We start from the raw sequence: 72089 nt of genomic DNA, 5'->3' as shown, positions 1-72089 counted from the left end.
ATGTACAAAAAGGGGAAATGCGGTCCCAAAAAAGGAGATTCCAAATAGGGATTTCCTATTTGCGATTTCCTAAGCACACATTCCAAGCATTTTCTAAATATGAATTGGGCATTTAGGAAATACTACTACCTTTGGATCCTATCAGATGGTAAACGTGCAATTTTTAGGTCGAGCCTGGAAATAAGCATCTGAAGGATGCATCCAGGTGGAGAACTATAGCTAGCTGACTCGGGGGAATGAAGGACAAGAAACTGCCACGCGCTTCTCTCCGGCTGGATTTCACTGCGTGCACGCGCACCCACATTCACGCATGCGCACAGCCACACGCATACACAGCCACACGCATACACAGGCACACGCATACACACACACCCCCTCCCCCCCCACAGTCACACACACACGCATACACACAGACTCCAAGACACATACACACACGCACGCTCACACACATACACAGCCCGCCGCCGCGCGCGCGCACACACATGCCCCCCGCCCTCGCAGGCCAGCAACAAAGCGAAGCCCCACTCACCGGCTTCCTTGGTGCAGCGGCTCTCACCGGCAGCAGGACTCTTCCTCCCTTCTTCGGCACCGGGGCGCAGGGTAGGCTACTGCCTGCTCCGGTGCTCCAAACAATCGCGGCTCTTCCGTGGGAGGCGGGGTAGGCTCCCGCCCTCCTACTTCCTGTTTCCGGTTGTCCCGCCCGGCCTGCCTGACTTCCTGGTCGCTGGCCGGCGGCGCGAGCTCTGGACGGACTGCAGCACGCGCTTGCAGATTTTTGGGTGCATAGCTAGCTATACAAAGTTACTGCTCAGTGTTAGTACTTCCTAACAAGTGTGTGAGTCCATTTTTTTAATGTTGTTAATACATGTTTCGTGTTACTAGCCTGTGTAGCTGATACACGTCTATAGATGAACGCTTGTATGCACTGCTGGGTGGCAGGGTTTGTAGTTGAGTGTGTGAGCGGTGTTGAAGTGTGAGTATTTTCGAAGTAAACGTGATATTTCCACCTACAGTTGGTGTTTCTTAGCTGTGTGCGAGGTTGCAACCCAGTTTTGGTGTTTAAAGGAGGGTATAAGGTTATTTCACATTTCTGTAGCTTATCCTCCAGAGCGCGGGTTGCCATTTATGCGAGGGCATTGCTGTTACTGCCCAGCAGGGGGTTTATAGCTTTGTGGGTGAGTTTATTGCTGAGCCCGGGAGTATTCCACCGCAGTGCTAGACACATTATGTGTGAGGTGCTTAGCTGGCCCTGAGGCGGCTGAGCCAGAGCGCTGACAACCATGGCCTTTCCGACCTGCGCCATCGCTCGTCAGCTGTGCACTCGAGGGAAGGGCCGGGCTGATTAATGAGGAAACGAGTATTGATGATTTGCGCGCGCAGGGGCCGGGATCCGGGAGCACATCCACCCCGGCACCTCATAAATCGTAATAATAGCAACCCGAACCAAGGAGCAGAAGAATTTAACAAGGAGCTATCTGGGTCGCCGGTGGAGGGGGGATAATAAGCAGTGGAAATTTGGGGGCGAGGGAGGTTTAATATGGAATGCCGTAAGCCGGGCGCAGTTCCTCCAGGCCCTTATTATAATATATGTATATATGTATATATGGAAGTATCGCATGTGGTAGTCAGGCGAGGAGGCTCTTGCTTGCGAAGTATGGGCAGGCCGTAGGCCATGACTGAGGCGGACTAGCCGCATAAATGAGTGTAGCTGGTAAGGCCCATCAGATATATCCAGCCTCGATTCTTACTGTAGCCTCACCGACTCTACTCGGCCACAGCTATGCCTTGGCCCTCACACTGAGGTTACCATATACCTCCAACGGATAAGGGCCACTATATTGTTTCCCCAGCTCTTAATGTTTTAAAACATAGTGCATTATGGGAGTTTGAGTCATTGTCCTCATCAATTGAACCACTTGAGATTCTACGCTGCAATAGTGATATATGGAAAGCTGAACTGGGCTGAAAATGCGTGTCTCCAGGTACATAATGTTAGCTGGTTGCCTTATTTCCCATGGGTTGTCCCTGGCCACTTATCCATTACATGTTTTGATATAGTGCTTTTTAGGTCGAGCTGGTAAACTGCATCCGAAGGATGCAGGTGTCCAGCTGGAGACCTAATGTTGCCTATCTCGGAGGAAGGAGGACAAGAGTGTGTTACGAGCTTTTTTCCTGGATTTGTGTGCGCGAACGTGCACGTTCCGTCCTGCGCCGTGCCGTGCACTTCCCTCCCATACTCCCAGCAAGTCAGCCTAACGCGCATGCATGCACACAGACACACACACGCGTGCACACGCACTTACACTTACACAGACACGCAGGCACCCAGACAGGCAACCCCCTCCCCCCCCACAGTCACACACACACACGCATACACACAGACTCCAAGACACATACACACACACGCACGCACGCTCACACACATACATAGCCCGCCGCCGCACGCGCGCGCACACACACATGCCCCCCTCCCTCGCAGCCCAGCAACAAGGCGAAGCCCCACTCACCGGCTTCCTTGGTGCAGCGGCTCTCACCGGCAGCAGGACTCTTCCTCCCTTCTTCGGCACCGGGGCGCAGGGTAGGCTCCTGCCTGCTCCGGTGCTCCAAACAATCGCGGCTCTTCCGTGGGAGGCGGGGTAGGCTCCCGCCCTCCTACTTCCTGTTTCCGGTTGTCCCGCCCGGCCTGCCTGACTTCCTGGTCGCTGGCCGGCGGCGCGAGCTCTGGACGGACTGCAGCACGCGCTTGCAGATTTTTGGGTGCATAGCTAGCTATACAAAGTTACTGCTCAGTGTTAGTACTTCCTAACAAGTGTGTGAGTCCATTTTTTTAATGTTGTTAATACATGTTTCGTGTTACTAGCCTGTGTAGCTGATACACGTCTATAGATGAACGCTTGTATGCACTGCTGGGTGGCAGGGTTTGTAGTTGAGTGTGTGAGCGGTGTTGAAGTGTGAGTATTTTCGAAGTAAACGTGATATTTCCACCTACAGTTGGTGTTTCTTAGCTGTGTGCGAGGTTGCAACCCAGTTTTGGTGTTTAAAGGAGGGTATAAGGTTATTTCACATTTCTGTAGCTTATCCTCCAGAGCGCGGGTTGCCATTTATGCGAGGGCATTGCTGTTACTGCCCAGCAGGGGGTTTATAGCTTTGTGGGTGAGTTTATTGCTGAGCCCGGGAGTATTCCACCGCAGTGCTAGACACATTATGTGTGAGGTGCTTAGCTGGCCCTGAGGCGGCTGAGCCAGAGCGCTGACAACCATGGCCTTTCCGACCTGCGCCATCGCTCGTCAGCTGTGCACTCGAGGGAAGGGCCGGGCTGATTAATGAGGAAACGAGTATTGATGATTTGCGCGCGCAGGGGCCGGGATCCGGGAGCACATCCGCCCCGGCACCTCATAAATCGTAATAATAGCAACCCGAACCAAGGAGCAGAAGAATTTAACAAGGAGCTATCTGGGTCGCCGGTGGAGGGGGGATAATAAGCAGTGGAAATTTGGGGGCGAGGGAGGTTTAATATGGAATGCCGTAAGCCGGGCGCAGTTCCTCCAGGCCCTTATTATAATATATGTATATATGTATATATGGAAGTATCGCATGTGGTAGTCAGGCGAGGAGGCTCTTGCTTGCGAAGTATGGGCAGGCCGTAGGCCATGACTGAGGCGGACTAGCCGCATAAATGAGTGTAGCTGGTAAGGCCCATCAGATATATCCAGCCTCGATTCTTACTGTAGCCTCACCGACTCTACTCGGCCACAGCTATGCCTTGGCCCTCACACTGAGGTTACCATATACCTCCAACGGATAAGGGCCACTATATTGTTTCCCCAGCTCTTAATGTTTTAAAACATAGTGCATTATGGGAGTTTGAGTCATTGTCCTCATCAATTGAACCACTTGAGATTCTACGCTGCAATAGTGATATATGGAAAGCTGAACTGGGCTGAAAATGCGTGTCTCCAGGTACATAATGTTAGCTGGTTGCCTTATTTCCCATGGGTTGTCCCTGGCCACTTATCCATTACATGTTTTGATATAGTGCTTTTTAGGTCGAGCTGGTAAACTGCATCCGAAGGATGCAGGTGTCCAGCTGGAGACCTAATGTTGCCTATCTCGGAGGAAGGAGGACAAGAGTGTGTTACGAGCTTTTTTCCTGGATTTGTGTGCGCGAACGTGCACGTTCCGTCCTGCGCCGTGCCGTGCACTTCCCTCCCATACTCCCAGCAAGTCAGCCTAACGCGCATGCATGCACACAGACACACACACGCGTGCACACGCACTTACACTTACACAGACACGCAGGCACCCAGACAGGCAACCCCCCCCCCCCACAGTCACACACACACACGCATACACACAGACTCCAAGACACATACACACACACGCACGCACGCTCACACACATACATAGCCCGCCGCCGCACGCGCGCGCACACACACATGCCCCCCTCCCTCGCAGCCCAGCAACAAGGCGAAGCCCCACTCACCGGCTTCCTTGGTGCAGCGGCTCTCACCGGCAGCAGGACTCTTCCTCCCTTCTTCGGCACCGGGGCGCAGGGTAGGCTCCTGCCTGCTCCGGTGCTCCAAACAATCGCGGCTCTTCCGTGGGAGGCGGGGTAGGCTCCCTCCCTCCTACTTCCTGTTTCCGGTTGTCCCGCCCGGCCTGCCTGACTTCCTGGTCGCAGGCCGGCGGCGCGAGCTCTGGACGGACTGCAGCACTCGCTCTCGCGAAGATTTCCCTGCCCTCGCAGTTGTTGTAAGGTAATAGAAAACTGCAACAAATGCTTCACTTGGCTCCCTAATGCTTCTAAGCACTGTTCTGTTTTTGTGAAATACATTGTCTGGAAGGACGTTGTCTTTCCTCACAGAATCAATCTGTGCAACCATTCAACAACAACTGGTTCAAATATACGCTATCAATGTTTCAAGCTGTATTGCAAATGTCACAAAAAGATGTTAATATTTCACTTCTGTTCTTGGATTTTCGTCACAATAAAATACACTGAACATAATTTCACAAAAGTTCTTTAGAAAAGTTTAAGCTATTGCCATTATAAATTACAATACCTTTTATTTAAGTATTAGTTATTTAAAAAAATTAAACGCCATTGTTATTTGTAATATCAATACATCTAAGTCATGTAAATACAAAACATATTGCATTACAAATGCTATAGGTATCACATTTGCGAAAGTTATAACTATTGGCATTGTAAATGACAAAGCTATTAATTTAGCTATTTAAAAAAAAAAAAAAAAAAAAAAACTTTGCCATTTACAATACCAATAGCTCAAACTTTCCTAATGCGAGACCTATTGCATTGCAAATGCTTGTTAAAAATGCACCCAAAATGCCCCGGGGCTATTGGAGTTCTTTACACTAGTATCACTTTTTAATGTCATTTAAGATGGGGCTAAGGGCCATAGGTTCCACTGGTTTTGCATTTCCTAGTTTGTGATTTCCTAATAGCGATTGTGACTCTGAGGGAATCGCTATTAGGAAATCACCATTTTATTACATTCAATTTTGCATTTCCTAAATAATAATTTCTTAGGATTTGCTATTTAAGAAATGCATAATGGAAGTTTCATACATATGTCCTATTTTGAGAGTCTGTTCCAGTGGGCTCGATTTCATCAGATATTCACTGTGTCTTCTGTGGTGCAAATGTGTTTGCTAGCCACACAGAAGCAAAATTATAAAAAAATATGGAATCCTAAACTGTATAAAAAGTTGCAGTTCTACATTGCATAGATCGCCACGCAGTTGCACAGCATGTTATTTACAGTGCTAAGTGTGATGTCAGCAACTGCTCAGTCACTTATATTTCTGTGTTTGCCTGATGCTAAACCTGATTTAACAATGCAAACCAACCCTCAAAAAGACAACAGAGCTGTGTCTTGAATAAGATTTGTACACAAGGGGAAACATCCCAAACCACGCAGTCTGAATAACGTGTGGCTTAACAACGCAGTCGGAACCAGGGATGTCTAAACCACGCATATGCCTTTATCACACATATGCGTGGTTTAGACCTCCGTGGTAGTTAGCGCTCTAGACTCGGGCGGAGGAGGACTGGGCAGAGAGTCCTATGTGACTTCCTGCCCGGACGGGGAACTTCGTGAGGGCTTGATGGGTACATTTTTTAAATTACTTTTTTTGGGTGAGGAGGCCTGTTTTAGGACTCACGGTGGGGTCTGGGTAGTTGGGGCAGGGGATAGGGTACTTTTTACGGCTGGGGCGGTTTTAGGGCTCATGGTGGGGGGCTGGGTAGTCAAGACAGGGGATACTGTACTTTTTACGGCTTGGTCAGTTTCAGGGCTTAGGGGGCTCGGATGTTTTTTAGTTATGGGGTGAAGGTTTTAGGGCTGAGGGCAGAGGGCAGAGAGGGGGTCAGGGTTGAGTGCTGGGGTGAAGGATTTAGGGCTTAGGGGCGGGGGGTCAGAGAGATTTCAAATATGGGGTAAGGTCTTAGGGCTCAGGGCGCAGAGGGACTGGGATGATCTTCGAATTTAGGGGTGGGGTCTGATTTTAGGATTCAGGGCAGAGGGGCTGGGGTGTTTTCAAGGCTGGGGTCGGATGACCAGACAGGTGGTTGGTTTTTAGGACATAGGGTGGGGATATGGAAGAGCCTGAACCACACGTAGGCCTTTAACAAATATGCCATTCAACTAAATTAACTGTAAAGGCATGCATGGTAAAGGCATGTGTGGTTAAAACGTGGTCATTGTTAAGACTGTGTTGTTCAGCAATATGTGGTTCTGGATTGCGTGGTTAGAACATTCAACTGTACAAATGCACACGATACAGTCTGTTTCTTGGCATAGATGACTTCAAAAGTGGCATTCCATAGGGCCAGAATTAAAAAGCATTAAATGATTTGCCATAAATGGTTTGCGTCCATAAAAATATTTTTTTAAATATACAAAATGCAAAATTAAATACAGTAACTTGTTACGAATCACATTTTGCAATTGCAATTTGATATTTAGAGGAGACATGTTTAGGGCTTCCCTTCCAAATACCAAATTAGTATGGTATGTATTACTGTTTTGGGACCAAATTTCAGAGGAAAAACAGTAATACTTTACTATTAGTTTGGTACTGGTGGTAGCCCATTTGCAAACTAGAAGGGGTCCCAAAGAAACTCATCACCTTTGAGAATGTAAATAAAAATATTTTTAAGCGAAGACGGTGGTGTCATGGACTAATGCCTACTTTTAAAAAATGAAACTTCAAAGTTTATTTTTACTTTTTAAATGCATCCCGTTTTCCTTTCAAAAACAAGATTGCTTTATTGACTTTATTTTGGTTTCCTTTCCTTTCCTTATTACTCTTTTTTGTGCTTAATTTAATATTTCTTTTGTATATCTTTAAGATGGTAGGAGTTACCTCATACAAACAGTTGTTACTGACTCAACAGATTCCGCGATCTCGATATTGCCTGAGCTAACTCTCTATTTGATACAACTTTCCTACAAGCAAGCAAGGATCTTGAGAAAACCTAATGTAAGATAAATCACAGATGTTTTATCAGTATACATCACTTGTATTACATGACTACCATATATCATACTCCTGACTGTAATAATGAACTGTGTAAACAACAGGGGGGGACGGGAATGGACGATATTTAGAGGGGTCCAGTGTACTTGTCCAGTGAGCAAGCAAGCAAGGTTGTACACAGTTCCCCTGGGGTAAAACAAGTAATCAGGTCTCTCTCCTAGTGAGCTGACAGTCAGCTAGAGGATGTGGAATGCCAGATACTCAACAAGTTCCTTAGCGGAACTAAGGAAGCCTCACACAACTGATGAGCTGGATGACATGTCTCATTCAGCCTACTTGAGATGTTGTTTATATCATCGGCTTCCTGCTCCTGCGTCGGGCCGGCGCTGCAATGCCCGACGGGTAACAACGAGTGTCACTCTTTTGCGGAGGTCTTTTGTTCCTTGCCGTGATAAGTAGAAACTTGTGAGGCTTAAAAAAGTGGGGCAGTGAGCAAGAAGTGGAAAACATGAAACATGTTGACCAAGTGGAGGGTCGTTACGAGGCCACACCAATAGTTACGTTGGTCCTCAGTACCCCTCCTTTCACTTTTTAATAAAGTGGCTAGCCACCTGAATAAAGTCTTCCCTGTGGACTATCCAACTTTTTTTAAATTTTCCACTTCTTGCTCACTACCCCACTTTTTTAAGCCTCACAAGTTTCTACTTATCACGGCAAGGAACAAAAGACCTCCGCAAAAGAGTGACACTCGTTGTTACCCGTCGGGCATTGCAGCGCCGGCCCGACGCAGGAGCAGGAAGCCGATGATATAAACAACATCTCAAGTAGGCTGAATGAGACATGTCATCCAGCTCATCAGTTGTGTGAGGCTTCCTTAGTTCCGCTAAGGAACTTGTTGAGTATCTGGCATTCCACATCCTCTAGCTGACTGTCAGCTCACTAGGAGAGAGACCTGATTACTTGTTTTACCCCAGGGGAACTGTGTACAACCTTGCTTGCTTGTAATAATGAACTTGCATCCTCATTGTAATTTTCCTTTCTTCTGTACTTTCTTGCTAAAACCCAATAAAAATTATTTGAAATAAAAAAGAAATAAGGTTGCTTCAACAAAAAGCAATCACCGACATGGTGGTCTGCTGACCTCAGCAGGCCACCATCCCTTTGATTGCGGTGATTTCTAATGGGTCGCAAATTGTGACCTACCTCATTTATATGCATGTCTATTTGTGACCTACTAGGAATCACTAAAGAGATTGATACAGTAGGAATACCGATTTCCTCATTGCAATTTGGAGAGAATCGCAATTAGGAAATCGGTATTCCTAATGTTGGTACATCTATCCCCAGGTGGGCATTTTTTGTGAAAATTGGACATATGCACAAAATGTCATGCAAATTCCTTGTGCTCAGTGCTTTCACTTGCTTTTATTTGGCACTAGTAACCCATGCAAAGCCAGGTAGAGCAGTGTTGCTTGACATTAATTAATGTGGTGCTCTTGAGAACTTGTGGTCCATGGAACTGCGGTAGGATTTGGAAAAGTTAATTATCTTGACTTCAGAACAATTTTTGCTGACATATTTGAAAAAATGTGCAGAAAAATGCATCTTTCGGTCTCAATGTTTTCAACATTTTTCAGGAGAACACATCCACCTGGAGAGGGTTGTGCTTCCTTGCTTGCTACAACTCGGGACTGGTATTAACATTTCTGTAAGGACTGTGCTTGGTTCTCTCCCCTGTTTTGTATACATAAATAACTCAAAACAAGGAAAACTCAGAGACAAATTAATACCTTTCGAACTCTCTTTCAGATAGGACAAAAGTGATAGTTAGCAAACTGCATTTTTTTATTAATGTGTTTACTATTTCAGTGGCTTCTGCATTAAAAATAGCACTACATGAACAAAAAGGCTCGCGAAGGGCAGTCATTGTGTTTGTTGGTGGAAAACATTTATTATGGGTGCCAAGGATGGGGGTGAGACATTTACCATTCCTGAGAAATACCAAAACCAGGGGGTGAAGAGTTTTCTGGGAGCTGTAAATACCTCCTCTTCCGAGTATCCTCTAAAAAAATGGTACATATTGGTCTCCTTGTAAAAGGGGCCTAAGTTGTGAATGAATCCAAAGAAGAAGCGCAAAAAATACGACTGCATGCTAAAGCCATTCCAATAAATGCAGTTTCTCAGGCTGTGCATAGAGACCGCACAGTCTCGGTGATTGCTGTTTCCTCATATTTGTTTCAGAGCCAATCTTTTTAAGGAGTCACAAAGAGGACTATACAAAAGTTCTCAAGTACCCCGTGATTAGTCTGTGTTTTGGAGGTCATGGCGGAAGCTTGGTAATTGGTGTGCCCAGATGCCTCCATTGCAAACAAGTGCTCCTCCAATCAGAGGCGTAGCTCTTGTTCTGCCAACGTCAAGCATTCAGCTGATGCACAGTAAGGCCTCTTGACATTTCAAGATGAGCCACGTGTTTTTGCAAGAGAAAAAGAGAGAATGTGGAGGAGGCTTACAGATCCATATGCTGTGATATAGCATGCACAAAGAAATCTGGCTGCCACATGAAATGTGATATTTATGACGAGATTATTTGGAAGAATATGGAGCTTACTGAAATATTAATGCATGTGTTAGTAGGAATCACAATGTGCCGTTAGCTATTAAGTGATTGCCATATATCCTAACAACAGGCATCATAATTCAAGTTCTCTAAAGTAATTCGTCTAAAAGGTACCGTTTAGTCCTTCGAACACCCTCCTCCAGATGGACAGATGGTGAACAATAATGTTTCAAAGGTAATGACAGTATTTCTTTTATTATAATTGTAGGTAGTATGTTGTATAACACAGATTCTCTATTTCAACACAATGAGAAGAGTCACACAAGCTGTAAAGAACATCATTGTAATGTTGTACCCTGCTTAAGGCCTCACATATTTCATCATTCATGACATGGTCAGTGACATCACTGATGACATCTCAAATGCGTGTTAAATATTTATAACAAGGCGAATTGATTAATTGGTGGCTTTGTGGATGATTGCGTGGGTGTATGACTGACTGTAAGTGAGTGATTAGGTGTCTCAGTGAATGTATGGGAGAGTGACTAGGTTTTGAAAATGTATGTATCAGTCTGTCATATGGTGTCTAATTGGCTGTATGGGTTGCTGAGTGGGTACGTGATTGGGTGTCAGAGTACCTGTATTGGCGCATGAGCATCTGTGTGGTTGGGTGAGAGGCTGTTCTGACTGCCTGCATGGATGAGTGAATGGGTGAGTCAGTAGCTGTATGGGTTAGTGAGTGTGTAAGTGATGGGCTGTATAAGTGACTGTGTGTACTGGTGTGTCGGTGAGTGAATCAATGTGTCAGTGGTATATGGGTGAGTAACTGAATGTGTGGAAGGCAGTATAGGTTGGAGTAAATGAGCGTATGAGTGAGTGAGGGATTGTGATAGTGGCTGTATGGGTGATTGTGTGCTTGAGTCAGTGACTGTATTGGTGAGCGAGTATGTGTTAATATTGGTATGAATAAGTGACGGTGTGTATAATAGTAAATGTGAGTTGATGGGTGTGTGAGTGACTCTCTAGGTGAATGGGTAGGTGTGTGAGTAGCTCTATGAGTGACTGACAGTGTACGAGTGGCTGGATGGGTGTATGAGTGGATATATCAGTGGCTGCATTAGCAAGCAACTTGGTGTATGAAAGGCTGTATGGATGACTGAGTGGATGTGTGAAGACTTATGAATCACTGAGTGGGTGTGTGAGAACTGGTATGGGTGTATACATGGTTTCGAAATTGGTGGTGTGGAAGTTGGAGTGGGTGTGTGAATGGTTACATTGGGGTGTAAGTGGGTGAGTCAGAGATTCTGTGGATGAAGTCATCAGTGATGTCATATATGTATGTATAAAATATATATAGAGCCCAACTATCACTCCAAGAAGCATCATGGCGCTGAGAGGGATTATGCATAAGGCTCATAGTATAACTGTAGAGATCAGATAAGTGAGAGACATAAGGAGTCTGAGGCTCCAAAAATCCAGGTTTTCAAGTATTTCCTGAAATGTAACTCTGATTGAATGAAGGGGAGATGGCTGGGAAGAAGGTTCCAGGCTTTAGTCCCTAGAACTGCCACTGATTTGCCCCCCTTTAAAATACATCTAAAGGAAGGATGGTTGAGGAAATTCACTGTATAGTAATGATTTTAGGGCTGCTGAGGCTGAGGAGCCTCGTGGCAATTTCAGTACTAGCCATGCTGTTCCTTTTTGGACTACCTGAAGTTCAGACATGGTCATTGGTCTCTGCATATAAGCTGTTACAATTATCCAATCTGGACATGATTAGGGCTATTGCCACTGCCTTTCTAGCCAAGCCAGGAAGTAGGTCAAAGAATTTTCTGAAGGACTTTATGAAGTGATAGCAAATCCCGGCCACAGCCAGAGCTTGTAGACGGGAGGATAGTGAGGTGTCAAATTTTACTCCTGAAATCTTTACTTCATCTACTGTGTTGGGAGATGGAGAGGTATCTGTAGGACACCATAGGCTTGTCGAGAAAGTGTTGGATTTTCCTAGTAGCATGATCTCAGTTTATTAGTGTTACATCTCAGGTGATTACTTTGCATCCAGCGAAATACAGCTGTGAGGCAGAGTTGGAGATTCTCTTAAGCCTTAGTGGAGTGTTTGTCTAACACTAGAATTAACTGGGTATCATTGGCATAGGAGTTGGTTTCAATGTTGAACAATGATATCAGGTTTATAAGGGGAGCCATGTAGACATTAAGCAACACCGGGCTTAAGGCGGAGCCCTGCAAGACCCCAGAATACAAAGGTATTTGTGCTGACTGATAGTGGCCAAGGGTGATTTCTTGTCTTTAGTTGGACAGGAAGGATTTCAGCCAGGCCAGGCCCAAATGGGAGATGCCACAGGTTTTAAGGAGGTCCACTAAAATGTCATGGGAGAACGTATCAAATGCAGCTGATAGATCTAACAGAATCAGCACATCATCTAAGGCAGATTTGAGAGTTTCTGTGGTGTGTAATAATGCTGATTCTGTAGAGAGTCCTAAAACCGGATTGGCTTGGATGCAGAATATTAGCTTCTTCTAAGAAGGAAATCAGTTGATAGCTAATTACTCAGTGATTTTGCTGAGGCAGGGTAGTAGGGAGATGAGTTGGATATTAGAAAGAATCGTAGGTTCGGAAAGTCATTTTTTGTGAAGGGGTTTGACTGCCACAATTTTCCAGTCCATAGGTACTTCTGCTAGTGGAAGTGAGGAAATTATTATCTTATTAATGACAGAATTGATTATATCAATAATAGCATCCAATACCTCTGGGGGCAAGGGTCAAAGGGGAACCTGACTTACAGGAAAGAATGGCTTGTTGTGACTGTTCCATACTAAGGGTATGGAATGATTGGAAAGTCAATCTGTTGGCCAGGTACTTAGAGAGTGCCTCTGCGAGGAGCATCTAAAAATCCTTTTAATAAATTGGTATTTTCTGTTTAAAAAAAGTTAACAATTTGGTCTCAAAGGGTCTGTGATGCAGTAATATCTAGTTCCAGTATTTTAGGGTGAGGGAAAGATTTTACAATTTAAAAAATAGTTTTTGTGTCTGAGTCTGCTAGGCTGAGTAGATTAGTAAAGTAGGATGTCTTTTCTACTTTAATTTGTTGATGGTATGTTTTGAGAACCATTTTGAATGGAGTTAGTTCTTCTTGTTTATAACTTATTCGCCATTTACGTTCGCACTGTCTGCCTGTACCAGGGGACGGAGGCTTTGTTGGTGGAGTTCTTTTTCAAAGGGTCAAGCGGGGCGAAGGTGTTACTAAGTGTAGACATCCAGGAGTTAAAGTACTGTGAATCTAGTGTTAGATCTCATGTCAGAAAGGGCCTACAAGCTGACTCTTTGGTGCAAAGATCTGGCCTAGTTTCTTCCATTTGCATGCAGTTTTATAGGTATTTAAGGTGGGACCCAAGGGAGTATTTGTGCATTGACGTCCAATTGCAAACTGAATGTATTTATGGTTGGACCATGTTAAGGTAATCGGAAAGTTAATTTTTATAGTAATAATATTTGAACAGATCCCATCAATAAGGGTATGTCCACTACAATGCGTAGGTGTGGATATCCGCTGACCAAGGCCTAGGATTTCTAAGATTTCTAAGATGTTTTTAACTCCAGGGTCATTTAGGGAGCCTAAATGGAGATTGAAATTCCCAAGTAGGGTGAAATTATAATATCTCTGGATATGTACATATTTATAAATGTATTTATATGTATACATATATATATATATATATATATATATATATATATATATATATATATATATATATATATATATATATATATATATATATATATATATATATATATATATATATATATATATATATACATAATTATATTATAAAGAGAGAGCCCAAACCTTTGAGTCGGGTAATCTCAGTAACCACAGCACCAATCACAACACCCAATACAGCATTGGAAAGGGCAGTTGCAGCAGAAGGACATAGGCTATGCAGACGGATAAAAAAATGTATAAAAGAAATTGCAAAAAACGACATCATCCAGAAGGCCGAGGGCCAAAATAACATCAAACAGGAAATGATGTAATAATGTGACTCACTATATTGAGACTGAGAGCCTGGAGCCAAATTGATTGTGGTATATGCTATCCCGAAACGCGTAGATTTGTGCCTGCCTTCTTGAGAAACTCCATGCTGTGAGGATTAAATAATAAAGCACATAAGTGAAGACAAACGCGAGTTCGTCCCGTTTTTATCACAGCTGGGGGAATTGGTTGTGGATTTAAATGTGGCGTGGTTCTGCCGCGGGGATTTACGAACCGGTAAGAGAGCGCTGCAAATTCTGGCAAAAAGGAACCGAGGGGTATCAATATATATATATATATATATATATATATATATATATATATATATATATATATATATATATTCACTGAAAAAACATAGGTTTCACAACAGTTATAGTTAGGAATTAGCATTTAAAAAACCTATTAAATTCACTGAAAAAAACATAAGTTTCACACCAGTTATAATTAGCTGGAAGTTTTACTCGCATAAAACTATTGAAATTCCCACCTTATAGTTAGTTGGACTCACTATAACTTGCGCGTGCAATGCACTGCTGATTACGTCACATATTACATCACTCATGACATGGTCAGTGACATCACTCATGACATCACTGATAACACCATCCAGTGAATGTGTGTCTTTCTGAAAAATAAATATTAGTGAGTAATGTTTAAATATTTAAATATATGTATTAATGTTTCACTTTGTGTATAAGTGGCTGCATGGGTTGGTGAGTAGCTACATGTGACTGTATATGGGTTATTAGATGTTTGTTTTAATATCAGTATGAGTGTCTATATGGTTTGGTGGGGGTATTACTTAGCACATAGATGCATGAATGACTGACTCTCTCTTTGTATGTGTTTTGAAGACAGCATATGTGCAGGACTGTATGGGTGGATGTGTGTGTATATGTGTGTGTTAGTGAGTGAATGACTGTCTCACTAGTGTCTTTATCAGTAACTACATATGTTTTAATCTAGTATATGTGAATATTGATGTATATAAGTGAGTATATATGAGAGTTAGGGATTGTAAGAGTTCCTGTTTAAATAATTATGTGTTTCTATAAGTGATTGTTTAAGAGAGTAAGTATGTATAAGTTTCCTTAGAAGTAAGGTGGTAGTGTGTGTATAGTTGTATATGCAAATAAATGGATGTTTAATAGTTTATTTGCATGTGTGAGTATGTGTGAGAGTATCTTTTGGATGACTATCGGTGTGTAACAGGATGTATAGGTGTATCACTACATATGATGAGTAAGTATATGTATGAGTGACTATATAGAACTGTTTGTGAATGAGTGGATGTGTATATAGATGGTGGAAATACTGAATTGGTTGTGTAACTGGTATGGGTATCTGCATTTTTTTGAAAATTGTATTTCTTATTTTTGAATATGTGTTTCAAGGGTTACATTACAGTGAAAGGAGGTCTGTCACTCTGTCACAAGGATGGTGTCATTAGTGATGTCATGAGTGATGCCACTGACCATGTCATGAGTGATGTAATATGTGACGTCATCAGCAGTGCATTGCACGCGCAAGTTATAGTGAGTCCAACTAACTATAACGTGGGAATTTCAATGGTTTTATGCGAGTAAAACTTGCAGCTAATTATAACTGGTGTGAAACCTATAGTTTTTTCAGTGAATTTAATAGGTTTTTTAAATGCTAATTCCTAACTATAACTGTTGTGAAACCTATGGTTTTTTCAGTGAATTTCAATGGTTTTTTAATAGAAAATCTCTATAGGTATGAAAAGTAATATTTTTTTTATAACGAATTTTATATTGTATAATTATGTAAAAAAAAATTGTAATATTTTTTGCCCGGAGCGCTCCCGGGGTGCGTACCGGTGAACGCACGGGTAAGCGCAATGTTACGGCGCGCCCCGGGGCGCGTACCGGTGAGCGTCCCGCTAGCGCTATTGCCGCGAACGAAAACAACATCGTGACGTATCGCGCTGCCGCGTGATGCATCATATGACGTACTGCGTAAGCGCACCCGGAAGCACGCGATCGCATACGATCGCACAACGTCTTGACTCGCTTACGCCACACGCCCTGGGGCGCGCCCCGGGGCGCGTAGCGTAAGCGCGTCGGGTCATGTGATCTGAAAATAACACTTTTCATTGGTGCAGATCAGTTTTGGTTTCCAAATGATGAAAGCCTGGATCATGTGACTTGAAAATAACACTTTTCATTGGTGCAGATCAGTTTTGGTTTCCAAATGATGAAAGACCCCACCTTTTTTCCTTATTCTGACTTTGTCCTTTGACTGAGGAAGACCTGTTTTGAGTTCTATCTCTACTCTTTACTAGTATAAAATGGCTACAGTAGCAGCAACAGCTGGAGCATCTGCCTCACCACCACCACCACCATCTAAAAGACCACGAGAAGATTACATTGGTGGTCAAGAGGAAGAGGAGGAGGATGATGAAGAGGAGGCACAGACAAGGCAGTTCTTGCCTGAAGATAAACAGCCCTACAAACCTAAAGAGCACTTTGTATGGGAGTTCTACAAAATCCCAAGGGGTTTTAAAAAAGTCAACGCGGCAAAGGTAAATTGCTTGATTTGTGGTACTGAGCTGTCCAGGGGGACCCCTAACAAAAAATATTCCTTCGGGAATTATACAATGATTCGCCACATGATGCGTTGGCATCCAAACAGTTACTCTAATGCAGAGTTAAGGGACCTCTGCAGTAAGCTACCCCCATCAACGTCTAGACCCTCAACATCAAAGCAACCCACTCCATCGGGTCCGGGGGCAAGAGACACATTGGCTACTATTCAACCTAAGTTTGCCGATTACAAAATCGTGTGCAAATATTGTAACAAGACACTTTGCTATGGTGAGCAAAGTATTGAACTTATCATGGTTGCTGGTGATAACCATAAGTGTCCAAGAAAACCATAATTTTTCCTGATCTTTTTTTTGCTCCAGTTGAGCCATTTACAATTCCCTGTTTTTTGTTTCTCCCCATAAAAAATACAAAAAAAATATAAAAGTGTTCAGAAAAGCCAAAAAAGTACAAAATGTTCCAAAAATCATTAAAAAAAATATAAAACAACAAAAAGAAGAAAAAAACCAGTTCTTTTTAGAACTACCTTTACTTTATAAAAATAAACCTATATTTTTAAAGAATCTCTGTCAATCTTTTTTCTGCAGGGTACGCGTACCGGTACGTGCACCGGGGCGCGCAACCAAAAAAAAATGTAAAAAAATTAATGAAGGAGTTAGCATGAGGGAAGAACACAAAGAGAGTAATGTTAAGAGAAAGAGAGCTAGAGGGAAACACACAGAGGGATTGTTTATTACATAATAAAAAACAGAGAAGGTGTAATAGGGTGAAGGTGAGAAAAGTAAAATGACTAAAGGAGCGAAAGAAAGGTAGAGAGTGGAAGAAGACTAAAGTAGAGATAGTGGGAGAATGTGAATGGGTGTTGAAAGAAAAAGTACGGACAGTAAAAAATGGAGAATGAACGGTAGTGGCGGAACCGGGATAAATGAAGAACGGTAAAGGAGGGGGAGAAAAGACCAGTTAGTGTAAGTAAAGAGCGGTGAAAGAGGGTGAAAAATTGAATTAGGATAAGACATGGGGAGTGACAAAGAGAAAGGACAAAGAGAGTAAAGGAAACAGTGCCTGAATGGGTTTGAGTGATACAGCAAAGAAAGGTAAGTAATGCAGTGTGTTTGACTTATAGGGATTCAGTGGGTGTAGGTCGGGATATGGGTGTCTAAGGTGTGTCTGTGGGTGTGGGTGTGTGGGGTGTTTCGGGGTGGGTGGAGGTGAGGGTGTGTGAGATATCTGTGAGGGGTGTATGGGTGTGGGGGGTATGTGTGTGGGATGTATGTGTGTGTATGGAATGTGTGTGTGTGTGTGAAGAGTGTGTGTGGGGGTGTGTGTGTGTGTATGAGGTGTGTGTGTGGTGTGTGTGTGGGGTGTATGTCACAGGTGTGTGTATGTGTTGGGAGGAGGATGAGGTGTGTGTGTAGGAGTGAAGTAAATAATTAAGAAAAAGAGAATGAGTGAATAAGTAAAGGAAGGGAACAGAGGGTAAGTGAAGTAAAGAATGGGAACAGAAAGAAGTTGAATATGAGAGGGGAAATAGAGAAAGGGGAGTAAATATGGAGAATAAGCGAGGGAAGCAGAGTAAAGAAACAGGAGTGAGGTTCGTTGAGAAAATATTAGTGAGGTTAAAGCAAAGGGTGATGACAAACTACATTTCTTTAGTCACACTTACCATATAATTAATGTAAACTTAATTACATGTTTTTACTACACTTTGTATCTATGAAAGAGAGAAGAAAAAATAAGTTATATATAGTAAAATATGTATTTTAAATTAAAAGATACAAATGAAGAGGTTAAAAATCATAACAGTGTATTTAGAAATAAAGTAAGAGTGAAGGACACAGAAAGGGAAATAAATTAAGGTAGAAGGACAAAAAGAGAGAAAACAGAAATAAAAAGGAGAGCAAATTACTAAGAGTAAGGAATATAGATTCACTGACAGAGAGGAAGAGAAGAACAGAGAAATGAACTGAAGGTAAGAAAGATACTAAAACAATGTGAGTTAGCAAAACTAAATCAGGAAACAGTAGTAAGTATAAAGATAATGACTGAGACAGAAAAGAGTCTAATTAAGGATGCATTTAGAAGAATGAGGAATAGAAGATAACTGAGAGTAAGTGAAGAACAGTCATAGAGTGAAGGGATGAAGGGAGAGAGGATAATATACAACGATTGAGGGAAATAGAGTGAGGAAGTTAGTAGACAGACACACTAAGAGAAAAACTGAGTGAGGTGGAGTACAATGACTGAGAAAAGGAAATGAGTAAGGGAGCAAAAAAAGGAAAGAGAGGAGAAGATGAGTAAAACAGTGGTACTGAGACAAAATAATTTGGTGATGAAAGTAAAGAGAAGGACATTGAAAGAAAGCAAATGAGGGATAGTAATGGAACCAGAGTAAAAGGAATGGGATGAAGAACGATGAGAGAGGAGCAGTGAAGTTGTTGTAAAAGAAATGATAGAAGGTAGATAAACACAAGTGAACATAACACAAGGAGAGTGAGGCACTGAGGACATAGAGGTAGTGATTGAAAAATAGAGAGAAGAGGTCAAAAGAAAGGAGCAAAAAAAGATGAGCGAAGGAGAGTGGGTGAGTTATAGTGATAGAGTGCGATAATACTGCTGAGTGAGTAAACAGGAATTACTAAAAGAGCAAAGGAGGAAAATACGGAAAAGGAAAGTAAAGCAGAGAGACTGAAAGCTGAAAAGTTATGCAAGGGAGAGAGGCGATCCAGACAGTTGAAATGAGAATGAGGGGTTGTCAAAGAAGTGGAGTAAAGGAACGGGGGTTACAGAGAGTGAGAGAAAGACATTATAAGTGAGTAAAAAGGGCTGAAAGAGGATGGAAAAAGGAAAGTGAGTGCCAGAGAATGGGAATACAATTTAATTAACACAATCCAAAGTATAGAATAACGTGTACAACATGTTACATAGTTTATTTTTGCTGTTCTCAGAATATATTGAATTTCACTTAAAACAGTGAGTTCAAATTACTCATTATATGACAGCGGGAAAAAAACCACAATCTAAAAGATTGTGTTTTAAAAAAAAACTTAGATACTGACAAATGACAAATGTACACTAATCTTTGATTGACTTACTTTTCCTTGAGGCCAAATAGTATATCATGGAGGTCCTTTTTTCGTTGCAAAGTACTCTACTGTTCACTAAAAAATCCATTTCATCGACTTTCTAGAAGAAAAGCTCCAAGAACATCTGAAATATTTTCATTATTTTCATATACTCCTTTTTTGCAGTCATGACTCTTTACTCATTCCTGTACCTTTCCTTTGGCCAAATAGTGTCATATGTATGAGTATATTTTCAAATTAATTGTAAGAAACTCTGAAATTACCTTTTTTCCTACGTTCTGAAAGAAAGGCTCATACAACATTTTCACAATATTTAAGTATTTGTAAAACCATCTCTGACTCACTCATGTTCATCATTTTGTGTAATACTAATATCACTTACTATGAGATCCACTTACAGTACCTATATGACAAGTCAATTTTTTATATTACCTGGATCACTTTTACTCAGAATATATTTTTAAACAGCAAAATAACCTTTATTAACTGCTCCCGTCTTCATAGGCCAATTACCTTTACTTAAATTTTGGTTGTAAAAACACTAGGTATGAATTTTTTAAGCCAAAAGGCAAATGTTTGAAAGTCAAATGAGTGTCGTTACAGTGGGTCCAACCTTTACAACTTTTTAAATAGCATGTGTAATGCCCTGATGTTGTAGAAGGACCGTCATGAAAAATAATAGCTACAGTTGCAAAGGTTCTTCCTGACATTGATAACTGAGAAGCCACAAAATTTTTGATAGAAGTTGTCAATTTAGTTCCATCAGGTCTACATCGTTGGAACATTAAAATGACATACTGACCATAATTTTGTAGAAATAATGTGGACAGCATTGCAGACTTACATTGGGTACACACCATATTGTGATCCGCTGCTTTAACTAGATTATTAAAAGGCACTGATTTGCAGTCTGGTAAAGTCAAATATATAAATCTTTCAGTGTCTATTCTAGTAGTACTTGATGAAGTACAGTTGTCGCAGTCATGCTGCCATTGATAAGAAAGGCTAAAAAGATTTTTTATATCTACACCTTCATCTTCCAAAACATCAAACATATACATTAAAAATTCCTGACAATCCTGCTGAATATTCTGTGAAAATTGATTTTGACCAGAACATATGTCTAGAGATTTCGAATTTCTGAAACACTTTCTATTTTTGCTCTATCACTGCTACATTTCTCAAACACGGAATTCAATAAACAGCAGAATGTTTGATCCCGATTTTCAACAATCTGTTCTTGTAAATTTTGAAGAAAAAAAACAACATTAAGCACTACATTAGCATAGCAGTTGACACCAGAACTGTTTTCAAACTGAAATCCAACAACATCTTCAACAGAATCCTTTTTCTTTCTGCTTACAATTACAGTTTCATCTACTTTTTGTCTTTTTGCTACTACCTCACTGCAATTATTCTCATTTCTTCTTTTTCGGCCTACCACACGTTTTTCAAACAGAGGATATTGAGGCAAATGTGGAGCATACTCTCTTCTCGACCTATTGTATTCTTTAACACAATCTAGATCAGCACAAATCTTTGTTTCATCACACTCAATCAAGTACAATCCTGATAAAGTTCTGACTCGTGATAATGCCACCTATGCCATACCCTCTTTAAACACAGAACTTCCAATGTTCACCAAAGCACTATCTACACTTAAACCTTGAGATTTATGAATTGTCACCGCATATGCCAAACAAACAGGAAACTGTTTTCGGCGAACATATAAGTCTTTCACTGGCAAAAACCTAGCTGAACAACGACAAATTTGTTCTATTTCGTCAATGCCATCAAATTTAATTTTTCAAATTTCAATTCCATCTCTATTTTTGTATTTCACAAAACCAACAACATGACCCATTGCTCCATTTACCAGACCTCTTTCAACATTTAAATTCCTTCTCAAAATGATACGACAATTTAAACACACATTCAGAGTCTTTTCAAAACCAGCAGTTTTAGATATAGTCTTCTCTAATGAATCCAATTTTGATTTCAAATTTTCAGACAAAATAATTGTTGCTCCCATATGTTCAATTTTATCTTTAGCTTCCAGTTTCACTATCTCTTCATTTTCTAACTTTAACATTTTGTTGTTGAACATGGAACATTCTTTCAGAGTTGGCATCAAACACATGCCAGATATCTTCTCGTTAATTTTCTTAAAAATATTCTCTGGAAGAATGTTTTCATTTGGGTACAAATTTGAAATTAATCGTCCATGTAAAGCTTCTTTCCCTTGCTGACTTACTTTTCCGATTCTTACATCTTGTAGAATATTTTTATAATCTTCATCCTTTGCCTACCGCATATTTTGAAGCAGTTCTGCATATTTGAAGTTTAACCATATATTAACATTTCCAACGCTTCCTAGGCACTTCCTGGTATCTTCATGCATGAGCATTTTGAACACAGGTTGTCCTTTCACTGGAGTCAACTGCAGTAGATCTCCAAAAACAATAATATATTTTCCTCCAAATAAGACATCATAGTCTGTTCTAAGAATTTCTTGCATTCTCAAATGCACAAAAGCAAGCATTATATTTGACACCATGCTTACTTCATCAATGATAAGAAGTTTCATTTTCTTCAGGACTCTGGAAACTTCGGAACACGCATCTCCAGATAGCTTGTGATATTGCAATTTGTTATCATGCTCCACTGGCAGCATCAGTAAACGATGTAAAGTAATCCCTTTAATAATATGTGCTGCCAGCCCAGTTGGAGCGGTAACAACACAAGATAGCGGTGATTCAGTCCTTTTCTGCAGATAAGTTGCACTTGCTTTAATCAGAAAACTTTTTCCAGTTCCCGCTTCTCCACTTACGTACAGTTGGACTGGTTTAAATGATGTACATGAGAACTCTTTTTTCTCATGAGTGAATCCATGTTCAATCTGTTCTGTGACTTCGTCATATATCTGTTTCTGCTCAAGGTTTAGTTGTTTCACCAAATCTTCTAAGTTAACTACATCATCTTGAGCTTGTTCCATAGCTCTTTCCACCTCATCCATGGCAGTGGCAGCTTCATTTTGAATAATTGGTCCTCCAAGTGGATCCTGACTCAATGAAGCAGAACTCTGACTGTCTTGAGAACTGTCTCTAGCAATCTCTGCAGCAATTGTGGCTTCTTGCTCTATTTCTTCGTTCAACATTTGCAGATAATTTGGAAAAACAGGACATTCTATGGTATCCTTGGTTGCAGTAAAAGAATCTTCGTAACAGAGAAAATCACCAAGTAGTTCCTCTTCTGTACGCCATGGCTTAAAGAGTTGCAAAAGAGCTAAATAGTAAAATTCCCTTTTCTCTGGATTTTTGCAACTCAATTTTCGATGATTAATCAAATGGCCTTTTTTCTGTCTCACTAGACATCCTTCACACCCAATGATAGCATATATTCCATTGTTGATATCTTCTCTGATGGTTCTCTTATAAATATAGTTTTGCAGAACTTCATACAAACAACTGTTCTCAAGATGACTACTTCTATTTGGATAGTATGTATCCAACATGTTTGTCTTCAAAATATCTGTACTTTCTGGTTCTTTTTCCGCCAAATACTCTATTTCTTGTACAGATTTCAAAACTCGATTTCGTGTTGCAGCAAGACCTAGACTCACCCAAATGATGGTTCTAGATTTGGCATAGAGACTTGCTGATGACAATCGATCAGAACATTCATATGCTCCAATTTCTCGATGCGACAACATCTTCAGACTGTAACTGTATAATTTCTTGCTTAGACTCTTTTCATGTGAAATGTCCTCCCACATTTCCTTCAGTTCCGTCTTTTCTTTTTTTGTGATATAAGACGTCACATATCGAGCCACAGCAATAGAGTTGTCAGCAACGAATTGAATATCCATGTTAGCATTCCACATGGACAAAATCACTGGGTTGTAGTCGTTGATGTACTTGGACCCTTCGTTTCTTTTTAAATTGTATGTATTTCTTGGTGATTTCCTCGTCACAGTATGTCGCAGAGAAGACATCAAATTATTTACTCTTCCTTTAGAAATCACTGGTCGTGGAAAGCTGAAACGACATTTTGTGTAGAACTTGTCCTTGTTTCTAAATTTTCGACAACAGTACTTTCCACAACGATGAGATTGAAAGCGTAAAACTTGTTGCCTTAAACTGTTTTCTTCTGTAGTTTTCGGAACTGCACATGTTGAATACTCTTCAATGAAGCTCATCACTGTCTCATCCGAATCTGTTCCAAATTTGGGTGCATCTTTAATCCACAACAACATATGTATATGAGGAGCACCTCTCGCTTGATACTCCTTTCTCCAAAAGAAATCCAAAACCTCTCCAAGGGGAGGATTTTCTTTGTTGGTAATAAAAGACATCATAGCTTCAAATCTATGATTGAAATATCTGCACACATTCACTGGATCCAAAGAACACAGTTCTCCAGCAGTTTTGAATTCTATATTTTGAATATTTGCATTTGCCTCTCGTAGAAATTGAAGTAAGTCGTCCCATGCATACTCAGCACAGCTAAGAGTGAGGAACCATGTAGGAGTTCCTAAGTTTCTTAGCATACATTTCAATTCCACATGACGACGGAACCAATACTCATTTGTACCACGCTGACATGCCATGAGATTGATTAAATGAGATTCCAAAATATTATCTTGCAGATTCACTTTCTCCACAAAGTCCCTCGCCGAAACATTTTGCAAATGTGCTCCACTTTTCAGTATATGGTTTACTGCATAAGAAAGCCCAGACAAGTCACTTTCATACAGTAGATGAAACAAATAGGGAATGCGTTGACGAAACCTTGGATCTTCAGCATATAATCTTACAGTTCGATATTCAGAAGCAGGAATTTGAAGTGGTTGATCGTCATATCGTCCACCTCGACCTGTTGGAAATAAATGTGGAAAACAACGAGCTTCCAAACTTTCTTCCCATACACTAATGGGACTTCCTTTTGCTGATTTCATTTGAAACAATTCAATTGCATTCCCCATTACTTCTTTGGAATGCAAAGGATGAACAGTATAATGTTCATATATTTCTTCACTTCTAGACACATCAACTTTTTCAATTTGGCCGCCTGAACATTCACTGTCTTCATCTGCAGCTGTTTCCTCTGCTGCAACACATACATCTTTGTAATACTCATTGTTTTTGACTAAATACAACGTTGCCTTTTTGACTTTCCTAACATCCACTAAATCTTGCCAGATTTTCTTACTCTTTGTCGGAACCCCATTAACTAGAATAACTAAAGGTTCCTCTTCTACTTTTTCTATACCAATTGTATCAATATTTTTTTGAAATCTAGAGGCAAATAAACAACTCTTCCCTTTAATCCTCTCTGCAAATCTGTAGGAGGCAATTTCCCTATCTTAGGCTCCATGCGAACAATTGCCTGAAAAGGATGGACACATTGAATCAAAATAGACTCATATGTATTTAAATCCATCAATTCACGGGGAATGTCTACCAACTCCAGATTATTATGAACAGCTCTAGCAGGCATTCTGTTTTGATTTAATTTATCATAACAATATTTACAAATACGCTGATCAGAACTCAAATCAAAACAATTCTCCACCCACAAATAAGTTGCAAAATCCTTCCACTCATAATTATTTATCTTTTCACTTTTTACGCATAAATCAACTAATCTAGTTTGATGCTTATAATGACTTCGTCGACAACACACACAAGTAAAATTTGGCCTTTCACTTGATTTCACCTTAAACCTGGTAATTTCCTGCTCAAACATTTCTGTACTTGAAATCTGTACATTGTCTTCCACATTACCTTGAATTGCTGTGTCAATTTCTACACTGTCCTCTTTTTCACCAAAATAACAAATCTCAATTTATTCACAAATCAAAAGCCTGATCAACAATCTTCTCTACACTTTTCTTTTTCTTATAAAAAGCAGCTCTCTGTTTACCTTTCCTAATGTTTTTTAACAAATTTAAAACCACCCTATTGCGAAACATTCGTTTACGAATGTCTCTAAACTGATTCTGCCTTCTATTCCTATACTTATTATTCTCTCCTGCTCCAGTTGTAGGATTCTTTGAGGGTCTCTCCTTCCTTTTCAAATTTACTCTCTCATTCTCTTTTTCTACATGCTGTCCAACATTTGTTTTTGAACGACATATGTTCCGTAAGAAAGACTTAGTTGTCTTACCAGGAGCTTTGTTCCTGTTTTTTGAAGTATTTGTTGTTGAAGAGTGCTGTAATTCCGTTGCTGTTTTTGTTTGTAACCGTATTTCATTTTTCCTTCTTCTTTGCCTTGAGGGCATCTTTCCTTACTCTTGAAATCTTGATTTCAATCTGTGTTAAAGAAGAAAATAGCACATTATAGACCACTATTATCAAACAACAAAGCAATGACAAAAAGCAAACGGTCTATTCAGGGTTACAGATCAAGTGAGGATTCTCCAAGGGTGCAGAAGAGGTGAGACCTGTATTGAAGAGTGTAGTGGAAGAGAGGTATGTCCACATGTACAAAGAAAGTGAGACCTGTGTCTAAGAGTGCAGTAGGAGATACGCTTCATGAAGTCTAGTCCACTGCACTGTTACACACAGGCTTCACCACCTATGTTCTCCAGGAAAGGCCTCTCACCCACTACAGTCTTGAACACAGGCCTCACCTCGTCTGTCCCTCTGGACATGCCTCACCTCATCTACACAATCTACTTCCTAATCTAAGGTAACACAGGTGACATTATTGTGAAAAGATGAAATATATGTATTTAATCATGCAGACACTTTTTATTCCTTCCCAAAAAACTAAAAGTCATTGTTTTCCACCAAAATTGATTTTTTAAATAACATTTTAGACACACACTGCAGGTCCTATGTATAAGCATTCAGTGTCCATGAGTACAGTGGAGAGGACTAAGCTCCTCTCACCCTTGGACAAGCCTTACCTCATCTCTGTCCTCTGAACAGGCCTCAATATATTGAGTATAATTGATAGTAAGTTGGTGCAGATGAGGTGACGCATGTCCAAGGGTGTAAATAAGCTGAGGCCTGTCTAAGCATGCCAATTAGTTGAAGTCTATTCAGGGTTGCAGATGAGGTAAGGATTGTCTAGGGGTGCACAAGAGGTATGGCCTCTATTGAAGAGTGTAGTAGAAGAGAGGTCTGTCCACGGGTGCAAAGAACTTGAGACCTGTGTCTAAGAGTGCAGTGGGGGATAGGCTTCATGAAGCCCAGTCCACTGCACTCTTAGACACAGGTCTCACCACCTACGCTCTCCAAGAAAAGCCTCTTTCCCACTACAGTCTTGAACACAGGCCTCACCTCCTCTGTCCCTCTGGACATGCCTCACCTCATCTGCACAATCTACTTCCTAATGTGAGGTAACACAGGTGACATAATTGTGAAAAGGTCAAATTTGTTAATGTAATCATGCACACACTATTTATTCTTTCTCAAAAATGTAAAAGACATTAATTTGCCCCAAAAATGTTTCAGTAGTGCAATGAAAAGCTTATACATATGACCTTTTCTCTGTTTTTGAAATTTTATTCTAAAAAAAGATTATGAGGCCTAAGCAAGAGTGCAGATGTGATGAAGCCTGTCCAGGGGAGCTCAAAAGGTGAGGCCTGTGTCCAAGAGTGCAGTGGACAGGACTAAACTGGAGTAGTGTGCAAAAAAAAGATGAGCCTCATTTATAAAGCCCTGCATCAGTTTTGCGCTACTTTTTGTGACGCATCGGCGGCATAAAACATGTGCCTTGTTGCGCCATATTTAAAAAGTGACGCATGTAGGTAGATGCGTCACTTTTTAAACCTCTGCGCCACATTATACCTCTTTCAGGTGTAATGTACACAGAGAAGTCATTTCTTTGCAAAAAGTCTCGTAATAGTGACACAGTGAAATCTATGAGATTTCACTGCTTCACTTTTAGGACACTTTTACATCAAAATCTTGCGCCTGCCTTACAGCAGATATAAGACTGAGGCAAACGCTTTCACATGCAGCTTTCCCCATGTGAAAGGATGCATTGCTGGAGTACAAGCATTCCATTTCAGTACTGAAAACTCACTATTTTACAAAATACACTTCCTCTCTCTTGCAAACAATCCTACCAAGCATTACCAAAAAAAAACACAAACCAACAGCAAAGAAGCTCAGTGTGCTTCCTAATCTGAAGTAACACAGGTGACATGATTGTGAAAAGTTCAAATTTTTGTATGTAATCATGCACACACTATTTATTCTTTCTCAAAAATGTAGAAGCCATTGATTTGTCCCAAAATCGATTTTCCAATAACATTTTAGAAACACAGTGCAGGTCCTACTATTTATTCTTTCTCAAAAATGTAAAACTCATTATTTTGCCCCAAAAATATTTTAGTAGTGTAATGAAAAGCTTATACATATTACCTTTTCTCTTTTTCTCAAATGTTATTCTAAAAAAAGATTATAAGGCCTAAGCAGGAGTGCTCATGTGATGAAGCCTGTCCAGGGGAGCACAAAACGTGAGGCTTGTGTCCAAGAGTGCAGTGGACAGGACTAAACTGGAGTAGTGTGCAAAAAAAAGATGAGCCTCATTTATAAAGCCCTGCATCAGTTTTGCGCTACTGATGCGTCACTTTTTGTGACACATTGGCGGCATAAAACATGTGCCTTGTTGCGCCATATTTAAAAAGTGACGCATGTAGGTAGATGCGTCATTTTTTAAACCTCTGCGCCACATTATACCTCTGTCAGGTGTAATGTACACAGAGGGGTCATTTCTCCGCAAAAAGCCTCATAATAGTAACGCAGTGAAATCTATGAGATTTCACTGCGTCACTTTTAGGACACTGTTACGTCAAAATCTTGCACCTGCCTCACAGCAGGCGTAAGACTGAGGCAAATGCTTTCACATGGGGCTTTCCCCATGTGAAAGGATTCTGACACCTAAGCAGAAGTGCATATGAGATGAAGCCTGTCCAGGGGAGCACAAAAGGTGAGGCTTGTGTCCAAGAGTATAGTGGACAGGACTAAACTGGAGTAGTGTGCAAAAAAAGATGAACCTCATTTATGAAGCCCTGCGTCAGTTTTGCACTGCTGATGCGTCACTTTTTTTGACGCATCGGCGGCATAAAACATGTGCCTTTTTGCGCCATATTTAAAAAGTGACGCATGTAGGTAGATGCGTCACTTTTTAAACCTCTGCGCCACATTATACCTCTGTCAGGTTTTAATGTACACAGAGCGGGCATTCCCCCGCAAAAAGCCTCGTAATAGTGACGCAGTGAAATCTATGAGATTTCACTGCATCACTTTTAGGACACTGTTACGTCAAAATCTTGCACCTGCCTCACAGCAGGCGTAAGACTGAGGCAAACGCTTTCACATGGGGCTTTCCCCATGTGAAAGGATGCATTGCTGGAGTTGCGTCATTTTTGTAACACACTCCAGCAATTCATCACTTTTGCGCTTTCATTATACATCAGAAATACTGACTTATCTGTAAGTCCTAGAAACATGATGCATCATACATTAAATATAATGCATCGTTGGTGTCACAAGGAGTGCACAGTTAAAAGTGACGCATCGCTGTTTTCATAAATAACGCTCTCAGTGTGCTTCCTAATCTGAGGTAACACAGGTGACATGATTGTGAAAGCTTCAAATTATTTTATTTAATCATGCACACACTTTTTATTCTTTCTCAAAAATGTAAAAGCTATTAATTTGCCCCCAAATCGATTTTTCGATAACATTTTAGAAACACAGTGCAAGTCCTATGTACAATTATTCCATTTCAGTACTGAAAAGTCACTATTTTACAAAATACATTTCCTATCTCTTGCAAACATTCCTACCAAGCATTACCCAAGAAATGAAACAAACCAACAGCAAAGAAACTCAGTCTGCTTCCCAATCTGAGGTAAAACAGGTAACATGTTTGTAAAAGAATCAAATATGTTTATATAATTGTGCACACACTATTTATTCCTTCTTAAAAATGTTAAAGCCATGTATTTGGACTAAAATCGTTTTTCAATTACCATTTTAGGAACAGAACACAGGTCCTATGTACAAGCATTCATTTTCAGTACTGAAAACCATTAATTTGCCCTAAAATCGTTTTTTATTTAATATTTTATGAACAGAGCACAGATCCTAATACAAGCATTCATTTTCACTACTAAAACCCATTGTTTGTCACTAAAATCGTTTTTCAATTAACATTTTAGAAACACAGCACAGATCCTATATACAAGCATTCATTTTCACTACTGAAACCCATTGATTTGCACTAAAATCGTTTTTCAATTACCATTTTAGGAACAGAACACAGGTCCTATGTACAAGCATTCATTTTCACTACTGAAAGCCATGAATTTGCCCTAAAATCGTTTTTTTTTAATATTTTATGAACAGAGCACAGATCCTAATACAAGCATTCATTTTCACTACTAAAACCCATTGTTTTGCACTAAAATCGTTTTTCAATTAACATTTTAGAAACACAGCACAGATCCTATATACAATTATTCATTTTCACTACTGAAACCCATTGATTTGCACTAAAATCGTTTTTCAATTACCATTTTAGGAACAGAACACAGGTCCTATGTACATGCATTCATTTTCACTACTGAAACCCATTCATTTACCCTAAAATTGATTTTTAAAATAACATTTTAGATACAGAGTGCAAGTCCTATGTACAACCATTCAACTTCACTACTGAAACATCACTATTTCACAAAATACAAATCCTCTATTTTACAAATATAGAAACCATGCATTTTCAAAAAACATCACACAAACCAACAGCAAAGAAAATCAATGTGCTTCTTAATCTGAACTCTCTATCTAAATGAATCATAACTCACCTTTACAAATGCTTTAGGAGATTCAGAACAGTGTCAGATACACACACCAATATTTCTTTAGCAGAGCAAAAGGTATGTTCTCCAGGCACTGCAACCATTAATGGCACAGAAAACCTCTAATTCTGCACACATATTCCTCATGGTAACCAATCAAAACTCTTCCCTCTCTATTTTCAAATCAACACCCTTCCCCCCCTCAGCCCTTTCTACCTGTTACCATAGTAACTCCCTCCTCACTGAGCTCCCAGGGTTAAAAGTTTATTCTACAATGTTGCAAATCAAATCAGCAAGCATGTTTGACCTCTAAATACACCAGCTTATCCACTGCAATCTTTCTTTAAATGACTTTTTCTTAACCATTCAAATTACTTCTTTCACATAACAGAACCATGCACCCTAACTTTCAGTTTTCAACTATCTGAATCCACCAATCATTGCTTGTGATTCAAGAGCACTGAAACTCCACAGTTTTTTTTTGTTGCAAACTCCTACTGTTCCAACTGCCATTTCATTCCTACACTTCATCTGACTGCACCAGAACCTCCTCTCACCATGTACTCTGTCTGGATTATTGGACATAGCTACATTCACTGGGCTCAAAGGTATGCAGCTACCAGAAATTTTCACAACCTTGATTTACCAAATGTGCACATAAAATGGATTGGCCAAAGAGGATTGAGATGTCATCAATTGATAACATTGGTGAAAACCTTTTACCATCTGCCACACCCTAACCTCATAATTTTGCACTGTGGTGGAAATGACCTAGGCACTTTGACTGGGGTAGGTCTGGAGATGCTTTTAAAGGACACCTTTGGGCAATTGATGACAATTTTTACACAAACTGCCATGGTATATTCCAATATATGCCAGAGACAGAAATGGAACTGGTCCAACCAATTTTGTCCACAATTTGAGAAAGCACGGAAACATGTGAATAAATCTGTTTCTGCTTACATGAGAGACTATGGAATGGGTTCAATATACAACAACAACTTGCTTTACAACATGCAAGATATCTACAGAGCAGATGGTGTGCACTTCTCAGATGAGGGGAATAGAATATTCCTCCTGAATTTAAGACTGTGCATTGGTACCTACTTGTAGGTACCTAAATCAGCCACAGAACCCAAAAGCTCTTTTCAGGGCTACCCTACCTCTGATCACTCTAAATGATTTTCTTTTTCTAACTTTTTTCACTATTTTTCACCAAAGTACGCTCCCCGGTACGCTTCCCGGTGCGCGTACCGGGCGCTACCCCCGTGAAAAATGTATTTATTTATTGTTTCGCCTATATGGGCCTCCTAAGACCCCTTCAGAAAACCTAGAGGGTCAGGGAGTGCCTACCATGCCCCCTTATACCCATTCCCAACGTTGTTTGTCCTCCGTTTTCTGTCTCAAATCTACCGAAACACAAAATGGAGGACTCCCGTAGCGATGCCGGTACGCGTACCGGGGCGCTCACCGGGAAGCGCTCCCAAAAATTTTAAAAGTTAATTTACATAAAAACCACTGGAGACACTTTCACCAAATATAGAATAGGCCATACTACCTACCCGTCCCTACCATTTCCCCAAAATTGGTGGAATTCCATTGAGCCATTTGGCCTGTAGCCCTCTCTAAATATCCTGAGGTGAATTACTTGACAAAAACACATCTGAAGTGTTAGAATTTACAACCAATTAAAATGTTACTTTCATTTTCTACTCTTATTTCATGACATTTGATTGGTTATGTACATGAATATATATAAAGAAAGAGAGGGAAACACAGCCATTTTGACTACTACTTCCTAAAGTACATTTCAAAAGGATTTTCACTGAGAACTTAAACTTCTTTTTCAAAGGTAAGATGTTATTTTGAAAACTGAAGTATGTTGTGTACTTTAAGTTAATTTGGAAAACATTTTCTGATAGTTATATACTATCCCTCTGTAATAGTTATAGATTGAGATAGGCTTCTCTGTTATAGTTATGGATGGAGTTAGGCTTGTCTTGTATAATTATGAATTTACTTAGGCTTTATGATATACACTTTTTTATATTTCTACTTCCAGCCTGATACCATACACTGCCCAAAGATAACTTCACTGTTAAAAAATCAAAACTACCTGTCTGAACTTAAACCCAACAGTGCCCTATCTCTACTGATATATTTATTTTTTATGCAAATTACAGCAAGAAAATGGAAGGAGAGCAGAATATTTCCTTCAAAATTGTTCTGGAGAACAACGCTGAAAAAGTTATTGAAGACAATGATGACTTAAATTTCATTGATGAATCACGGGACTATGAATTAGTTCAATGTGTAGAAGCAGTAGATTCGCTGATTGCAAATGAGGACATTTCCGACAATGTGTTGTTAGAAGTTCTGTTAAATTTGGAAAAAGAATCAGAAAAATAAATTTATATTTAATAACCAAAAATTGTTCGAGACATTATTCATTTTTATATGTAATTCATAAACTAGTACCAAATTGATTATGATGTAAATTCAGAGTTATAGTATACTGTGCAACTTTTTTATGTTACATAGTAATTTTGCTCATAGTTACTTCCTTTCTCCCACTATATTATCTCCAATGTGTATTTGACATCTCTTTTTCATCTCCTGCCTCCATGTTCTTTCTGCTTTCCTGACAGACTATGATATGTATTCCATATACCACAATAACTTCTGTAACAACATGCAAGATATCTACAGAGGAAACGGTGTACATTAAATTTAAGACTCAGCATTGGTACCTACATGTTGGTACTTAAAACACCCAAACAACACAACAACTCTATGCAGAGCTACCCTACCTCTAATCACTTTAAATGATTATTTTCCTATTTCACTGGGTTTTCCCCGTGGTACGCTCCCCGGTACACTTCCCGGTGCGCGTACCGGGCGCTCCCCACGCGAAAATAAAAAATAAAATAAAAAAATGTTTGTCCCGCGGGACCCTTTTATGGCCCCCACATCAAACCTAGGGGGTCAGGGGGGTGTACCCTGCCCCCTTTTGGTCATTTCCCCCTTTGTTCTTGCCACCTCTTGTGTCTCGATCCTACGGAGACACAAGATGGCGGCCGCTCCGGACTGTTTGGAATGTTTACAGACACCCGAGAGCCAATCAGCTTTCCGCACGCGAACTCGCGTTGCGCGCTGGTACGCTCCCCGGTACGCGTCCCGGGGCACGCTTACAGATATATATATATATTTTTTAACCTAAATTACTCAAAATCCTCTGGAGCACATATCTTGAGACTTAGCATTGGCACATCGGGCTACCAGTCCCTACAATTTTGCCAAGTTTGGTGAAAATCCATTCAGCCGTTCGAGCTGAAAGTGAGTTCGACCGCCCTATGGAAATTAAAATGGGGAAAACACGTTTTGGGACCCCCCTTTTATCTCGGCCCCCGCTTGACGAATGCCCCCCAAACTTTCAGGGAAGGAGCAGAGCGCCGCGAGGCAAAGTTGAGAAAAATTTCAGGCAGATTCCTCAACCGGCGCCAAAGTTATTCCCAATAGAATGTTGCGATTTCCCTATGGAAAACAATCCTAACTATAACTACCTACTGGCGACCGCCAGTAGCATACTGGCGATAGCCAGTAGGTATATATAGTTAGGACCTAGCTACCATAGGAAATCCGCAACATTCTATTGGGAATAACTTTGGCGCCGGTTGAGTAATTTGCGTGTCATTTTCCAAAATTTCGGCCAGCTCCGCTGCGCTCCTTCCCTAAAAGTTTCGGGGAGATTTGTGAAATGGGGGCTGAGAAAAAAGGGGGTCCCAAAACGTGTTTTCCCCATGTTAATTTCCATAGGACGTTCTGACAAGGCTACAGCCCGAACCGCTAAACGGAATTACACCAAACTTGGCAAAATTGTAGGGACTGGTACACAGAAGTGCCTTTGCTATATTTGGTGAAAATTGCTCCAGTGGGTTATATGAAAATTAACTTTAAAAACACATATATATCTGGGCGGAGCCTAACCACACATCTCATCGTGAGATCTGATTGGCTGTCAGCACTTCATCCAAGAAGTGTTGGCAGCCATCTTGGGACATATATACATGATAGCACCTCATTAAAAAGCATTGTAGTTAATAGAGGGTTTTAGGACTTTGGTTACATTATAAATCATTTGTTGATGGTACCATACTCATTTTAGGAATTGTGGTGTGTTCTAAGGTGATTTTACCATGTGAAAAAGCCTTCTGCTGGGATATCATGAATCATGTTTGAAAGAAAACTATTATCTCATGCTTTTCCCACAGTGGTTTGGAATGGGATCTATAAGCTAAACTGAAAGCATATTTTCTGTAAATTCACATTATCTTTCTCAGTCATGTGAGAATGAAGTCTGACATTCTCAGTAAAACATGTACATCCAACAAGGACAGAGACTGTCAGTTGATTCCTTTGTGTTCTACTGCAGCCTCCTAGAGTGTTCTAAAGAACAACTAGAGCGCTAACAGTCCTACTTATTACAAAGGTATGGCACACCAGAAGCCATCTTGATTGGAATAAAGTGGTAACTCTTAAAACATTCAATTTAAAAAGGAACAAAATGAGGGGGTATATTTTGCCATGGAAAGTATGATTAGTGCTGCAGAAAGAAAAATTAGGGCACATTTTGAGTGACTTCCCAAATCCTCTTCAATTTCATTAAAAATTCTGACATGCAGTCTCCAAAGATGGCCACCAGAGTCAAAAGAGCCCAAATGTAGCCCAAATATCACCCAGATGTAGCCCAAGTATAGCCCAATGACAGAATGTCCCAGAGTGTTCTAAAGAACAACTAGAGCGTTAACAGTCTTACTTATGACAAAAGTATGGCACACCAGAAGCCATCTTGATTGGAATGAAGTGGTAAGTCTGAAAACATTTAATTTAAAAAAGAACAAAATGAGGGGGTTCATTTTGCCATAGAAAGTATGATTAGCAGCAGACTTCCTTGGTGAGCAGTAGCTTTACTACAGTGATCTAATGAGCAACTAGAGTGCTAACATTCAGAATGTATGGCAAATGTGTGACACATCTGAATGCCTTCTTGATGGAACCAACGTAAACAAGCATTGAAAATGCAATAGATCTCGCCCTCGTTTAAGTTAAAGCCATTCTGTTTGTAATGAGGTGGCTTTTTAGCTTTGCTTTTATTAGTGTTTTTAAAACTTTCATATAAATAACATGCATATGTATGCATATATGTATATGTATGCATGCATTCATATTTGTATTTATATAGATATACAGATCATATATGTTTATATATGTATGTATATATATATTCACTGAAAACAACATAGGTTTCAGGCCTTATATAGTTAGGAATTAGCATTTAAAAAACTTTAAAATTCACTCAAAAAACTATAAGTTTTAGGGGTGTTATAGTTAGCTGGACATTTCACTCATACAAAACCATTGAAATTGCTCCTATATAGTTAGTTGTACTAACTATATTTCGCGCACCCGCAATCCACTGCTGATGATGTCACATATTACATCATTCATGACATGGTCAGTGACATCACTGATGACATCTCAAATGACATTACTGATGACATCACTGATGACATCATCCAGTGAATGTGGTTTGCTTCGTTATTTAAATATGCATTATATATATAGCAATTTGCATTGAAGAATGAGTGGATATATAAAAATAAATATTTGGATGGAGGATTTAGTAGCAGTGTAATTGACTGTTTACTTGACCAATTTATAGTGTCTCACTAAATATAGTGGATAGTGACTAAACTGTTTGAATATCTGTATCACTTTGTCAGTTGTTGTGTAAACTGGTTCTCCAGTTGGTTACTAGCTATGTGAAAGTCTGTATTAGTTATTGATTAGTTAACTGAGTATTTGTATGGGAGAGTGAATGTGTGTGTGGTTCGGTGGGGGGGGGGTGTGACTGCCCAAAGATGTGTGAATCGTTGATTCACTAGATATATGAAGTTAAAACTACATGTTCTAACAGTTGTATGGGTGAGTGAATATCTTTATGGGTGTGGTGATGAGCAAATATATTTCTCAATGGTACATGTCCAACAAACTAGAAAAATAAAAGGCAGTGTATGTGTCAGTTGTTGTATATTAATAAGTATACATAAGAATCAATGATTGTGTGAGTGACTGTATGGATAACTTTATACTTGTAATAATGATTTTATAAATCAGTTCAGTTCAGTTCATTTATTTGTTTCGAAGGTTAAAAACCATCATGAAAATACACAATAACAACAATACGATATATAATCTCGAATACAAAACTTTCTGAACGACATGACATTGTTTAAAAAGACATCAAATTTAAAAAAAGGGATTTTTGTGAGTAGTAGGACCCAAGTGCAAATGTGATTCAAAACCCCATATAACCAATTAGATACCTCCCCGGCCCACCAATTTCATCAGCCCCTTGTATTTCTCAATTTAAAAGCAATTTTAAGAAAACTTATAATGGCACATAGAGTTTGCATTTCAGTGGCTCTTTGCAGAAACAGTAAAGCAGATTTGGCATGGATTATATTTGAGTCTTTCAAAACACCTACTAAGAATCTTTGACACGGTGTTTTATAAAAAGGGCACAATAGTACAAAATGAAGGGTGTCCTGCGGAGACCTATTGTCGCAGCCGCAGGCACCCTTCTGCTCAATTGTTGGAATAAACCCTAATGGATAGGCTAAAATATGGTGCAACAAATTGAGCCTAAAACGAGTCATTAAAAACCTCTCATGCTGACTATACATTAAAAAGAGGTACGGTTCCATGCCTGCTTGATTAGATACTAGCAAATGAGCAACTGTCGAGGATTTAATGGAGTCAAGCTCCCTCCTCCTGCCATTATATTTATCCAACAGTTGCCCTTGTACTGAGTTTCTAGAATATATATCCACCGTGGAGGGGTCCAAGAATAGCCTTTGTTCATCTATTTCCCCCAAAGTATCTTTAACATATTTCAGCCAGGGGATTTGAAGACATTTCTCCTTCGTCTGGCAATCCTGGATGATCTGTCTGGAAAGTTCCGCATTGGGGTTTGTCCAAATTTTGATCCAGGCCAGTATAGGTCTCAGTCTAATCAGATCAGCTATATAAGTAATTCCCAGCTCTTTGTGTATTATTGCTGCGGGGATGCTCGGCGGAAGTTTTAACAGTTTTTTCAGAAATTTGTCTTCCTCACTTTGAATAAGTTGAGCATCTCTGAAGCCCCAAACTTCAGCTCCGTAGATGGTCTTTGAAATACTGACTGATCAATACAAAGTCAACACCTGCTCTGGGGACCAACGTCCCATTCGACGGGCAAAATTTAGTATAGATCCATTGGCTGATACAAGTCTCCTCGCCCTCTCCTCTATCAGAGGGGAGAACTTTAGCTTCTCGTCGAGTAAAAGACCTAGATATGGAAATGTTTTAACACTGTCCAAGACATGATCCCCCAGTTTGAATACAAATTTCTTCTGCGGTTTCTTCCCTACTATCATGACGAAGGATTTTGTCATGTTGACGGAGAGATCCAGTTTCCTCATGAAATCCGCAAAACCCTTGATTAAGAGCTGCAGGCCAACAGCCGTTCGCGCTAGGAGGACCGCGTCATCGGCGTACCAAAGTACTGGCAGGTGACGCTTGCCCACCTTTGGGCAGTCAGTTCCCAATGCTGTCAGATCATTCTCCAGGCCATTTATATAGAGGGAGAACAGGAATGGCACCAGGATACACCCCTGCCTCACCCCGCCCGAGCACAGGAAGGGATCAGTGCTCACCCCCCCCGCACTGTAGCGGACCTTGGCAGTGGTGTTCCAGTGAAGCTCCCTCAAGATGTTAATAAGGTCTGGATCAATTCCCAAGTAGAACATGAGCGACCATAGTTTGGCTCTGTTGACATTGTCAAACGCCGCTGCTAAGTCCATGAACCCCATGTAGATGGTGCCATCAGACGCCATGATGTACTTGGCAGTTAGGAGGTATAGGTTGAGGCACTGGTCGCTAGTTGACCTGCCAGTTCTGAACCCATACTGGGTGTCCACCAAGATGTTGTGGGTATCAGTCCATTCTAATAGGCGGTTGAGAAGTGCCCTCCCAAGCACCTTGGCAGAAACGTCAATAAGCGAGATAGGTCTGTAGCACTGCGGGCTGTCCCTACAGCCTTTCTTGTAAATCGGGACAATCACCGCGGTGGACCATGACCTCGGCAGACCTGTTTTAATAGCAGCATTCAGTACTCTCGTTACCATTGGGGCCCATAGCTCCGTATTGCTAAGAAATAGGTCGGGAGGGGTCCCGTCCGGGCCCGGGGCTTTATTTCGTGTTAGCCCTAGGATTGCTTTGAGAACTTCATCCAGGGATAATTCAAATTTTTCCGCCCTTGGCCCCCTCCATTTTCCATCCCCAATGTCTACCTCCTGTTGATTATACAAGGTTTTAAAATGGGCAATCCATTGTTCCGGCAGAATATTTGAGCTGATGACTGGGGAACTTTGATCGTGAAAACTTGGTCTGTTTATAATTTTCCAGAACTGGGCATAGTCCTTATTTTCACCAGCCTCTCTTAAATCTGCCCAGACTTCTTTTTGGAGGGTACTTTTCTTGATCTTGATCTTGACCTGGGTTTTATAGATCTGTCTACAACGAGTGATTTCGACCTTGTTCCTTGGAGTCTTTTTTAAACTCTGTTTTAGGTCTCTTAGCGCTTTAGAACAGTTGGAATCAAACCATCTTGGCGTGGATAGCTGTTTTGCGGGCTTCTTGGTTATCAGGAGTTTCTCTACAATTTTAGTTAAAGATTCAAACGCCTCTACAACTCCTCTGTCCTCTATTGTATGATCTAGACAGGTCTCTATGTGGGCTTTCCCTTCATCCACTAATTTGACATAAAATTCTCGGGGGTTAATCACTGACCACCTTAGGCGTCTCCCTTGGTCTGTTGGTAGGATTTCTGTTTGATGGATCACCCCTAGGTCTTTTCTTATGAAATCATTCCCTTTAATTTCTATTAGAATGGGATTGTGGTCACTGAAGGGACTCCACTCGGTACTGGTATTTAGGATCTTTTCCCTGGCACAAGCGGATATCTTGACGTAATCTATTATGGACCCCCCACCTTTGCCCTTGAATGTCGGTATTGGGGATTCGCCTGTCTTAAGTGCGGCTAGATCCATGACATGAGAGAGGGCAAAGTTGTCTAATAATTTCATCAAAATAGTACCCTCTTTAGTGTGTGAAAAATGGGGGCCCTTTTCTAGAGGACAAGCTGACCAATCGGGGGTTAGAGGAAGTAGTTTGGGGCATAGGTGGCAATTAAAATCCCACATTAACAGGACAGTAGGTTCTGGCCCCTTCGTCCTTTTCTCTAATTCCTCATTTAAACAGTTTTCCAGCTGCGCTAAAATTGGGAATTTCCCCTCCACCGGCCCGGAGTTATAGAAATTCACAAACAGTAGACTCTCCCCCAAGTGTGAAAGTCTAGCTGCTTGTATATTATCTGATGGACAATCAGTGTGTGACCAGGAGCCTTTCAGATCTAAATCCACATATAGTGCTAGACCTCCTTTTGCTCTACCCGAATTTGTGCCTTGTGCGGGTTTAAAGAAACACTTATAACCCTCCAGTTGACATGGGCCCGAATCCCTCGCCCAAGTTTCTTGGAGCGCTATCAGATGAAATCGCTTTATGAATTCTACCCATTCCTTACTTTTTAATTTGGCTTCCAGCCCTGCGATATTCCAAGATAAGATGGACAGACCCTCCCGCTTCTCTTTGCCTCTTGTCATGTGGGTTTCAATTACTCTATTCTCCCCATCTATTAATGAGTCTATTTTGGTTATTTTCTTTTCCCCCTGGCCCCGGGGTGTGTCTAGTTTCCCGGTTAGTATACTCTCCTCGCTCCCCCGTTTGCCCCCTATTTCAGGGCCTGGATGACTACTAGTGGTCAAACTTCCTGCGATATTATTTTCTGTGGGTGTAAGTCAATCGATATCCTCTAGTGATTGGAGTGGGGCAAATCTATTTCTCCATTGAGAGGAATCCCGCTGAGAATACGGCTGTTCAGGGTGGCTTGCTAGTCTGGGTCTATATGGGCGCTGTGGTCTACCCATCGTCCACCCTCCCTCATCACCCACACGCTTGTTATTCCGGGTCCTTGGGTAAAAATACCCAAGTGGGAGTGCGCAAATCGTGCTGGTTTGATTCCTGTTTGCACTCTTCAAGATGTACTCTACCAGACTAGTGTCCGTAAAGTTTGCGACTATACAGTCTCCTCTAATATCTTTGTTTCTCCCCCCGACCCAGTTTGCCCTTCTAACGCTTGCTATCTCTCCTCGTTCCCCGTTATTTAAGGGTCTGTGGATATTCAGCCACTTCGAGATTTTTGGAGATCAATTGGTGGTGTGTTTCTCTCTCGTTGGGCCTATTTTCTGGTACCCCTGCAAATATTATTACAAAAGGGCTCGCCTCGGGGGGTAAGTCTATGTGTGCAGCCTGAGTATTGATATTATAAAAGGGATCAGGGTCTGTATAACAGTGATTATAATTCCCTTCCCTCTGGCTGCGATCATCTTGTCTCCATTGCATTAGTGGTTGCAGGGGAGGTTTCTCCCTCTGAGGGTTGTTCTCACCTTGATTGTGTCTCCCTCTGGAATTGTCATTAGCTCCCCCTTTGAGGTTTTGGGCAGTTTTAGGGGCCTCGTGAATCTGGACTATAGCCTGTTGCAAGTGGTTGACACAGTTATTGTTTAGGGCTCTCATTGTATTTGCCTTGTCATTTATGGCTACCTCCGTTAGTTGAGGTGGGTCAGCGGGAGTTTTTGCGAGTGTGTGCTCTAGTGCCTTGGATTGTTTAGAGAGCTCACACATTATTTTATCCACCTTGCTTACGATAGGCTTTAGTTGTGCCGCTAAGAAGGATTCTAGCTGTTTTTTGATATCTGTAACTACTGACTCGATCCACCCTGGGGGAATGGATTCTACCTCGGAGTTATTTTCTACAGCTTTATAATCTTGAATGCATAATGGGGAATTGCTTCTTAGAAATGCTCTCCTCTGTCTCTGACAACCCTTATTCCTCCCCATACGCTTCCTTGTTTTCCGATGGGTCGTGTCATTAGATTCAGGGGTTTCTGGCCCTGGGGTTTGTGCACATGGGACGTCCGCTGTGTCATTGTGGATTTGAGATACACTGCCCTGAGTGTTTGAGTTATCGACTAGTAGTACGTCTCTAGAGGGTGTTTGAGTGATAACATTGAGATTGGGCGAGGAGGATAAACTCTGTTCCATGCGTTCAATTTCCCCTGTGACTTTCTTTAGCATTAGGTCAATTGCTGTAGGTTTGTTCCCCTTTGCTTGGGCGCCCTCCTTTATTTCCCCCCGTTTTAATTTAGGGGTTGATCTTTTATTTAACTTGTTCCCAGCCGAGCGTGTATTGGGGTGGGTGGACATCATTCCCTTATAGACTCCTGCTTTGTCGCAACCACGCTGTGCTGCTTAGGTTTATGCCAATCCTCTTAGGTGATGCCGTAAAATTTATGGAGAAAGAATAAAAAATAAAAATTTTCAAAAGGCTTCAATACCCTGTACAGATTTTTTCAGAGGAGCGTAGGGGCCAGGTGGGATGGCCCGTCCCGTCCCTCGTCGTCCCCGGACGGCCACAGACGGCCCGCCCTCTGCCCGGGCTCCGTCCGGGGTCGCCCGCGCGCGTCCCGCGGCACGGAGGGATTGACTCGCCTTTGTAGCGCCTCCGGGCGCGAAGACAGCGGGAAACAGGAAGTACACGCTAAGCCCGCTGGGAGCTGTAGTCTCCAGCCGCGTTGGAAGAACGATGGCGGCGAGACCTACAGCGTTCCAGACCCAGGGGCTAAGGCTGCGTGATGGCGTGCTGTCCAGATGGTGAGTGAGCTGCCAGTGAACCCCCGCTCCACCGAGGGATTGACTCGCCTTTGTAGCGCCTCCGGGCGCGAAGACAGCGGGAAACAGGAAGTACACGCTAAGCCCGCAGGGAGCTGTAGTCTCCAGCCGCGTTGGAAGAACGATGGCGGCGAGACCTACAGCGTTCCAGACCCAGGGGCTAAGGCTGCGTGATGGCATGCTGTCCAGATGGTGAGTGAGCTGCCAGTGAACCCCCGCTCCACCGAGGGATTGACTCGCCTTTGTAGCGCCTCCGGGCGCGAAGACAGCGGGAAACAGGAAGTACACGCTAAGCCCGCTGGGAGCTGTAGTCTCCAGCCGCGTTGGAAGAACGATGGCGGCGAGACCTACAGCGTTCCAGACCCAGGGGCTAAGGCTGCGTGATGGCGTGCTGTCCAGATGGTGAGTGAGCTGCCAGTGAACCCCCGCTCCACCGAGGGATTGACTCGCCTTTGTAGCACCTCCGGGCACGAAGACAGCGGGAAACAGGAAGTACACGCTAAGCCCGCTGGGAGCTGTAGTCTCCAGCCGCGTTGGAAGAACGATAGCGGCGAGACCTACAGCGTTCCAGACCCAGGGGCTAAGCCTGCGTGATGGCGTGCTGTCCAGATGGTGAGTGAGCTGCCAGTGAACCCCCGCTCCACCGAGGGATTGACTCGCCTTTGTAGCGCCTCCGGGCGCGAAGACAGCGGGAAACAGGAAGTACACGCTAAGCCCGCTGGGAGCTGTAGTCTCCAGCCGCGTTGGAAGAACGATGGCGGCGAGACCTACAGCGTTCCAGACCCAGGGGCTAAGGCTGCGTGATGGCGTGCTGTCCAGATGGTGAGTGAGCTGCCAGTGAACCCCCGCTCCACCGAGGGATTGACTCGCCTTTGTAGCGCCTCCGGGCACGAAGACAGCGGGAAACAGGAAGTACACGCTAAGCCCGCTGGGAGCTGTAGTCTCCAGCCGCATTGGAAGAACGATGGCGGCGAGACCTACAGCGTTCCAGACCCAGGGGCTAAGGCTGCGGCTGCGTGATGGCGTGCTGTCCAGATGGTGAGTGACCTGCCAGTGAACCCTCACTAAGTATGACTCACTATCTAAATGAATAGATGAAGTTGTGTTTGTATAAGTGTGTAGCTAAGTAAATATGTAAGTATGATCAATTGTTTGCATAAGTGAGTAGGATGACTTCATATGTGAATAGGATGTGTGCTGGTGTGTAATGTCGATTTAGGTGTATAAGTATTTTTGATAGTGTTCTATTGTTCATTGACAGCATGTATGAGTGAATCTACAGGTAAGTGATTAGATGTGTGTATACATCTATGAATCACTGAATGGGTTTTTAGATACTTGTATTGCTGTAACATTGGATTCAAATATGACACTCTGTATTTTACAAAGAGTGATGAAAGATTTTACTAGTGTATGAAAAGGTGTATGTGATTGTCACGTGGATGATGTCATCAGTGATGTCATCAGTGATGTCATTTGAGATGTCATCAGTGATGTCACTGACCATGTCATGAATGATGTAATATGTGACATCATCAGCAGTGGATTGCGGGTGCGCGAAATATAGTTAGTACAACTAACTATATAGGAGCAATTTCAATGGTTTTGTATGAGTGAAATGTCCAGCTAACTATAACACCCCTAAAACGTATAGTTTTTTGAGAGAATTTTAAAGGTTTTTTAAATGCTAATTCCTAACTATATAAGGCCTGAAACCTATGTTTTTTTCAGTGAATTTCAAAGGTTTTTTAAATGCTAATTCCTAACTATATAAGGCCTGAAACCTATGGTTTTTTCAGTGAATTTGCAAGGTTTTTTAAATGCTAATTCCTAACTATATAAGGCCTGAAAACTATGATTTTTTCAGTGAATTTCAAAGTTTTTTTTAATGCTAATTCCTAAATATATAAGACCTGAAAGCCCACCAGGAATCTCCAGTATGCGCCAGGGGACTGCATTGCAGAGAGATGTAATGAAGCCACGCCCCTTTTTACACCTCACTGCAACGCAGCCCCAGTGCATGTTTGAAGAGGGGGAACTAATTCCCCTTGCATACTGGGGGCCCCTGGGGGCCAACTAGCCCACCTTGAACCTCCAGTATGCGCCAGGGAGCTGCATTGCAGAGGTGTAATGAGGCTATGCCCCTTGTTACACCTCTCTGCAACACAGCCCCCTGGCGCGTTTGCAGAGGGGGAACTAATTCCCCTTGCATACTGGGGGTCCCTGGTGGCCAACTAGCCCACCAGGAGCCTCCTGTATGCGCCAGTGGGCTGCATTTCAGAGAGGTGTAATGAGGCCACACCCTTTTTTACACCTCTCTGCAACGCTGGCCCGTGCATGTTTGAAGAAGGGGAACTAATTCCCCTTGCATACTGGGGGTCCCTGGGGGCCAACTAGCCCACCTGGAACATCCAGTATGAGCCAGGGGGCTGCATTGCACAGAGGTGTAATGAGGCTATGCCTCTTTTTACGCCTCTCTTCAACGCAGGCCACTGGTGCGTTTGCAGAGGGGCGACTAATTCCCCTTGCATACTGGGGGTCCCTGGGTCATATCTGCCCAAACGCCAAAATTCCGAACAATTGAAAATGACTTTTCTTGAGAAACATTTGGATTTGGAGTATCATGTCCTATACTTTGGAATTTTTGAAAGACTGACTTTGAGGATGCTATAAATTACTCAAGTCTGCCCGAATTGTGTGGGTAAAATTGATACCTAGTCACTTTGAATAAGAATGTAGTTAGTTCTCGTCTAACATTTGGAAGAAATATCTAGTTATATGACAACAGGATACCGACATAACTTGAAGGAAATAAGAACGCCCTGAAGAAGTTCTGTTGTACAGAACGAAACGCGTCAGCTGGCTGTGGTACATAAACTTAAGGAAAATAAAAGCATTTGAATATACACCAAGATTCAGCGCTTCAATAAGGACTCTAAGTGATATGATTTGATTGGACTTATTGTGCAAGTGGTGCTGTGCCAAACTTTGGAATATTCTCCACTACTCTCTACTACTTACTCTCTACTACTCCACTACTCTCTAATACTCACTCTCTACTACTCATTCTCTACTACTCTACTACTCTCTACTACTCTCGCTCTACTACTCACTCCCTACTACTCACTATCTACTGCTCTCTACTACTCACTACTACTCTCTACTCTCTACTACTCACTCTCTACTACTCTCTCTACTACTCACTCTTTACTACTCACTATCTACTACTCTCTACTACTCACTCTCTACTTCTCACTCTCTACTACTCTCTACTACTCACTCTCTACTACTCACTCTCTACTACTCTCTAATACTCACTCTCTACTACTCTCTCTCTACTACTCTCTACTACTCACTCTACTACTCACTCTCTACTCCTCTCTACTATTCTCTCTCTCTGCTACTCACTCTCTACTACTCTCTACTACTCACTCTTTACTACTCTCTACTACTCACTCTCTACTGCTCTCTACTACTCACTCTACTACTTACTCTCCACTACTCTCTACTACTCACTCTCTACTACTCACTCTCTACTACTCTCTACTACTCACTCTACTATTCACTCTACTACTCTCTACTACTCACTCTCTGCTACTCTCTCTACTGCTCTCTACTGCTCTCTACTTCTCACTCTCTACTCTATGACTGACTCTCTTCTCTCTACCTCTCCACCTCTCTCTACTTCTTTCTCTACTAGTCTCTACCTCTCTACCTCTACCTCTCTACCTCTACACCTCTACCTCTCTGCCTCTCTCTACACGCTCACATATACACATATATATATGTGCTAGTTGGCCCCCAGGGACCCCCAGTATGCAAGGGGAATTAGTTCCCCCTCTGCAAACGCGCCAGGGGGCTGCGTTGCAGAGAGGTGTAACAAGGGGCATAGCCTCATTACACCTCTGCAATGCAGCCCCCTGGCGCATACTGGAGGTTCCTGGTGGGCTTTCAGGTCTTATATAGTTAGGAATTAGCATTAAAAAAAACTTTGAAATTCACTGAAAAAATCATAGGTTTCAGGCCTGATATAGTTAGGAATTAGCATTTAAAAAACCTTGCAAATTCACTGAAAAAACCATAGGTTTCCGGCCTTATATAGTTAGGAATTAGCATTTAAAAAACCTTTGAAATTCACTGAAATAAAACTATAAGTTTTAGTGGTGTTATAGTTAGCTGGACATTTTACTCATACAAAACCATTGAAATTGCTCCCATATAGTTAGTTGTACTAACTATATTTCGCGCACCCGCAATCCACTGCTGATGATGTCACATATTAGATCATTCATGACATGGTCAGTGACATCACTGATGACATCTCAAATGACATCACTGATGACATCACTGATTTGATCTTAAATAGTCAGTAACTCTTACATAAGCGCTGCTTCCAGAACCACGGGTTTTTGACCGTTAATCAATTAGACTGCTGCATAGGGACCATATGTCACACACTGAGGGGCAATGTATCATTGCAAAGAGGGACAGACCGAGTGACTAAAAACACAAAGTGTGTACTTTCAACTCAAAAGTCAACCTCTCAAATGTAGCAGATATTCGGTTGGGACTCCAAATCCCATAATGCCCCTTAATCATCACACATGCAGTGCAGCCGGACAGCTAAAGGCCATAGGTATTCACATTCCATATTAAATACATAGTTCTGAAACGTATCATTTCTTAAGTCTGTGTAATCATTAGAGGCAGTCAGGTCAGGTTTTAAAGTCTTTATTTCGATAATACAATCATAAAAGACATTTAAAAACACATAAAATTTGGACAACATAACAATATACCAATATACTGACATTTTACAACAACAGTAAACTTGTCCAAGTTTAAAGTTTTTTAACAATAACTAAATATATTTAAAAATAGTTATTAAACATCCAAGCAATGCAAAGACAAACCTGACCAGATAGTTCTAAGAGTGTAGAAACAATGAATGAATTAAAACATTCTTAGTATGTTATACATTATCCTGTATTAAGAAAAAACAATGGTGAATTAATTGAAAAGCTGGGATTTGGTCTTGTTTTTATCTACTTTTTGCCCTAATGGCCCAAGCCCACCCTAAAAATTTCGCTACACTCACCACGAACACCTCTGAGGTGTTAGTTTTTAATACCCAAAGAACCTCAGAGGACCTTCTGTAAGTGAGGCGTTGAAACAGAGGTTTTATCCATTTTCTTCGTAGTGCTAGGTAGGTTGGACAGGCAAATAAAAGGTGTCCCTCAGTTTCCCTGTGACCTGGGCACCAACAACAAAATTCCGTTGCTCCAGTAACCCAATTTTTTGTAAAGGAATTCAATGGCAAAGATCCCACACGAAACTGGTGATAAAGTTTCTTATCCAATGGCCTGGTGATGATATCCCAGTAGGTCTCGCGGGATGGATCCAACTTAGTGGTCAGAAACCTTCCCGTTAGACTAGCAGAGCTGGAAGCAGTCACTAGGGATTGACGGACTGAGGCCCAGTACAGTGCCTTAAATTCCTGTTTTGAGGGGAAAACATTGGTTCCCGGAGATACCCACAGCTGTTCCAGTCCCATTTCGACCAGAATGGTTTTAACAGTGCGTAGCCATGGAATTCCCCCGGAACCCCCAATTGACATCACCTCAGCTAATTCCTTAGCAAAAAGGGCGAGGTCAGGCGAGGTCCATATGCGCCTCCAGAGGGCCACCAGTCTGAACCTTGCCATCTCATTAATTGGGTTGCATCCCATGTCCAGGCACAGTGGTATAGATGGAGTAGATTGAGGTAGCCCTACCAAACTCCGCATGAACTTACACTGTATTTTAAACAAGCTGGAGAGATCCATATGTCCCCAGAGATCTGCACCATACAAAATTGCAGCATTAATCTTTGAATCGTAAATCTTTAACGCTGGATTAACCCGTTTAGTGATCAATCTTTTTTGCTCACTCAAAAGACAACCGGTTAGTAGGGCAAATTTTAACTGTTGTACTCCTATCTGCTCTTTCCATTGTTAACAATGGTCCAGGGTGACCCCTAAATAAGTCATGGTCTCAACTTGTTCCAAGTTAACTCCACTCATACTTACAGAACTCCGCAAAAAATGACTCTTGGTAAGAACCATAAACTTGGTTTTACCCACATTTACCTTAAGGTCATTGATGGCACAGAACTCCTCGAAGCGGTCCAGGGCCAGCTGTAAACCACTACGGGTCTTAGAGAGGAGTAAAGTGTCATCGGCGAAGATAAGCATAGGGAACCTTGTCCCTGCCAGAGAAGGGGCATCAGTGGGGGTAGCTGCAAAGAATTTAACTACTTGGTCAATAAATAACAGAAAGAGTAAGGGAGCCAAAACACACCCCTGACGGACTCCTCGAGTTACAGGGAAGCAGTCCGTCACCTGTCCTTGACCTCCCCACCTCACCCTTGCAAAGTTGTCCTCATGCATTTTAACAATTAGATCAAGTAGTTCCATGGGTAGTCCTAAATCTCTCAGAACACACCACAGTTTATCCCTCGGCACCAGGTCAAATGCCGACTTCAGATCAATTAACGCGGCAAAGATGGTTCCACCGCCAAGCAGCACCACCTTCCAGTAGATCAGACAAAATCTAAACACCTGGTCGATGGTGCTCGTGCCAGATCTGAAGCCTGCTTGCATGGGAGACAAGATATCCTCCAGTTCCATCCAGCCTTGAACTCTGCCCAAAACCATCCGTGCAATAACCTTTTGAAGGGAGTCGATAAGACTAATCGGGCGATAATTGCCCGGGTTGGACCGGTCACCTTTTTTATAAATTGGGAGGATCTCGGCCCCCTTCCAAGACTTGGGAATTCTAGCCCCTTTTGCTATCGCATTTGCTATCTTGGTAATGTACGGCACCCAGAGATCGGGGTTGGCTTTGAACAAATCAGCAGGAATTAAGTCCATCCCTGGTGCTTTCCCCTGCTGGGTCAGACCAAGGGCTAACTCCGCTTCATGTTCAGTGAAAATCCGTTCCTCCCCATGGACAGGCATTATGAACACCCTACCTGATGTTGGGAGGAGTTCCAAATTCTCAACACTGAATTGGGCAGAGTAATGGTTCACCCAAACGTCAGGAGATACGTGGTTTGTGGGAGTATGGGAGTCTGGGTCTCTACCCCACTTTACAAGTTCCCAGAACTTAGTCTGGTTATTTGAAGTGGAGGCATCCAAGAGGTCAGACCAGTACGTATCTTGCCACTCTCGTTTTGCCTCCCACTGAATTTTCTTATACTGCACCCTTGCTGCCTTAACATCACACATGATCCGGGACTTTACCGCTTTGACAAGCCTGCCTACACTTCTTATTATACCATTTCTGGCGGGGGGCATGTGTTTTAACGGTTCCCTTAGGACATGGTAAAGATAGGAGGAGCTTAAGCTGGTCAAAACAACATTCGTGAAACTTAATTGTGCTTTCAGGAATAGGCCCCCCAGGATCGGCAGACATAATCTCATTTAGCGTGTTAGAAACCACAATCTTAATACTTTCCAAGAGAGTCTCATCCCCCGCTAGCCTAGACCATTTTAACCTTCTTCGGTCATTAGACAGAGCGACATCCCCTGTCCGGAAGGTATCTGGTTCATTTAATCTATCCATACCCGGCAGCCTTAGTTTAAGCGACAACGGGTTATGGTCGCTTTCTGGGCGGGGTACCACTTCCATATCTATCAGAAGTGGCCAGAATTCCACCTTTAACAAAAAATAATCTATGCAACTTTTCCTTAATCCATTATCAAATGTATTATTGGCTCATAGATTGGATCTAGTGCGACCATTTACGGCCCTTAACCCCCAAGTCAAACATAGAGCCATCCAGTTCAATGCAGCCTCAGTCCCTTTAACAATTTTATCAATGGACAAATCTGGGATATTCCAAGCTGCGTCCTCTGCGGACCCCCAGCTGTCCCCTGCAGCGTAAAGCGGCTCAAAGGTACAGTTCAGGTCTCCGGCTAGAACAAGAAAGTTATCTCTTCCCAACCCACCAAGGTACCTGTCCAATACATCGACAATACCAGGGCAGCGACCGCCCGGTAGGCCTCGTGCATAAATATTAATAATGATCAAATCACGTTGGCCATCCTTACTCAATTTAATGCCCATAAGGTCTGGGTGTTCTACAAATATCTCAGACAGGTAGTAACCCAATGCCTGCTTCACCCAGATCACCAACCCCCCTGATGCCCGCCCTTTGCTGCCTCTGATAGCTGGTTTACAAAAATTAAGAAACCCAACCCTATGGATTGGATCAGGTGCCCAAGTTTCCTGGAGTAATACAACATCGAATATATCGACAAATTCCAACCAATCCTCAGAGTACAACCGTCCCTTGACCTCTGCCACATTCCATGAGACTACATTCATTGTTTCGAGTGGGGGTGCTACAATACATGGGGAAGGATGCACCATTGTCAAATGTACAGCCGGGATCGCCAATTCACTCCCTTTTCCTGGCCTTCTCACCTTGTTGACATCCCTATCCAAACGTTCCACCCCCAACATGACCTCTGTCATATCCTCAACAATTAATGCAGCATTCTCCTCCGTTGCATGTGGCACTAAGCCCGCCTCTTCAGTATTCACTTTAGAGGCAGTCACAATCAAAATAAAACTGTAAATCACTTCACTCGAGGAATGAATGACTCTCCCTTGATATTACGGACATCAGCTAAAAATAAAAACTTAAATGCAACAAAGTTAATGCATTGAATTGCAGCCGAACACGGGTTAAAGTCACAAAGTCTCCTTGTATTTTGCAATGCTGTGTATATTAAGTCTGAATGTGGGGTCAGAGGAGAGCAGATAATAAAAATTGTTACCGCTTCTGCAAAGGCATCCACGGTGCCCAGTCACCAAGGACACGCAGGTCTTCCGAGTAAGGCATTTCTAGTCAGGGGAAGCAAGGATCCAGTGCTGGCAGTCGACAGACCGCACGCTCCGTGACCACTGCCTCCCAATACTGCTGTCATAATTTGATCCTCATCCCTGCGAATTCCCTGGGGGCTCATCCACGTAGCACTCGCCATGCTGCTCCAAACTGGTTGCGGTTGAGAAAGAAAAGCCCAAAGACGACTGGTGTTGCGTGAAGCGTTCACTGCCAACGCTGAATAATATCCAAAACAATCCTAGCTCCTTGACAAGAAGAAGGCACGCATTCGAAGACTGCAGGTATAAGGCTATTTAAATATATATATATATATATATTCACTGAAAAAACCATAGGTTTCACACCTCTTATAGTTAGCTGGAAGTTACTGACCATGTCATGAGTGATGTAATATGTGACGTCATCAGCAGTGCATTGCACGCGCAAGTTATAGTGAGTCCAACTAACTATAACGTGGGAATTTCAATGGTTTTATGCGAGTAAAACTTCCAGCTAACTATAACAGGTGTGAAACCTATGGTTTTTTCAGTGAATTTAATTGGTTTTTTAAATGCTAATTCCTAACTATAACTGGTGTGAAACCTATGGTTTTTTCAGTGAATTTCAAAGGTTTTTTAAATGCTAATTCATAACTATAACTGGTGTGCAACCTATGGTTTTTTCAGTGAATGTCATAGGTTTTTTAATAGCAAATCTCTATAGGTATGAAAAGTAATATTTTTTAGAACGAATTGTATAATTATGTAATATTTTTTTTTTCTTTTTTTGTTTTTGCCCTGGATGCGCTCACCGGTAAGCGCAGTGTTACGGCGCGCCCCGGGGCGTGTACCGGTGAGCATCCCGTTAGCGCTATTTCCGCGAATGAAAACAACATCGTGACGTATCGCGTAGCCGCGTGATGCGTCATATGACGCACTGCGTAAGCGCACCCGGAAGCACTCGAGCGCATACGATCGCGCAACGTCCTGACGCGCTTACGCTACGCGCCCCCGGGCGTGCCCCGGGGCGCGTAGCGTAAGCGCGTCGGGTCATGTGACCTCAAAATAACACTTTTGATTGGTTCAGAACAGTTTTGGTTTCCAAATGATGAGAAAGCCCAGGTCATGAGACCTGAAAATAACACTTTTGATTGGTTCACAAGAGTTTTGTTTTCCAAATGATGAAAGACCCCTCCTTTTTCCTCATTCTCACTTTGTTGTTTGAGTGAAGAAGACCTGCATTCATTCTGTGAGAAATGGCTTTACTAGTAGCAGCTGCAGGTGCATCTGCACCACCACCACCTCCACCACCACCACAAGGACCACCACAAGACTACATTGGTGGTCAAGAAGAAGAGGAGGACGAAGAGGAGGAGGAGCACAGGCACTTTCTGCCTGAGGACAATCCCCCATACAGACCCAAGGAACATTTTATTTGGGAATTTTACAAGTTACCAAGCGGTGCAAAAAAAGTGAATGCAGCTAAGGTGACTTGCCTTATCTGTGGCGCAGAACTGTCAAGAGGGAACCCAAAGAAGAAGTACTCTTTTGGGAACCACACTATGATTAGACATATGCATAGGAAGTACCCGAACAATTATTCGGCAGCAGAGGTCAGGGAACTGACCAGGAACCCTCCCCATCCTTCTTCTTCAAGCGCCTCCAATCAACCCACTCCATCGGGTGCAGAGGCTAGGGAGATGGTCCCTAATGTACAAATCAAGTTTGCAAAATTTAAATTTGTTTGCATATATTGCAACAAAACAATTTCATATGGTGAGCAAAGCATCACTTTACTCAATCGAGCTGCAGACAACCATCACTGCAGCAAGCAACTTTAATTTTTTTCTATTTTTTTTTGCTCGAGTTGAGCTGTTTGCAATTCCCTGTGTTTTGTTTGACCCCAGAAAAACCACAAAAAAATATAAAATTGTACAGAAAAGCCCAAAAAAATAAAAAATGTTCAAAAAAACAATAAAAAAATATAAAACAACAAAAATAAAATAAACAGTTATTTTTAGAACTACCTTTAATTTATAAAAAAAATGCTACATTTTTAAAAAACTCTGTCATTCTTTTTTCCCCATGGTACGCTCCCCGGTACGCTCCCCGGTGCGCGTACCGGCCGCTCCCCCCGCGAAAATCCCCACAATTTTTTTTTTTTTTTGCCCCGCGGGGCCCTTTTATGGCCCCCACATCAAACCTAGGGGGTCAGGGGGGTCTACCCTGCCCCCTTTTGGTCATTTCCCCCTTTGTTTTTGCCACCTCTTGTGTCTCGATCCTACCGAGACATAAGATGGCGGCCGCTCCGGACTGTTTGGAATGTTGACAGACACCCGAGAGCCAATCAGCTTTCCGCGCGCGAACTCGCGTTATGCGCTGGTACGCTCCCCGGTGCGCGTACCGGGGCGCGCTTATAGATATATATATTTTTTTTAACCTAAATTATTCAAAATCCTCTGGAGCGCATATCTTGAGACATAGCAAAGGCACATTGGGCTACCAGTCCCTACAATTTTGCCAAGTTTGGTGAAAATCCATTCAGCCGTTCGAGCTAAAAGTGAGTCCAATCGCCCTATGGAAATTAACATGGGGAAAACACGTTTTGGGACCCCAATTTTATCTCGGCCCCCGCTTGACGAATCCCCCCCAAACTTTCAGGAACGGAGCGGAGCGCAGCGAGGCAAATGTGAGGAAAATTACAGGCAGATCCCTCAATCTGCGCCAAAGTTATTCCCAATAGAATGTTGCGGATTTCCTATGGAAAACAATCCGAACTATGACTACCTACTGGCGACCGCCAGTAGGTAATATATATATATGAAACATAAAAAAATATTAACAATTCATTTCCAAAACATGAAATAAATTACTAGGTGAATAAAATGTAAAAAATGTAAAACAAAAAAATTTATATTTGCGAAAAAATTATAAAAATGTAAAAACAAATAAAAAATGTAAACACATATTATAAATATAAATATTACATTACAAGCACTTTATTAGTAAATATGTTTAACCAATATTAAAAAAGTGTTGGGGAATAATAGATAAGGTATTCCCACTGAAGTTTATACAACAGTCGGAAAAGTGTAGGACTTTAATGGGGTGAAATGTATTATTTGCTCTCTAGAGAGCGCTACTGGTGGCTACGAGCTGAATTTCAGAGGGGAAAGATTTACGATTCCCACTCCAGACTGTGCGACAGTGGGGAAAGAGTTAGACTTTAGAAGGGTTAAATTTACTATTCCCACTCTGAGCAGCACAATTTTAGGAAAAGTGTTGGAATACTGAAGGTTAATATATACTATTCCCACTACAGTCTCTGCAGCAGTAGACAAAGCAATAAACTTTGGAGGGGGTAAAATGTTCTATTCCCACCCCAGCCTATGCAACAGTAGGGAAAGTGTTGAATTTCAGTGGGGTTAAATTTACTATTCCCACTCCAGTATGTGCAACAGTAGGGAAAACATTGGATTTCAGTGGGGTAAGATTTACGACTCCCACAACAGTCTGAGCAACAGTAGGGAAAGCGTTGGCATTGGGGGGGGGGTTACATTTACTATTCCCAATCCAGTCTAAGCAAAAGCAGGTAAACTACTTCACTTCGAAGACATTACATATTTGAGTAACATTATTAAATTAGAAAAAATATACAACTCTGAATATAAACATTACTACTTAACATAACATGTATATATTAAAAAACATAAAAAACAATTAAACACTTTACAAAATTAATAAACAATGTAATATTTACTCTTCACTTAAAAATTAAATATTGATTAACTTGACACCCTAATCCCTTATAATCCTAGCAACCCACACCTAAAATACAACTGAAAAAAACAAGCAATATAAAATGTGCATAATTGATAATCAATCACATAATGAATTAAAAATGAATAATTAATTGGTAATTAATTATTGCTCATTTAAATTTCTACCCTATACCCCTATTACCCAGCAGACCACAATTATATTACCTATACAATGATTACACTATTTATATAATTATTAATCAATTAAATATATGATTATGCAATAATGAATAATATTCTTCAACTATGACTTAACTAACCTGCCACTCTATACCCTTGCAAACCCAGCAACCCACAATTAAAAAATAACTAAAGTAAATCAATATTACATAATCTACATAAATATTTAAATATTTAATAATATGTTACTAATTATTGTTAATTATTATTACCTACTAACCTCCCCACTCTATACCACTACAAAGGTAGCAACCCACCCTAAAATATAAGTCAAATAAATCCGTTTTGCATAATGTATATAATTAATATCAATCACATATTTACCTAAAAATGTATAAATACTCAAGTAATACCTAATTTACTTCCCACCCTACCCCCCTACAAACCCAACAACCCGCTACAAAATTATAAGTTACTATTAGCAATTAAATTACCAGTTCTAAATCACTATATTAAAAAAAATATTAACAAATATGGAAAGATTAATAACATTAAATTAATACATGAACTAAAACACATTAAAATATTTAAAATATATATATGTATTACAACTATATTATTGGAAACAATACTAACAACGATATTCTTAACAACTATATTACCTGAAAAAAGGGATATTCTTAAAAACTATATTTCTGCATCACGATTTATTTTTATCACAATATTATATTAGGATATTTACAACTCGATATTTTGTTCAAATACCAATACGTCACAACAATTTTTGAGTGAATGACAGACACAAAGAAAAAGGACGATTTGCAATTTCGTCGTGGGGATTGTGTGAATTGAAATTTAATTTGAAGCAAGGTTCATTATAGTTAACTGCAGAGAGAATCAGTGAAATAGTGTGGTCATGAGTAAAAAAACAAGATGAAAGGCCGTTGGATTTCTTCTTTGCAACCGAATGCACTGTATCATATTTTGAATTCCAACAGCAGATATATATTTTTTTCTGCAAAAAGTAAATGTATACTTCGAAGTAAAATATACAATTAGGTTTCTATTGTCTCTACATACAGTTAAGCATACATGTTCAGTGAATGTCAGATATCAATGAGCCAAAGCATCATGGCACGAGTGTTCCACAAGATATAGGGGTATATTCACAAGATCGTGTGCTAAACATCACCAAAAATTTCTAACGCACTTTTACACATCGCAGACCTATCACGGGAAAATAACCTGTGTTAACGTGGAATTCACAACAAGGTGGTACCATGCGATAGTCTGCCAAAACTGCGGCCAACAACCATATCGATGGAGATAAAACCACAAACCTTAATGCAAAAAAACATACGATGGGCTAAAGCGATATAAGAAAATCAGCAATAAGCAGCGCCAGGCCTGCAATACACACATGGCAGGTGGGAAAAATCAATATAAAAGTAGAAAAAATACCCAAGCACAAACTGAACAACACCCAAGCACCATGGAGGCAGCCAGCACAGAGGACAAGCGCAACCCCACAAGCACCCCGGATGACCAGCCTGGGACCTCGGGAACAGGAAAGGGCAAGGACAAGAAGAAGGGGAAGATGAAGTTCAGTCTGCAGGAAAACAGGATCCTGATTACGGAGGTGAGGGAACAGCATCAACAACTGTTAGTCACCTCCAACCTGTCACTGGGAAACAAAAATGCGATATGGTGGGACATCGTAGACAAGGTGAATGCCGTCAGAGAGCACAAGAGGTCAATGGACAAGGCCTGGGGGTGAAGGATTGACATCAAGCGAAAGACCAAGGAGAAACTCGAAGGCAGCAATGCAGACTGGAAGTGGGAGTTCAGCGCCACAGCTCATGCTGAATGACATGGAGGAGCTGGTGTCGACATTCATCAGTATGGAGACTTTGGCCGGAGTCTGGGGACCGGACACTGCTCGACAGGATACAACATAACGGCAACAGTGTGAGTGATCACCAGGTACTGGGGGGAGCAGGTGGAGAGGGCCACAATGGCACACATGAACAATCAAGCAGAGCAAAGTGCACACCCACAATGACTCTGAGTCATGGCCCTGATCTACACACTGTCACAATGTACATGCTGTCTGTATTTCAATATGTACCATGCGGCTATATACATGTGGACACATTGTAATACACCATCCTCCCTTCACATTGCAGAGGCACTGTCAACACCTCCTGCACAGCAGCCCCTGCCACTCTTCACTGATGACGAGGAGGACACCCCCAACATTTGCACCCAAGCCCTCCAACACATCATGGACATCATCTGCAAATCACCTCCAGGATCAGGCCAGCCCAGCTGCATTGAGGAGACCCCACCCACTACCCAAACCACCCAGCAGGAGGCACTCACAGCCTCCCACAACCCCTAGGAACAAACCATGGCCTTCCAATGCCGTGCGCTGGAGGGCCAGAGGGAGACTGCTGAGCAGGTGCGGGTGGGTTCGGCCTCATGACTACCAAACTCGACGCCATCCATGGGACATCCATCAGGGACCAGTTCCAGTCCCTAACAGACACCCACTGCTCACTTCATGGCCACCATTGAGCCCTGAATGACATCGCTGGAGTCATGACGTGGAGAGAAGAACACCTGTCCACTCAGACTGGCTCCAACGATTCCAGCCGTGAGCTGGCACACATGCGGAGGCTCATGGAGGACATGGTGCGGATGGAGGCAGAAAGGATGGCAGCCACCGCTGCACATCAGTAAAATGTAGCTGGGATCTACCATGCCCTGCTGCCACAAGGCAAGCAATGCTGCTACCCCCACACCGTCCACATCTCCGCCCCCTGGTGTGTCAGTACCTCACAGTGCGGCAGGCATATCCACTCCGGCCCCTGACGTGTCACTAGCACACAGTGCGGCCGACAATCCTCCTCTGGCCCCTGATGTGTCCGTGGCACACAGTGCTGCAGCCGATACTGCTACACCCACAGGTGGGGCAGAGCACACATCCGAGGATGAGGACGTGGATGGGATTGTTGTCAGAAGGAGGCACTAGCATTCACTTCCGCTACCTGGCCTGTTTCTGCTTGGTGCTGCACATGGCCTCATAACCTTGCACTGACCTCCGATACACTCTGCTGCACTCACCTTGGTCTGCGACATGGACTGCCATATCGTGTTTCATGACCAATGACACAGTGACCAGACTGCGGACTGAACCCTTCCTCTTCCGCAGTACCTGTCATCCCTGGATGTACTGGCTGGCTCTCTACAGGCCCATATTGTGTGGTGTGCTTGGCATGGCCCTGTACCGCTCCAGCTGCAAAACTCCACTGGATGTGCAATAAACATCCAGTAACGCACTGCTGTGTCATATCTTTCATCATTCATGTATGAATGTGTGGATGAATGTAGGGACAGTGATTTCCCTTACATCAATGATGCTCATCTAGTGGGATGCCAGTCACCGTGTGCTACATTGCTTATTGTGTTCCGGGTGCCGTGGATACTATAACAGGGACACACGCATTAGTCACTTCCTTGTCCGGACATGTACTGAACAACGCCCACACCCTCTGAGTCATTGTTGCAAGCCCTGCACTGGTCCGGCGTATGCCAGGCCAGACCACTCTGCTTATGCTCTGAGGGGGGCTCCACATAGCTACCTATCTCAGGTGTACTCGCTGGTGGTGTGCAGGTCACTGATCTAGTTGTCAGCATGTCATGGCCACTCTCTGAAGGCAGGTTTGCACACACACACACACAACGCACATCCGGCACAGGCATCACAGGCCCTGTGACACCACAAATATAAGGGGCCGGCAACGTCAAATTCCCCTCTGCCGGTGGTGACTGTATGACGGATGCTCCATGGTGCTCAATCATAAAGGGCCCATGAGTTGTTGTGCACAGTGTTAGTGGTAGCCGAAGCCTTGCAGGCGTCATGGGCCTACCATCACGTTGCGCTGACTGAAGTTGCACAGGGTTAGTGGCACCCGTAATAGCTGAGCGGGTGTGGAGCCTGCGATGATGATGTGTGCACTGATGACTCAGGACTCAGCATCAAGTGTGGGACCTGCTGGGCCGCGGGATGGGCCCGCATGATGTGGACAATACCATGGTGGTGTGACTGGGGCCTTGAGCTTGCACGGGCACATGGTCTTCCTGCTGATGGACACACCGGTGGCAACAGGTGAACAGTGGGGCCTGTGTGCGCATGGGTGGCGGTGTCTCTCTCTCTCTCTCTCCTTTCCTTTCCTTCTCTCTCTCTCTCTCTCTCTCTTTCTCTCTCTCTCTCTATCTCTATCTCTCTCCCTTCCTTTCCTTCTCCCTCTCGAACTCACTCTCTCTCCCTTCCCTCTCTCTCTCTCTCCCTTCCTTTCCTTCTCTCTCTTTCATTCTATCTCTCCCTTCCCTTCCCTTCCTTTCCTTCTCTCTCTCTCTCACTCTCTCTGCCATCCCTTTCTCTCTCTCTCTCCCTTCCTTTCCTTCTTTCTCTCTGACTCTCTCTCCCTTCTCTCTCTCTCTCTCTCTCTCTCACTCACCCTTCTTTTCTTTCTCTTTCTCTCACTCTCTCTCCCTTCCCTCTCTCTCTCTCTCTTACCCTTCCTTTCCTTCTCTCTCTCACTCTCTCTCCATTCCCTCTCTCTCTCTCCCTTCCTTTCCTTTTCTCTCACTCACTGTCTCTCCCTTCTCTCTCTCTCTTTCTCTCCCTTCCATTCCTTCTCGCTCTCTCGCTCTCTCCCTTCCCCCTCTTTTTCTCCCTTCCTTTCCTTCTCTCTCTCACTCTCTCTCCCTTCCTTCGCTCTCTCTCTCTCTCTCCCTTCCTTTCCTTCTCTCTCTCTCACTCCCTCTCCCTTCCCTCTCTCTCTCTCTCTCCCGTTCTTTCCTTCTCTCTCACATGCTCTCTCTCCCTTCCCTCTCCTTCTCTCTCACTCACTCTCCCTTCTCTCTCTCTCTCTCTCCCTTCTTTTCCTTCCCTCTCTTTCTCTCTCTGGCTCACTTTCCTTCTCTGTTTCTCGCTCCTTTTTGTGCGCATGACACACGTCCTGATTTTGTGTATTATTTTCCAGGCTGTGACATCGAGATTGTCCCTGACGGACCCGACAGGAGTCTTCCGCATTGGTGTTTTGTGTTGTGTTTCAATAAAGTTTTTGGTTGTTACTTCAGCGCTGTGTGACTGTTTCTTTTTCTTGTGGCCACACGTGTGTATTTATTTTAGCAATGTGCGTCATCATGCGTTTTTTGTGGCTCTTGTGTCGTGCATGGTATGTGTATGTCCGGTGGGGACCGGGGGCGCTGGGGGTGGTGGCGGGGGATGTTGTGGCCCTCAGAGATATCTGAGCTGCATGATCATTTTCCCCATATCATCTGTGGGTCTTCAGGTGTGGCTCTTAGGTGGGCTCCCTTTCATGCTGTGGGTAGTCGTCCTGCTTAGCACCAGCAAAAGGCAGGTGTTAAATCCCTGGTGCTATCGCGGCTTATCGCATGTTTTTGTGGCTCTTCGCAGATCTGGCAGTTTGTTGTGAAAGTGGTGCTGTGTTTTTTTTGTGTGTTTTTACATGGGAACGCCTACTCTGCAACTCATTAAGGTTATTTGGTGGTATCCACCGTGGAGATAAATGTTGGGGCAATTATCGCAGGAATACAAGCGATGTCTGCAGTTTGCACCAGCTTGTGAATCAGGTGTTAAATCCATCTCCACTTTAATGCGTTAAGGTGGAGATAAATCGGAGTGAAGTCCTTGTGAATATCCCCCATAGTAAGGAGAAAGGTCTCAAGTAGATGAATTCAACAGACACTGTGCCACAGTGAACGATGTGCCACGGGACATGTGACCTGGTTTATTTGGCATGCAGAAGTTCTGCTAAATATGCTTTTTGCATTTTGCCTTATTCAGGAACACTGCCATTTTATTGCTGAGCCATAAGGACACAGAGCCTAACAGAAAAATTGGTAGTATGTTTTTTCCTAATGTTACTGTGTTGTAGATGCCTTGAAATGCTAGTGTCCACCTTAGTGTGCAATAGGTGAGCATGGTCCTGGTAATGAGAGCCAGTCAGTCATTAATGTAAGATGTGACATGAAAGGTGACAGCTTGCACAACAACTGAGCTGTTCACCCTCAAAGACAAATAAATCAACAATTTTTTATTTTTTTTAATCCCATTACATCTGTTTAAGTGGACTACATGCTGTCTTTCATGTGAATCCCTGCTACATTGGTAGCAGGGGTAAGTCAAATGCCTGCTCATCTAGATGCAATCAATATACGTGATTGTAGATGTTCTGTTATTTTCTGGTGACGTGGTCCTTGCAGCATCAGAGTCCTCGGCAGATGGCTTTGGCATAAATCTGCAGCCAGAGACATAGCATTAAATGATGGGGTCACGCTGTGGAATGTGATGAGGGGCCACTGATTGTCTCATATTTCCCAAATTTTACTTGGCCTTGGGGTGAATTGGGGCCTTGTGAAGGTTGCAGGTCTGTCTGAACCGCAGTGGCCTTAGGGGCATTACACATCGACTGATAATTTGTCATTAATTAAAATACTAAATTGTTCACTGTTATCTCATCCCTCTGATCTTTATTTGGAAAGAAGCCATACATTTTTGATGGTGACTATTTTTAGCAACTTGCAAAGGAAAGAACCTCAGCACGCATTTGTTTATATGTTTCTATATGCTGTATATGTCTTCCCATCATATTGAACACAGACGTTTACAGGCCTGGCAGTTCGGGCTGGACTACAGGATCAAGGCTGATTTGCATATGGCTGGCTTTGTCTGAGGAAGCATTCCGTAGAACAAGCATTTGCAATGCAATCGGTCTCGCATTTGGGACCTTATATGTACTTAGCAATGACACAAATTAGCCTGGATGCTGAAACATCTACTATTCTTTAACATGGAGGGAAAGTAAGCATCAAACTGCGTGATACACCAGGTATGGAAACACATAGAGAGAAATATTTCCTTTCAACGGGAAATGGTATAGTCCAAAGCTCTGTTTTTAATATAAAATCAGGGCCTTCAGTGGTCATATCACTGAAAATACAAGATTTAAAAAAAATATTGTCTATGGGTGTTCATGGAAGACAATTTCTATGGACTGGAATCTAGAGAATGCTAAAGTGATTCTGGTATTTTACTGACCTCTGCTGGTCGTTTTCTATCAAGAAAGTTAAATAGAGGCAAATGCCAGAAAAAGAGAAATAAAGAAAGCCCCTCAGCAGAAATCAATTCTGATATTTTACTGACCTTTGCTGATCGTTTTCTATCAAGAGAGTTAAATAAAGACAGTTGAACAAAAAAAAGTCCCTAAGCAGAAGCAGACAAGTCCTAGGGCTGATGCCAGAACCCAAAAAGTACATACACATATAAGTATATACTAAAGTATATAAGTATATATTAAAGTATATACAAGAGGTCTCGAATGATCGAACTAAAAAAATGATGGTCTGGATTGCTGTCCTGAGTACGGCTGAAATTAATGTAAGCATTCCCCTCATCATTTTTTTTTGTTTTCATTATTTGTATTGCTATCATTATGCTAGCAAAAGAGGTTTAAATGAACCACAGAAGTGTTCACTGATTCTCACAGTATATGCATTTTCTTAGTAACTCTGATACAAGTTGGGAAACGTATATTTTGCAACATTAATGTTCGTATTATTAAATACTACTGAGTTTTCCAGAACATATAGGAAATACTCTCTTCTGTAGTTTACAACAGAATTATTATGGGAAGTTTTAATTTGATTTTTGAACTTCTTGTAGGTTGCTAATCACTAACTCTGGATATTAAAAAATTGCAAAAAGTGTCTGCTACAAACGAAAAAGGGTCTGGATATTTTGCGTTTTAGCAGTATCAAAAACCCTTTTGATGAAAACACTTTCTCTAGTTTCTCCTCCCTTCTCTAGATACTTAGTAAATCATTACTTCACGATTTTACATTCACTGGTTAATGATGTGTTTAGTAACTAAAATCGCCATCTCAAATTACTCTCCAGCATTTGTGCAAATAGAGTTATAAATATCTAATCTTTCTGAGCCTAACATTTTTGGCAGTTCAATATCACTTTCTGTTGGCATGGAGGCTGATCAACAGTTTTACACTAAAAAAGCAAAAATAGTACATAAAGTTACCAGTCCCTCGTTTTTATACCGTTTGGCACTTTAAGCCCAACAAATAAAGCCTTCTTGTGGCAATCTGCCAAGATGGAAGGGCAAAAAGACCTTCTACGAGCAATTGCAGGACGCCTAGCCAACATTAGCTCCAAGATAGAGGACCTAGACAAAAGGATCTCCCAATATGCGGCCTCGAACCGGGGCGAATATTCCTGTAGCTGTTCAAATCTTATCGAGAATTGGGCCTCCCTTCCAGAAATTCTAATTGACATAGTTGAGATAGTAAAAGGTCGCATGGAGGCACCGATTTTAAATAACACTGACAATAGGGCAAGGTCCAATAGTCATATTCCAATAGCAACACAGTCAGCAGGAGTTTCATCAGAACAGAAGATCACAGGCAACAACAGCAAAAGCACAGTGCACATGATCAACAGTCCTGTTAGCAGCCCCGAAACAATTAAAGTTGTACAAAGTCCAAACTTTAGGGCTAGCGACGCAGTTGAACTAGACTCACAGGAACATACTTCATTTTCAACAAACCCCTTCCTATCAAGGAGAGCAAAAAAGAAGTTGAAGAAGCAACGGAAAATATCAAAGCTCAAAGTGAAACAACTGCAGCCATCAAAGATCACCCAACCACCCTTACAAGGGGACACAAAAGTAACTCAGCTTTACTTAATTTTCGCCGACAAATACTGGGGCAAAAATGTCCCCCCAGTGTCTGCGTCTTCGGAAACTTAGCACAAGCCAACCCCACCACTAAGCATCTCTAATGCGAATGGCCAAAAGTCTCCGGAAAGGGTGAATCACCCCACAGACAATGATTCGTCGACAAGAAAAAGTCCATCTACTGCAGAATCCCTCATCCAGACAGCTTCGGCAACACAGACACTACAGTCGGTTATTCCAAAACCTCCACAATTAAGTCTGGGGCTTCAGACTGCTACTAGGAGTAACCACGGATATAACAAGCGGCCCCAAGCAGGACCTACCTCAAATCACCAAGGAAGCTCAATCCCAGCAGAGACAGCCACAGAAAGGGGACAAAGGACCCTAACAGTGGGTGTGCCAGCAGTGGTATATGAGGTGGTCCTCACACCAAGATTCCCTAGCACGGGACAGCATGACATCTTGAATCGGAGCAACATTCTACGTCTCTTCAAACACCTAGACACTTTAGATAAGATACAAACAGGAGACCTAGAATGGGTGAAATTCGTGAGCATGAAGGGAGACATGCACGGCGACTCATCAGTGGTGGGCCTTCTAGAACAAAGAAATACAAGTAGGGCATCCAAGTTCAGAAGTTATCGCTCCCAAAATACCCACACGTCTTGATCCCAGACTCAGGGGGCAAGACCTCCCGGTCTGTCCTGCATGGGACAAATAGCTTATGACCCTCTGATCGAAGCCAGCCAGGCCAAAGGGACCTAATGGGCATCAGGATCTCATTCCAAAACAACCATCGGGTCATATGCACCATCTCCCCTAATATAGACCAAAAGGGACTCGCAAGAAGGAGTCCACAGTATTCCTATTTATGACAAAAGCCAGCCGGCCAGCGGAGATGCTGTGCCAGGCCTAATCCACAAACAGCAATTAACAATAATTAACTGGAATATAGCAGGGATTAGCAAAATTTGCAAAAATGAAAATCTGAAGCAGTTCCTGTTAAGCGGGGACATAATCTGTTTCAAGGAAACATGGGCCTTGACCAGCACTCCCTTGGCTGGGTACTACAAACATCAGGTCCCAGCCATTAAACAGAACCTCTTTGGCTGTCCAGCGGTGCTTTATCGGTTTTCATAAAACATGAATGTGCCCTTGCAGCCACAGCTATCAACTCGTACTCTAACGGACTACAAGCCCTACAGATCAGAGGTCTGAATTTTAATAAACATCCAATGCGCCTACTATTACTAAACTGTTATATCAACCCAGCACAGACCCTTATGAAAGATCAGCTTGAGGCAATGGCACAGAACCTCAAAGACTTGCTAAACAAACATAAATCATACCAGGTCATCCTAACCGGGAATTTTAACCTAAAGGACCTTGACAAAACTGATTTACTCCCTCAGGGCGTGGGCTGGGCAGCTCCCCTGCACAACCTTCTCAATAATTACAAGCTGATGTCAACCCATGTACTGAAAAAAAGCTTGCTCCGCATCCTGGCACCCTCAGTTTACCTTCCGGGACGCATCAAGAATAGATTATGGCCAGCGAAGAAATGGCGACCAAAATGGAAGACTTCGAATTCGCAGACCGGAAGGAAAGCGATCACAGGCCATTAATAGCAGCGTTTCAGCTAGAAGTCCTGCCAGCTACCATCTACCAACCCATTGGGGTGGCAGGTGGCGAGGAAACACATAGGGCCAGATGTAGGTAAATTTATTTTACCACCTCTTAAATACCGAATCATACCGATTCGGTATTTAAGAAGTGGTAAAATATAAGTACCGAGATGTAGGTAAATACAGATGTGGATTTACCGAATCGGTAAAATTCGGTATTTACCGATTCGGTAAATACCGACCGGTAAATGCCCATTCATTCCTATGGGCTTTGAAGCCCATAGGAATGATTGGGCATTTACCGGTCGGTATTTACCGAATCGGTAAATACCGAATTTCACAAGGGTGCAGGGGGTGTCACTTTGACACCCTCTAGCACCCCCAAAACGGGTTCAGGTGCCATGTGGCAGGCATACCTGCCCTAAGGGCAGGTCTGCCTGTCATATGGCACAGGTGTGCATGCACACATGTGCATGCACACCTGAATCGGTATTTTACCATCAACTTGTATTTGATGGTAAAATACCGATTTTGTAGGGCTTGTGGGACTCAGAAGAGTCCCACCTACATCTCGATTTTACCGATTCTGTAAAAATACCGGTCGGTAAATTTACCGACCGGTATATTTACAGATTCGGTAAAATTACCGAAATGGCCTGTTTTCAGGCACCACATCTCAAAAGCCAAATACCGGTCGGTAACGGCCGAATTCGGCCGTTACCGACCGGTATTTGGCTACCTACATCTGGCCCATAGTGTTTTGAGGAGGATCAAGTGGTCAGACAAGACTGGGAACAGACTTCAAGCTTCGTTGGCCCAGAATCAGGAAGGGTGCTCGCTCGCCGAGCCTTCACCCATAAAAGGATGGGAGAACATTATTGAGGACCTACAAATCAAATGCGGGAATACCAAGATCCATAATCCGAGACTGAAAGGGAAACCGAGACCAGGAAGCATCTGCCCAAACAAAGATATACGAGAATGCGAAAGGCTTCTGCGCAAGGCCCTCGCAGAAAAGAAAAGAGGGGTTAGCCGAACAGAGGGACCATCAATCGCATCACTGGGGTCATCCCTTACAAAGAAATTATGGGAACACAAAAAGGCCAACATGGAAAGCGAATGGCTCACAGTCTTTTCTTTGCTTAAACAAAGGAACCCAGCGCCACTCTGGAGATACATATACCGGCGGAGTAATCGAGGACCCTCAAGAGAAAATGGAGTGTCTGAAAAAGAATGGTTGTTACATGTGAAACAGCGCCCACCAACAGAGATCCAACAAGTGGAAGGGCGGACCCACCCGGGATAGCCGAGCCAGTCAACATAAAGCCAGGAGTCAGGCTGTCAAGCCCAGGCAAGGTCTCCACGGACAATAGATCCCCGGCCGATGCCCAGGGAACCTTACCTGCCAAGATAAACACTCAACAGGTCATCAATATCATCAAGAGCATGAAAAATGATGGGGCCCCGGGGCCTAATGGGATCCCAGCACCGGCTTTCAAATTGGCACCAGAATTCTGGGCATCACTCCTGACCCCGCTCTTCAATTACATCGACCGCCTTAACTCCAGAGTCCTGGAGGGGCTCCATATTGGTCCCCATTTTCAAAAAAGACCGCCTTAAGCTGTCTAATTATAGGCTCATCGCCCTGCTCGATTTGGAAGCTAAGGCTTACGCCCGTCTACTTCTGACAGACTTGGAGAAGTGGGTTGAAGAGAGAAACATAATACCATTGCATCTGACTGGCTTTAGGCAGCAGGCATCAACCATGGACAATGTCCTGGTGATATCGTATCTCTCAGCCAAGGCAACCACAAAAAATCAGCCCCCACTCTTCTGCTGCTTCGTGGATTATAGTACAGCTTTCGACAAAGTAGACAGAAAAAGCCTAAGGTGGAAGTTAGAAAACTGGGGCATTCCATCACACCTCCTGAGGGCAATCAGATCATTATATGAGTGCACCTGGGTGCGGTTTAAAACAAGCGCCAGCACAGTACCCCCCAAAATAAGCACGGAGAATCGGCTGAAGCAAGGATGCGTGCTGGCCCCATCCTCTTCAACCTATACACGGCAGACTTGGGGGAGGCCCTAAAAGGTGCCAGATTAGTAGCGCCAAGACTAGGAAGCATGAGGCTGCCAGTGTTACAGTATGCCAACGACACCGTCATAATGGACCACACGAAGGTGGGCCTACAAAGAGCCCTAAACGCATTAAACAACTTTAACATCACTAATAACCTGACAGTCAACCAAGGAAAAACCAAGGTCATCACTTTTGGGTCCTACCATCTGAAAAAATAATGTACAGTGGCAACTGGGAAACATACAAATCAACTCAGCGGCCTCATACAATTATCTAGGGGTCTGGCTGACGGAACGTGCCAAGGCGAATGTACATCTAAAACAGCGGAGCTCCAAGGCCAGCAAGGTATACATCTATTAAAACAACTAAGCCAGCATCTGATCAGCCCGTCCGCCAGCCCAATTCTCACAGTCTTAAGAGCGAAGCTCCTTCCAGCAATTAATTACGGTCATATTGCCTTTCCCGGCAAATTAGACGCCCTCTTAAACTCAGCCCAAGCCAAGGCGCACAAGGCAATGCTACTGATACCGAGGTCAGCCAAAAAACAAGGATAAGACTGGAGTTAGATCTGGCAAGGCCAGATCTGATGTGTCAGGGGGAGATTATAAAGGCATACTTAAGGACATTAAGGGCACCGGCCAACGCCTTAAAAAATCCTCTGAGACTAATCTTTGAGATGCCGGTCTCGGTCTGGCACTCTAGCCTAGGAAACGCGATGAAAGCATTGAAAATCGAGGAAGAAAGTATCCGGTGGCTGGAAATCCCTCTGAATGTCTGGAAGAGAGCAATCAACAAACAAGTGCGCAAAATCTCATTTCAACAAGACTTTAAATCTCTCCGCCGCTGCTCTCATTTAGAACCGTTGAATAATTCCTACACAGTAGGTAAAGCACAACCTTACCTAAGTGAGTCCATCACCACACAAGTTTGATGCAAAATCTTATACATGAGGCTGACCATGCTAGGGATTTCGGAATTCAACCCTGCATGGGCCCGAAGAGGGGAATCCATAACCTGTAGACTGTGTCCCTATAACAGGGAATCCTGGCTGCATCTTTTGTGCAGCTGCCCTAATTTTAATATCGAACGTTGGCGACTTCTGCGTCCGATCTGTCGCAATAAAGGCATAAAGTCGTGCAGCAAAGCATCAGCCCTGTGTTTTTCAACCACCAATACCATGGCACTAGTTAGACTGGCAAAACTCATCCATCAAATTAGGATAGCCCTAAAAGTCACCAACGAAAGAAGCGAAACCCCGGGGAAGAACACGGTAACCTCTGTGGAGCATAGCTGATGCATTTTTTTAATGATGCACCAAAGATCCACCGACAGTACCCCTCTTGCATGGTCTCTTAAGACAGCATCGCCCTTCGAGAGTGACCAATTGAGCCATAGAGGGCAGTTCAAGAGCTCTGTAAAGCAGTTCATCTGCAGGGCATAAACGGGGGCTCCAAGAACACGTCCCTAAATGCCAGGGAAAGACTAAGTGGGACTTGGGGAGGGGTGTCAAATTTTATTTAGCACTGAGGTCTGAAACCACTGTTTTTAGCTTTTTTATACCGATTGTTTCCACTGTAAAGATTTTAATTAATTATACAGTTAATAAAATGTCCAATTTCCAATAATTGGCTTACACACAATGCAATTGGCACTTTAAGTGCCTTTATGAGGGAGAAGTCCTTTATAATAATTCACCAACAAAACAAAATAATGAAGGAAGAAGACCGCCTTGACGACTCATGAAGATGAAACAATTGCTTGGTCGTTCATTAAAGCATTAAAGCATTAAAGCATTAAAGCATAAGGATAAGCATAAACTCACAAAATCAAAGCGGGATTATGGAGATTGGCTGGAAACGAAGACTGACATATATTATCTTGGAAAGAACAATTGTTGAATGCTTGCATTTAAAAATCAGGAAACTAATCTTGTTCAGGAAGTTAAAATGCATGCTACTTAAATAAGTATAAGAATACTGATGGTGATAAGATGCTATTGATTTCAATAATAACGAAGTCTTAAGCTAATGTTGTATACTATCAAACACAAAAGATAGAACAGTGTCAGAAAAGTTGAGTTTGATATATGCCTGAAAAATAAAGAAGCTCCTGCCTGAAAACACTAGCAGAATTCTTTTAGCTCAAAAGATATCAACTAAAGAAACTTTATCTGTAATGGACTCATTAAACATGAATAAATCTCCTTCTATATGTATTGTTCCAGCTGATTTTGTATTTTGCATTTCATACATCCCTACTTCCATTTTATCACCATTATTTTACTATTACATAAGACTATGGGGTCCATTAGGATGACGGGCGGACTTAGTTCGCCCGCCATCCTATCGGGACCAGGGACCGCCCGCCATAAAGGTGGGGGTCCCGTGTGTGGCATTAGGACGCGGCCGCCACAGTGGGGGGCGCATCCTGCATTCATAACATTGTGGCGGGCAGTGCCCTCTGCACCGCCCGCCACTATGCCATGAATGCATGCACGCATTTGCATACACAATGCAGTAGGCACCGCGCGGTGCCTACCGCATTGCATATGCAAATGCAGGGGGGTACCACAGGTACCCCCCGTGTGCACCACCACCCCTCCTTCACTTTGGGGGCCCGCAGGGAGCCCCCAAAGTGAAGACCGCATGCCTTTCCGTGGCGGCAACACTTACACCCCATCATAATATGGCTGGCGGTGTCCCGCATCGTAATGGGCCCCTTAGTGTAGAGACGTACATCAAAACTTATTTCAACATATCAAAATACTCTTTTGTCACTATTTGATTTTAAAGAATATTGCTTTCTCACTTCCAACTTAAAACGGTTTCAACACATTCAATCAAGAATATGGTATAAGATATAGTCAGATTGTTATAGTTTTATGATTTCTATAATTTTACAGAGACAATTTGCTTTTATCATAGTTCAAGTCTTTCTTTCTTTTCATTAAGATTGTTTAGCTGCCCCTTACAATGAGAAGAATAACGCAAACCACTTCCTTCATAACCCACTGGCAATTTTTACCAACTGCGGCCAGGGCAGGCGAGTGCAGTGGGGAGGTGGGTTGGGACGAGGAGTGGTAAGGCGAGGGGATGTCAGGATAGGATTTATTTATTTTATTTTATCTATTCCGTCATCTGTCCACTTCCCCCCACCCAGCCCCACCCCTGCCCGCCCCACTGAGCTTACCAGAACTGTCCACTGCTGATTTTCACAGACTTCCATGGTCATTAGTACTAATCTGGAAAGAATACTAAATGAAGTCATGTTACAAACACTGAGCCAGTATGAGGCATATCCACGTATGTAGCAGTATTATCTGGATCTATAGCTATTTGTAAATGGGATAATTGTAGGAAATTGAATAATTAGTTGAAGGGTGTGAGAACTAAATTAAAAAAATAATCACATCCTTTTTCATGGGGAACGAGAAAAGTCACTAAATAAACCTGTGCTTAAGTCTCTGGTAGCTTGGCATACAAGCAGTCAGGCATAACCTATTGTCAATGTGTAAAGTATTTATGCAGCGTTCAAACAGTAAGAAAGTGAAAACACAATACAGTAAGAATCCTAAACCAATTTAGAACAATAAAGAATATTTTAAGCAATAAAATGACACCAAAATTTGAAACATCCAATCTGTAGAACTAGAGGTATGAGTTTTTAAAAAAGTTTAAAAATAAATAGCACGAAAAGGTGCCAAGCACAAGCTACAGGTTGCTGAAAAGTAGTGCAATGCTGCAGGGCTTTGTATCTCCTCAAGACGGAGCTGGTGAAGCTTTTTGTGAGTTACGATACAATAATTTGTAATTAGTAGATTTATAAAGTGTGGTTTATCGCCCATGAGGGTATCCAGGTGCTGTCCATGGGCACAGAGGAGATTAAGTGATTTGCCCAGAATCACAGGAGGTAGAGCCGACGACAAGACATGGACCCAGATCTCCAGCTCCAGAATTGGACAGCTCTGGTCATTGCGCCACATGCTCTCCCGAAGAGTTCTGCAGAGCTTTTGATTGCTTCATGTGGAGTCGGTGAAGTCTTTGGTGAGGAGTGGCATGGCTCTGTGGGGCTTATGTTGCTTCCTGACGATCCAGTGAAACCTTTAAATTGGCAGAAAGAACTGCACTCTGGCTCCAGACAATGATTAAGGACCTTGGGGGCAGCACTTAAGGGCCAGGACTCACTCCCACATTGACCAGCAGAAGAGACCAGTACAGGACCAGGTGTATCTGGTCAGCTAGAAAGAAAGAAAGGCCTCTAGAACCTTGTTGTGTTCCAGTAGCTCAAACAGGAGGCCCACCAACTAACCCTTAG

The sequence above is a fragment of the Lissotriton helveticus genome, chromosome 6 (genome assembly GCF_964261635.1).
Source record: "Lissotriton helveticus chromosome 6, aLisHel1.1, whole genome shotgun sequence".
In the NCBI taxonomy this organism is placed as follows: domain Eukaryota; kingdom Metazoa; phylum Chordata; class Amphibia; order Caudata; family Salamandridae; genus Lissotriton; species Lissotriton helveticus.
The sequence above is the reverse complement of the archived record's forward strand: the minus strand, read 5'-3'. Positions refer to the sequence as shown.